The sequence below is a fragment of the Micrasema longulum genome, unplaced genomic scaffold (assembly GCF_059751315.1).
Source record: "Micrasema longulum isolate JH-2025_06_02 unplaced genomic scaffold, ASM5975131v1 h1tg002651l, whole genome shotgun sequence".
Taxonomy (NCBI): domain Eukaryota; kingdom Metazoa; phylum Arthropoda; class Insecta; order Trichoptera; family Brachycentridae; genus Micrasema; species Micrasema longulum.
This window is the reverse complement of record NW_028279786.1, coordinates 42,463-114,551: the sequence shown is the minus strand read 5'-3', so window position 1 is coordinate 114,551 and position 72,089 is coordinate 42,463. Positions and strand designations below refer to the sequence as shown.

The 72,089-nt window shown below is 32.4% G+C and overlaps 1 long non-coding RNA gene across 1 annotated transcript; it reads right to left on the bottom strand.

The window, feature by feature from the left end:
• Positions 1 to 39,496: 39,496 nt before the first annotated feature.
• On the bottom strand, positions 39,497 to 41,666 carry LOC148271784 (uncharacterized). Its single transcript, XR_015825017.1, has 3 exons — positions 41,387 to 41,666; positions 40,896 to 40,986; positions 39,497 to 40,066 (listed from the first exon to the last, which is right to left on the bottom strand). It is a non-coding gene; the product is annotated as an uncharacterized LOC148271784 (long non-coding RNA).
• Between the last annotated feature and the right edge of the window lie 30,423 nt (positions 41,667 to 72,089).

Genomic DNA, 72,089 nt, shown 5'->3' with positions numbered 1-72,089 from the left:
AAGTGAATGTCGATTCAATTGAAAATATTATATTTCTTGTATTTGTTAATATGAATCAATGTATGGAGTTAGAAAAACTATAGTAAAAAAAAAGGCTTAATACTGTGGAAATGCAATCTTTGGTGTGATGAAACTAGCTAGGATAGGTGTACATATATTGAGATCTGTGCACTTTGTAAGGCTGAGACAAGCAATATAGAAAAAATCGATAATGAAGTAAAGCGTAGGTTTGGACATGTAGAGCGAATGGATGTCGAGAAAAGGGCTAAACAAAATTACGATGCGAGTGGTATTGGATTCAGAAAACGAGAAAGACCGAGAAAGACATGGTATAATCGAATCCAACAAATACGGACATAGGAAGGTAGGTTTTTACGGTTACTGTTATAAATATTTTTCTTTTTTGGGTGATAACGTGTGTTCTGGATTTGTTCCGACGTTTCGGCTACTATTGCAGGAGCCATCTTCAGGGTAAACTGTTAACTGTAAACTGGTGTCCTATGTACACTTTATCACAGATAGAACAAACAAGGCGCACAGCAAAGAAAAGGATTGACGAACACAAAAGAGCGTGTATACTTGGGCACCCTGACAAATCCGCAATAGCGGAACACTTTATAGACACCGGCCATTTTTTCGCCTTTGAACCAAAATTTTTGCATAAACCCAGTAACTACAGTGCACGAATAATAGATGAGGCAATCGAAATACACAGACACCTGAATAACATAAACAAAGACTACGTTCTTAAATTAAACTCAATATGGTTCCCAGCACTCCATACTACAAAAATGAATAGAAATGTGCCTACTGCCGACTGCAATATGGTCCAAATTACTAGTACTTAAACACACGCTTTTTGTATAAAACACACAGTTTATCCTTCTGCAATGGTAGCCGAAACTTCGGAATAAATCCAACATACACGGTATCACCCAAAAAAGAAACTTGTTGGCTTATGGATATGTCAAAAGTCGAAATAATCGGCGTGCGTGCATAAAAAGATGTATGCATATTGAGGAAATGAAGTATGTATTCAAAATAGTGTTGAGAAACAGCGTGATAGTTTATTTGTTTAGTAGTTCATATTTTTGTCTTATTTTATTTTATAACTATCGCACTTCTGACACCATATTTGATTCATTAAATAAATATGATTATGAAAATAATAAACATTTTGCGGAGTGATTATGACATAGACTTTATTTCTCTGTTATCGTACAAGAAGTGAAATTTTATTTTTATTTTATTTTATTAACATAAACTTTATCTGCCTTTTATAAAAAAATATTGACTTTAATTTTTTTTTTTTTTTAATATAAATTTCCTTTTACCCAAGATATATATAAAAAAAAAAACTGAAAATTATACAACATATTCAGTAAAAAGTTTAAACAATTTGAGAATAAATGTAACAAACAAATAAATATGTATGTATAAATGTATAAAATGTGAGTTTATATAACCAAAGACAAAATATAAGGTTATAAGAAAAGCATGGATAATAAAATGATGATACCAAATTTTTAACAGTCTATCGAACAATTTATCCTTTGTCCCTTACGGTATTTGAAATTATTCCGTATCCTGGCGAATAAAAAAAATACAGCCAAAAGTGTACAAAATAACCAGTACCGAGCGTTTTCAACTCGATGGCCACTCCCAATCGAGTGCAGATAAATTATCCTCGTTGTGTAGTGGTTGGGGCGTTCACTTACCCGTTTGAAGATCCTGGGCTCGATTCCTGGCAGGGTGTGTGTAAAATGTTGGTTTCAAAGGCGGTTGTGATGATTATGTGTTTTGAATTATCGCCGAGAGTATTATTTATATATATATTTTTTAAATATTTATTCATATTTTTCGGTTACAAACTATAATTAATAATAAAAATAATGTGACCTCACTGGGGTTTCCCGTGCCGAGGACACTTATGCATTGTTAAAATATAAAAGCAGACATTCTAACAAATTAATCTGCTCACTAGTATTTACATAAACGAACAAATAAATTGGGGTTTACTTTCATTTTACAGAGAAATGCGTGAAAGATAGCAAATAGTTTTTTTATTTTTTTAACAAAGCATTGTATTTCGGGTCTCTTTGACTCCCCCTCCTCCCGATCGAGTAATCATTTCAGTCGACCCCAATAAAGTTACTAGACAAGGTATCTTCAGGGTCAAAACACTTTCAACGAGAGAAAATACGTGTCTTCTGTCAGAGGCCATTTATTTATAGGTATTACGAATTGTGCTACTAAAAATATTAGCGGTCAACAAAAGTTGTGTCCTTTTTTCCAAATTTAAAAATGAGCGCTAATACTTTAAAAAATCGTCATCACCACCATCATAATTACCTTTTCGCATCTAATGGTGCATAGGGCATTGCATTAGTACACCGATTGCAGCGTATCTTGATATTTTTTTTGTTACATGAAGGTAAGATGATCAGTCCTCAGGTCCTCAGATCAGTTATTCAGGTACTAATCCCCGAATCGAACCCGAGACCTCTAGCGTTGCGGGCAAACGCCCGGACTATTAACACCACGAGGCCAACAAAAAAATTGTAAAAGTCATTTATCATTAGAAAGATAATTTTCTGCTCAACGTAAATTTCTTTAAATCACGTCTAAAGAAACATTTGTTTTTCTTTCCTCAATATCTCCTTCTTTCCTCTATCCTCTTTATTCCGTTTTCCTATTGAGTAAGTATTGAGTTAAGTTAATCTATATACAAATAAAGTTATTTCTATTTTTGTATACCATTTAGCCTTTTTTTAATTTTTTAATTTTCTTTTGAATATGCTTTGTCACTTGAATCATATAAATGTTTTTTTTATTTTATTGGTTCGTTGGAAGAAGTTTCTATATGGCAATAATAAGCCTGCCAATATACAATTTACATTATGCACAAAAAGTTAAGTACTTGTATATATGAGCCCTGTAAATACCGAAGCCATACCACACAAAAACCTGTAAATACCTAGACTTCCATATTCCCTTCTCAAAAATGTTTTCCGTCTCTGTTGCAACAAATTTAGATCAAATAACTTAAAATCCAGAAATCCGACCGGTTGACAAACATTTGGACATAATCAAAACATTATTGATTGTGTTTGCTCTTACGTTATTCCTATTCTTATTCTTAGAGGTGGGGGTCAGTGCAATACAAGCTCCTGACGTCACTGCGACCTGTGAAGATCAATTGTGACGGATCCCCTTGAATTTCCTTCTGAGCCAAGGTCTATAAAGAGCCCGGCTACAGTGTGGAAGGTGAGAGTTTACATTTTGCTAAGTCTCAAATCAAGATTAAAGTTTATACACAGTAACAAACTAACGGTTTGGTTATTTAGTACACTTTTGATTTTAAGTTTATTTTGCTTTACATAGACGAAGAATTATCAATGTGTCGAAAGTGTTTTGATATTGTCAATATTTCTTTAAGCAGGTGTTCTTAGACTAACTTGATCAATCTACAGTTTTCAAGTTTGTAAAAAAAACGTTGAAATATAAGTGATCTTGTTCTTAATCTTATTCTTAGTGCTGAGGGTCAGTGCTATGCAAGCTCTTGACGTCACTGCGACCAGTGAAGATATTTCGTGACGGGTCCCCGTTAATATTTCTCGCCCTCCAAGCCCAGGTCTTTAAAGAGCCTGACTACTGTGTGGAAGGCGAGAGTTTACGTTTTGCTAAATATCCCCCTCCAAGCCCAGATCCGTAAAGTATCGGGCTGTTAGGCAGGGGTCGAGCTCTTTAACATTCTTAGGTTTAACCAATGGTCCTCCAAAGATGAGGCTCCTTTTATGATGTAAACCATCACATTCACATATATTATGTGTAGGCGTTTCCTCATCTGCACTGCAGAACCTACATCTAAAAGTTTCGGAAAGGTTCATTCTAGCAAGGTGTTTGTTCAATATGCAGTACCCTGGGCGGGCTCCAGTGAAAACCCTCACTTGATTTCGGCTGAGATTTATTAAGTCAAAAGCCAAACTTTGCGAGTACTCTTTCATCAGCTCTTTCTCATGGTGCTGACCAGGTACTTTTTGCCAGAGCATTATACTCTGCTTCCTGGCCCATGACCTAAGCTCGTTACGAGGAGCACATTTAGGCAACCCACAGTAGGGCTCGGGGCATCATCAGCGTATCACATTGTTACACTCACCGACACAATTGAGCGCCACTCGGCACTCCAAAATGAATTTAGAATTGATCGCGACAGAGATTAGTGCTTTTAGAGCAGCCTGACTGTCTGAGAGAATATAAATTGTTTTTTTTTGTATTGCATGTGCAAGTTTTCATATGCGCAGGCAAAGATAGCATGGAGTTTTGTTTGGAAGACAGTGGGAAAGAGCCCTAGGCTAGGGATTATTTATTTGTACACAATTTAAAACATTTCGTGTATTAACTATGCGTTAAAAAAAAATGTTTTTTTTATATTTGTAATAATATATGATTTTTCCCGTTTCAATTCTTTTTTGCATTCATTGTTTAAAAAAGTTAGACGTTTTCCTTCTCTCTGGTATTATACAATGAGTAAAAACCGTTTTTATGTCATTGACTTGACTAATTTTTAAATATTTTTTGGTTATGTCTTGTTGTTTTTTTTTCATTCATAAAAAACGGACACAACTTATGTTAACACTCAATACAATATTGAAGCTTTTACAAAATAAACAGACCAACTTAAATGATGAAAAACTTAGCTTTACACGTGATTTTTATCTCTTTCTTCTTTTTGTAGGACATTAAAAGTTCCAAAGGACAAGCAAGCCTTAAAATAATTTCCTTTGATACTTTTTATTGTCCTTGTTTTATAAACACATGTATATATAAGTTCCTGAAAGGTTAACATCTCAAACTAAAACCTTTAATGATTATAATACTATTAGTAGTTATGAAATTCATGCTATTTTGCTAAAAGGTATTTTTTTAAATTAGTGAAAAAAACAGCTAAAACAGTTTTATATTAAAATTGAACGCATTGGTGAATGTAAGACAGTATGTAAAGTGACCACTTAAACCAAAAGATGACAGGTCATAAGTTGTGTAAATGCCTAGACCTCTATATATTCACTTCTCAAAAAAGGTTCAGAATTGTCCACAAACATTTGAAAAGTGATTACTCAAAGCAGTCAATGATATATTATAATACCTGTAAATACATATATTTTCATATTCCCTTTACAAAAATAATATTCATCTCTGTTCAAATATACATCTTAAAAAACTCTCCAGATAATAAATTCCAGTTGTTTACAGATATTCCGATATACTTAAATTGTTGTTATTTAAAAAATATATTTTATTCTTTCTCAGAAAATAATGTAAAACTTGTTGGAACGGAAATATAATAATACACGTTATTTTCGTAAATACGCAAATAAAATAATAAGAATATTTAACAATATTTTGAGTTTGCCCAAATTTTCGTAAACAAAGACTGGATTTCACTCTCTAGGGAGATATAAAGATTGAAATGTATCGCAATAGAGAGGGAAAACGATTTAAGAAGGGAATATGGAAATATAGGCATTTAAAAGGTTTATGATCTGTTGTTGGTTGGATTTGACTTCTGCTAACTTAGAATCACTCGCGTTGATATTTATGTATTTTATTTTTGATATTTACTTTATTAAAATTTACGGCAAAATTAGCTTTTACAAAACTTATAAAATAAACATATTTTCTTTCATTATTTAAAAAAAAATTTAATTTATACTCAAGATTTAGAAATAAAAATTAAACCAAAAAACTGTATAACGCATTTGGTGGAAGCTTAAAACTATTAAAAATAAATGCAAAAATCAAATTAAATATTAAAATATTTTACAGGATTAATATAACATAAAAATTATTAAGTACTGTTCCATATAACAATTATACTGAAGGTTTAAGGTGGGAATAACTATTGCCGAGTTCATGGAGTTTACGGCAGCTATAAAACGGTGGTAACTGTCTAGTCATTCTTCCAGGCACCCTGAAGTTGATCAGAGATAATAATTCTGGGCAATCCCACATTGAACAAATTTAGTAAGTCTTTATTTTACATTGTCAAGTTTTAACAAATTTAATATTTTTTATAAGAAATCGCAACTTAAAATTTATATACTCTTATTTTAAGAATTTTTTTGGACTTTTTCCGGAGAATTTTGGTGATAATGTGGAAGAAATATTATTGAATATTGTATTATGAATCATAACGAGAATATTTTAAAAAGAGGATTCGACTTAATTTTAATTGATTTTTTACCAAGCTATGTTTTGGGTTTACTTATTCCTAATATTTCTAGATTGTCTAAACGTAGACCATTTTATTATTTGAAATAACATAAATGTTGTATTTGAAGTACTAATTTTGTGGTTGTTCATTATAATAAAATAAAACAACTTTGTTTTTAACCACATTTTTTTTTCTTTCCACTGACCGGTTTCAAAGCAAACGAGCTTCTTCGTCAAGGCTTACGTAACTAATAAATTATTTCATATTTTATTTTATCCATGTTTACTAAATACTACACGTGGAGCTAATAAATTAAGTTTTTCTTTTCCTAAAAGGTTGGTAATTTAAGATGCATAATTTTCTAACTAGACAGAAGTGGACTAAAAGAAATATTTTTTATTTGGTTATTTTTGTTTGCTTTGAAACCGGTCGGTGGAAAAAAATAGTGGTTAAAAATAAATATGTTTTATTCATTTTATCAAAATAACATAAATTTAGATTAAAATGATTCGTCTACATACAAGTATATTCGAATATTTAGTACGTAGACGAAGATACCAAAAAATGACAAATATTATTAATTCAATTTCGAGAATGTGTGAATCTATCTCCATTTTTCGTATTTTATTTTGCTCGTGGGAGCGATTAAAACAAATTTGAATAATAAATTAATCCAAATATCTGCCATAGCTTTTACTCGGGGCACTTGATGAATTTTGCACTCCGGCGAGTTCAGCAGGCATAATTAGATTTTTTTTGAAATTATTAAGTTCGGTAGGAATTTAAATTTTATATATCACAATATATCCTCCGGTTGTTTTCAATATTCCCAAACTGAAAATAAAAATGAATTAATGGATGTAATTTTCAGTAAATTATGTCTTTCAATGATAATGATTCCCTAATGTTTTACGGTTAACTCATATTTTATTGGCTATATCGTATGGTCGACACATTAACACTAATTTGAAATTTATATTGCCCATTACGATATCAAAAACTCTCCTTAGACCGGTCATTGCAAACATATATTATTGATATGTTTCATATGATATGATAATGTTTCAGCAAAGGTTAAAAAACTTGTATTTAAAAATACAGTTATAAACATTCTTGACAAAAATGCGTTAAATCAAGTGTCAAACCAATATAGATCATGGGGTGCAGCCAGCCAAAGTGCTATGTATACCTTGGAAATACCACAAAAGTATGTACGAGGGGTATCTATTAGAGCACGTTTGTACGTTTGTAGTGTGAGACGTTTAACCGCGATTAGAGGCACTGTATGGCAAACCCGAAATCGTAAAATTAATAAAAATAAGGAGAGCAGAATGAATGAAGGCAGACGCGGAGACAGACACAAATTAAGACGGCCATAACCATCGTATGAAAAGTGATGTGGAGATGAGCCGTAGGATACAGGGGGGAGTGGAGACAGATTCTTGGGTAGACCAGGGCCCACAACGGGCTATAGCGCCGCTAATAATGATGATTACAATATCAAGTATGAATGAAAATAAATTGTCTCTTGTTAAAGTCTCGTGATAAAAATAAAATCTTCATTTTAAAAAATGCAAGCTCGCTGGATTTTCTAGAGATTTGTAATAATTCACGAGTTGTTGGCAAACATTTCATTTTATAAAACGCTACAAAAAGATTTCTTTTGTCATTAAATCACAAGATCTTGTCGGTGAATTTATTGTCGGCGGTTCTAAAAGGAGCTTGCAAACAATCGGGACAAGAAATCAATAAAATTTATTGTTAGTCGCGAATGAAATTTTTCCATTTTCAATCAAATCAAATCCCAGTGTTGCAGATGCCGGAACGAAAATGAGTAAAATCATAATAATAATAATAATGTTTGTCTGATTTATACAGCGCGATTTTTGTGAAAAATCACCTCAAGGGCGCTGTACAATTGCATACTGAAACTTACATTTTTGCTAAGCTAAAATGACATACTATATATTCTGATTTAAAATTGAGGGTATGATAATGTAAGAAATAAGATTTTAGTTGGGATCTGAACTGACTGGGACTGTTGATGATTCGTAGGTTTGAAGGCAATTGGTTCCAGACAAAGGGGCCGGCAACGGCAAAAGCACGATCTCCGAATCTAGTATTTTGGGAGCGCCGGATTTCGAAAAGTTTTTCTCTGCCTGAATCGAATGCTGATCTAAAATAATATTTTCTTTGACATCTATTTTCCCTTATACAAAGGTTCGATAGGTATCTTGGAGCTAACGATGTTTGAGTATGTCCAAATGCTTGCAGACTGGCTGGATTTCCTCCCTAGGCAGTTGTTCATATTTAAATTTATTTCAACAGAGAGGGAAAACATTTTTGAGAAGGGAATATGGAAGTCTAGGTATAAAGGTGAATAAAGGTTTCAGCTCTTTTACTTCACAAAAGTCAACAGATGGAAGAGTTGAGGAAATGTGGAAGTTCAAACATGGGCAGAATAGTAAATGATACACAGTGTGTAAAGTTGCCACTCAAACCAGCCAATGACAGGTCATAAGCCCTGTAAATGCCTAGACTTCCATATTCCCTTCTCTAAAATGTTTTCCCTCTCTGTTAAAACAAATTGTAATCTTGAAGGGATTCGAATACTGTCCAGCAAAGCTTATATTTTATTTTCTCTGGACTTTTTAACCAGTGCAAATCTCGAAGATGTTGTGAGATGTGAGAATATTTTTTAGTCCCGTAATAAACCTTGCTGCTGCGTTGAAAACATTTTGATGTTTATCAGTTTGGTATTTTGGGAGATTTGCGTATATTCCATTACAGTAATCTGGACGCGAAACGACATAAGGATTCACAAGAGCTTTAGTTGCGTCTATGGGAATGTTTCTCTATACGGATTTAATTTGTCGGAGCTGGAAGAAACCAGCACTTATCATATTATGCACATACAATTAACTCGTTGAAAATGGACCTCAAAATTAAATATTTAGGTAAATCATAAGAACTCAAATATTTATTTTTTAAAGGGAAAAAAATTAAAGAATTGAAGGAATATAGATGTTCAAAAATGGGCAAAATGGTGAATGTTGCACAGTGTGTAAAGTGGCCACTTAAACCAGCCAATGACAGGTCATAAGTCCTGTAGATGCCTAGACTTCTATATAACGTATTCTAAAATGTTCTTCATCTTTGTTGTAATATGTCAATGTTAACAGCTCCCCGGGAAGTCTACAAAGATTTGGACAAACTCAAAATATTGTTGATAAATCCACCTGGTCCATGAAGATTTATAGAAATTGAAAAAATACGATTTTCAAGCGTTGCCTAGTATGCAGGTGAAATAAATCAATTAGATGAATCTCATCCGCATAAATAAAGGTTTCAGCTCGTTAACTTCACAAACATCAATAGTTAAATAAATTGAAGGAATATAGATGTTCAAATATGGGCAGAATGGTGAATGTTACACAGTGTGTAAAAGGGCCACTTAAACCAGCCAATACATATTTGTTTTAATGGGAGCTCATTATTGCTGATTGAGTTGGCTGGTGGTTGCATCTTGAGAGGGAGGCGTCAAAGACTTGACAAGTCAAAGAAGGTTTTTTAAATTTAACTCGAAGCGAAGCATTCATGAAAAGACTCATCGTGTATTATGACACTCCCAGTACAACGCATCACAGTGTGCATTTATTTATTTTTTAAACGCATTAAATCTACTCTTTTCTCATTAAAATATTTTTATAACTAAATTTTATAACTTAAGAAATACACTTTTTAAAACAGTTTAAAATAAAATATTTTTCAGTGTACAATTAATTTTTGTACTTTTTAAATAAGTTTATGTTGTTTATTTAAGTAAATTCAGTATCGGGTCAATTATATTGTAAAAACCGGTCTTCTTATCCTTCACTTTCTCATCCTTAATCTTCCTGTACTGTTCTTTTTTTTTTCTTGTAAAATATAAGGTATTATATTGTAATAATTAACAGTTTGCATGGTAGGTATATCTGAGCCGCGATCATAATCGGAAGTTAAAGACATTATACCTTCACCATGGCGGTATAGTTGAAGATAAATTCTCCCGAGCGATTACAAAAATACACAGAACGCCCGCGATGTTCGCGGTTATTTTCACAAAAATAGAGCTATAAAAATTATCTTAAATAAATTGTCAAAACTCTTGATTAAAAAATGTCCTATCATATTTGTATTCAATAGACATAGGCTATAAATTGGTATCTCTCGTACTGAATTTAGATAATAATATTGCGTTCATTGAACACAGACATCTTTTAGTTCTATTGTTTAACACCTATTGTCACGCAGGAGATAAAATCTCGGCTCATTGCTATTGTGCTAGACCACACAGGGATAATTTTCAGCCCGAAACGGAAACAAATATTTACCCGGCTTGGAGGAATTGATATTATTATGTTTATAAGTGAATATATGAGGTTTTATTGATTGAACGTATACGGTCCTAACGTTTCCGCAGAGTTATTTTGAGAAAATTATTTTATGTTTTTTTTTTTTTAAACAAGATGCATTTTGAAAGCCAAGAATTTTAAATGAGGACTTAAAAATTAAATTATTCCAAAAATACAAAATAATTGGTCATAAAAAATATTCAAAATTTAAAAATCTCTGAGTAATTTTAAGTTTTAAACATAAAATGTTTCATAACCAGCTGATTTTTTATAGACGTGTTTTGGATGTATTACTTAATCATTACTCAAAACCCCCCATCCGTCCCTTGCTTATGACTTGAGATATTTCATTATACGAGATGTACGGTGGTATACTTCATACTTAAAACCGTTATGACGTTTAAACGCAAGCAGCTAGAACAATTTGGAGTATGGCGTTTCAATTAAAAAATTACGGTTTTATCTGTTACGAAAAAACATTGGTGAAAGAGCGGCGTTGTTTCGCTATCGATGCATAATAAGTATTTGCTAAATAGTCGTCGCCAAACACATAATATGCACTTCATTGGATTGAGAAAAGGTGGAAGTGAATTCTTCACTGACTGCGATTTAATTGATTGGACATGATCAATTCGCCTAAATTATTACAAAACTTTTTAAAAGCCTTAAAATTATTTTTGGAAGCCACTAAATCTGTATCTCTAACAAGACCTATAACAGAGCCATGAATAGTAGTGAAAATATCCATTCGTTAATCATAGAGAGGGGGGAAAGGGCCAAAACCACAGAATGTGTTAAGACTGATTAGAATATCCGCAACAGCACGAAAGGCAATCAACAATATTAAAACCAATAATTTGTCATAAAATTTACCATTACCTGATAAAAAAAACTGCGTAGGCCAGTGATCAGGGATAACCCAAGAAGATTTAACGTGCTGATGGATTGAAGGAAAAATAAAGAAAAGTTACCCTTTCTGAAGGGGAAGATTTTCACCGTGATTGCCGAGCATCCAAAAGAGCATCGTGATATTTATTTGTAAATTATATTGTTTTTTGCTTAGTTAGGCCTACCTACCGTTATTTGCAGAAACATTTTTTAATTTTTATTCAACACTTTATGTACATTTAAAGGTGGGTTTATTGCCTTAAGGCAATTTCTTCCTACCTACCTAAACCGTTATGTTCAATATTTGTCTGCTTTACTTTTCGCAACTTAAATTTCCATTTATTTATTTTATTAGGGTTGTTAAAAATAAATATCTATTCAACTGCACAATAAATTTTTCTGGGTTATTATGCCGTGTGTCGTTCGTACTTTTTACCGACGTTTCGGATCGCGTTACAGCGTCCATCATCAGGGTTGATGTTATTTGGATATGAATATGTATTGCGTTATGTACTTAGAATTTGTACCGTGTCGTAGTCGTTTAGATTAATGTGTACCATTATGTACTTAGGATCTATACCGTATCACAAATCTGTGTTACATCGCAGTCTTTATGCGATTTCTTTATTACTGGGTACCAGGATGTGTTGTCGGTAAAAAGTACGAACGACACACGGCATAATAACCCAGAAAAACTTTTGGGCATCTTAACGGCCGTGAAAATCTAAGAAAATTAATCTATTCAACTCTTTTTACATTCATACCCCGACTTGCTAAAATTGAAGTCGGAACTTGGAGATAAAATAAGTTCACAGTAAAAAAATGTATCAATCTATATTACTATTATTCCATTAAACGCAAGCTCGGATGTTTAATTTTATATTTATTTTAACACGTTATTTACTTATACAGTTTACATACCTATAAGAGCGGGCATATTGCCCTAAGGCATTTTTTTTTCTACCTACCCAAACCGTTCAGTTTGAGAAAATTACAAGTATATGGACATATTGAGTCTTACAATTTTATACAAAATTAAAAACAAAGATAAACAAAATAAAAATATATGTACAAAAAATTAACACTATACTATGAAGAGAGGAGAGGGGATGGGAAGGAAAGAAGAAGGATAAAAGAACAACTTAAATATTTAGATAGTGACATTTCAATCTTGACTTAAATGTAAATAAAAGGGCGTCTCCAACATTAGTGGGTAGATTATTCCACTATCGAGCAGCTACTACTGTGAAAGAAAAGGCAAGAAAATTAGAGCCATGAAATAGTATTAAAAGGGTTCTCTCGTTACTAGAACGAAGAGATAGTCATTGCAGAAAGTCAAAATATTTTGCTTTCAATTATATATTTTTTCCAAATGATCGATTATCTGCACTAAATTTTGGCTTTAACACAACGTCAACAGCAGTACAATACTACGAAGGCAAACAAAATTTATTTAGTTGAGTTGAAACAAACCTCAGATTTTTTTTATTAAAGGCACAAGACCAGAATCTGGGAAAATGACAACAAAAATATTGAAAAAATAATAATAAGCTGTAAATAATTAATTATCTTGTAGCTTTTCCCGAAACATTTGTTTTGCAATATTTTTTATTACCATCTTAGTGTTTTGATGTATATATAACTGTACCTCTCATAATATATTTTATTGCAGGTAAAATATACTGAAATTAATTATACAGAATGTTGGACGAACAAACATACCTCAATGTGTGTTTTGACTTCATTTATTATTAACTTTTACTTTGGAACCCCAAAACAAACAAAAACCACACATTGAACTAACCCATATAAAGTATGTATTATGTGAGTATGAGGTTGGATATAAACCTTGCTTGACAATCGAATATAAAATATCGCGCAGCGTATTTTACAATTGCTACAGATTTATGAGCTATTCCAATACTTTTTGCGTTGGAAAAAGCTACAAAGCTCGGTTAAGCTTTAAAAATTCACTGATTTGCAGTAAAAATGTGTTTTGAAAAATTTGTTTGCCGGTATCTTAACTACCTTATAATTTAAATATTAAATCAAATTCTTACATTGTCTAAAATATGTATTTTTTTAATATTATTTATTCATTGCGACTGTATATACGAGTATATGTATATACCAATATTATATATGCGAAAGTGTGTTTTTTTGTTTGTGTGTCCTTCACGTCTCAACAGCTCGACAGATGGACTTGATTTTTTGCACAAGAATAGCAAAAGAGGTTGAAAGTAAAACAAGCTTCTTATTTTCATCCCGCAAATTAAAAAGAATACATTAAAAAAGAATGAAACAAAAATACTATTACAATTTTGTGTGTGTAAATAATTTTAGTTTCATTTATTACTTCTTATATCTTCTTATTTTCTCATTTCTTTTCTTAAAAAACAGTTAGTCTTACCTTTAACTCAATCTTTTTTATAACTCAAATTGATTTAATTAATCTACATTCTTATTTTATATCATTTATGAAAGATGGTGGAGTTCTATAATTGAAGAAATATATGAAGAATGATACTAATGCTAACTTATAAAATGAATGTATTTTATGTACCCTTGTTAAACTTCTAAATAAAAAATATAAAAAAATAAGAAACAATGAGCAACATTATTTGAAAGTGAGTGGCGATAAGTAGAGTTTGAAATTAATTATTTAAATTTTTTAAATTGACTTGCTTTGTCTATGCTTAGTTAGTTTTTTGTTTTAGTTTTGTAGTAGGATTTTCGATTAAAGAACATAATAATGATGCAACATCGCCATAGACTAATGAATAATCGTATTTCTTTCATAGCAATAGCAGGAAGACCAAACTACTTTCAATCCCGATAAAATATATCTTTGCACCGGAAAAATTCTTATTGATAAACGACACAACTAATTAGAATTAAAAAGCGAAGCCGCGGGTAAAAGCTAGTGGTAAATTAAATAGAAACGTATCCCAAACTAACTCCATAGAACCAAATTCCTGTATTCAGTTGAGATACAACCTAATGGAAAATGGAAACATGTACTCGTATGTTCAAAAATACATAAATTAAATTTCAATTTCATGTCACTATCTGAAACAACACGCAGCACTAAGTATTTTGTGCACCGTGTTATGATTAAAAATACACTAATTTATTCAACGTCTCATTTTTATTGTACACCGGGCGAGAGGAGTGTGCTTATTTATTTACTGATAGATGCATTGAGAAAATATGAAACTTTATGACTAAAAATAAACTAACATCAAACTCATCTAAAACGGAAAAACTATGGATGGCTTCAGCCAGACAGCTTGCCCACCACATACTGCACACCGCATCTGAGGGCATAAGTCTCATTGGCGGTGCCCACATACACGGAAAATTTGATCTTTGCCGAACGAGAACAGCTGTCCGGAGGAGCTCTCTGTATTTATTTAACTTTTTGCACATAATTTTTTTTATACATTGGCGGGCTTATTGCCAAATGGCAATTTCTTCCAACCAACCAATTAAATAAAAGTTTTATTTTTATAATTCAAGTTACAGAACATATTCAATAGAAAAAAAAAATAAAAAGCTAAAGATATATAAAAAAGAAACAAACGTATTTGTTTATAAATTACTTTAAATCAAAACTATGACTCAATAGGAAAAGGAAAAAAGAGGAAAAGGGAAAGGAGGAGAGATTATAAATAGAAAGGAGATGTTTCTTCAGACGTAATTTAAACAGAGATAATGTAGTAACATCTTTGATGGTGGATGTGAGATGATTCCACAGTCGAGCCGCATAGACACTATATGAGAAGAAAGAGGAATTGTGGATGGGTATTAAGAGAGTGACTTGAGAATTAGAACGAAGAGGTAAACCATGAACTGAAAAGCTTTGAAATTTTTTACGCAGGTATATAGGAGCGTTAGGACTATGAAGTACATTGAAGAGAAGTGAGATGGAGTGATAGTCTCTCCGTTGACTAATTTTGAGCCTACGATAATAAGAAATGTGGTCATATTTCCTAAGACCAAAAATGTACCTTATGCATGTATTCTGAAGTCGTTCAAGTTTATCGAGTTGCTTACAGCTTAAATCAGTCTTGGAAACATCAGCGTAATCTAGAATGGGTAGTAGTTATGCTTGTACAAGGGTGCATTTAGTATTAATGAGTAAGAATTTTTGCAACCTTCTAAGTGAGTGTAGACTGAAAAATATTTTGCTGCTTAATTCATTAGTATGAGCTCTGATAATCCGGTAGCAAGAAGGGAATCCAGAAGTACATAATATGCGCTTCGTTGGATAGAGAAAAGAGGGAACTGAATTCTTCACCAACTGGGATGAAATTGATTGGACATGATCAATTGTCTGAAATGATTACAAAACGTTTTGAAAGCTTTAAAATTATTTTTGCAAGCCACCAGATCTGTATATCAGCATCACTGGCTTCAGCCAGACAGCAGAATTTGAATCACCACCCGACATAAGGAGCACCGCTTTACCCACCGTTGAACTAAAGTGAGTCTTTCTTAATTCTTACCTCTCTCTTGACGCTCAAATTATTAGGAAGATAAGTTCATCGTGACAAGTTAAATGCGTACGCAAAATTTACCGGTTGGTGCTACCTGTCAATTAATAAATATGGGTCCTATGAAGGGTAATTGCAGGGCATCTATTTCAATATTACGAATATAACACGTAGAGAACATAGTCAGCCATAAAAATATGGAGCCAGGCATGACCATAAAATTAATATTGGACGCGATAATAACAAAAGTGCTTACCACTACACCATGAGACGGACTAATATCGTAATGTAAAATGCTGTTCACCGAATCGTTTTAGATCCAAAAAGTTCATTTATATTTTCGATATTAATGTATATGAGAACTTTAGGAGTCTAGACGTCTTAGAAATAAGTGGTCATATAGTTTAGATGACAGCTAATATCATGTCATTATATTAATTTTGCTTTGAAGTGTTGTCTTTGATAATTACTGGGTAGACTAGAAAATTACATATAGATCGTTGGTATTATTTAAAAAATATGAATGTCTGGGTTCTGATAAAACAAACAGGAAAAAAAATGTGTTTAATGTTGTATTTTTATGATATTTTTAATTATTTATTTAGGATACTTATTTACAAAAGTAATAATAAACGTAGTGTCCATGCTTTATATGTTAGTGCAAAGGAACAAATATAGTTATGTAGTAAATCACTCGAAAACAAAATACGTAACATTTAAAATTAATAATAAAACTATATGTAATCCAAATCTTTCCTTATCTATTCACAGATGTAATTATAATAACCAAATTCCGAATATTAAATGTTTTTGTAAATCGTTGGACAGAGTAGATTCAATTAAACATTTGGTAATTTATAAAGATGGGAATTTAAGATAGACTTATCAAATTAATCATATTAAAAGTAAATTGAAAAAGCAAATTTACTTTTTTAAAACTATAAGAAATATAATTTGCCTAAAAGAAATTGTAAAAATATATTACGCAACAACTCAACCGGTTCTGGAATATGGGATAATTGGATGGGGATATGCAAATGACACACTGATCAAGCAAACAATAATTGCACAAAAAGCTTTAATAAAAATTATCTTAAGAGTCCCAATCAGAACTAGCTCCCTCGGTATATTTGAAAATCTTAATGTCAAATCTATAAAACAACTTTAAGTAAAAACTTTGTTACTGTACGCACGTAAACATTATTCCTCTACCTTCCGTTGCAAATACAAGAGTTACTAGATACTCCACCCTGATGCTGCAAAAAAATAAAACAACAGAGACGAAGAACATTTAAGAAAAAGTAATATAGAAGTCTAGGCATCTACAGGGCTTATGACCTGTCAATGGCTGGTTTAAGTGGCAACTTTAAACACTGTGTAACATTCACCATTCTGCCTATATTTGAACATCTATATTCCTTCAATTCTTTCATCTTGAAGAAAGAATGATCTTGATGAAAGAATTGAAGGAATACAGATGTTCAAATATAGGCAGAATGGTGAATGTTACACAGTGTGTAAAGTTACCACTTAAACCAGCCATTGACAGGTCATAAGCCCTGTAGATGCCTAGACTTCTATATTACTTTTTCTTAAATGTTCTTCATCTCTGTTGTAATATGTTAATATAAACAGCTCCCCAGGGAGTTGAATCCAGTCCTTGTCTACAAAAATTTGGACAAACTCAAAATATTGTTAAAAAATAAAAAATAAATAAAACCTTCTGTCAAAGAGGATTGACCTACTACTCGGTTAAAGTGTACAATCTACTTCCATTATCCATAGGGACAATTAGTAAGTTCTCACAATATAAAATTGCTATTAAGAAATGGATAGTGGAGGTGGGTTGCGCACGGATCGATAAGTGAATCAAGCCAAATAGGTAAAATGTATGCATTGTTTATGAATTTTTTTTAATTGGTCTGTATAAATTGGTTATGTTAATTATAATTAGGTTAATTGGATTAATTACGTTTTTTTTATTGTTATTATTATGTTAACTTTGTTAAATAGCTAATCTTAGGCATGTTTCACATTTTGTAAAATGTTTCCCTCGGCACGGGACACAGTGAGGGAACATTATTCCGTATAAAAAAAAGATTACAAATAATGTAAAAGTATAAATAAATAAATGTGTAGGTATATTAGTGTAGGTGCCCTTGAGGTGATTTTCACAAAAATGGCGCATTATTATTATATAAGTTTAAGTTGCAAGCGGCGCGAGGCGGCCAGCTCTATTCATTCGGGTTTTGCCTTTCTGTCACTCACAGATCCTTGCCATTATAATTAAATTGAACTCTAATATAATTTTCATACGAAATATAAGAGTTTACATTATTAATTTAGGAAATATTTATTGAACGTATCAATGGTGACACTACGTTATTGCTTAACTTCAATTCAATTTCTTCATCGCAGAGCGAGCCATGGCATTTTGTCTCTCGATTAAACAACGCACCCACCCTTGTTTACTATCATTGTATCCCTACTATGTTGTCGACTCCATGGATTTTCTGGTGTAAAAACTATGAAAACATGGATACTGGCAATACTAAGCGCCAGACAATCCACAATAACTGACTCAACACGCCACCAGCCACCACAAAACGGAAACTTACGAAGTGAGACTTTCTCTGATCAGCGCTGGTAGTGGGTGTCTTGCACAATATCACAACCGACACCAAATAGTAAGATTCTCAAATTTGTGATTAATTTATATAAATATATAACAAAACTCCTGGTAACACTTATTTATTCTAATCACTCTTTACTTTATTAGTTATTACGCAAAGCGTATTTGCCTCAAAAAATAAAGAGCGGAAATCTTCGTTAATGTGGGTGAGATATAATAGAATAGTTTAAATTGAATTAAAATACTGAAAATTTTTTTATGTATCAAGATTCTCTTTTACTTCATACAAATAAACATATTGAAGACATGAAGAAATATGGATGTTCAAACAAATACAGAATTGTGAATACTACTTAGTGTGTAATGTGATCACTTGAACCAGTCAACGACAAGGCAGCCCTGTAAATTATAGACCATAAAATATATAACACCAACAAAATAATAGTTTCGAACACATATGTTGAACATTATACTAGGAATATATTGGGAGAGCCGATAAGTTTAGTGCCATAACCCAAAATATAACGTATCTTCCTTTTGGTAGTAAAATACCCAGTAAAAAAATATTATTTTTCTTTTAGGATTTTTTGTGAGAAGTTTAGGTAAGCCCGAGGGAAGTTGTAAGGAAATATCTTGGGGTGTTTTAAGGAGGCTTAAGGGTGTATCCGCCAACTCTTCCTTCCGGCACCCTAAAGATAAGTAGAATATTTTTTGCAATGGATTCTCTTTGTTTTAATGGATTGCAAAATATGATTCTGGGTGATAAACAAAATATAAATCTGAAGTTGAAATGTTGTAAGTTAAAATATTCGGAGTACGTGCATGAGAAAATGAATGGAGAAAGCAGTATGTCGTGCATATGTACATACATAAAAACATAGTTGTATACCATTTTAATACATTTTTTCGATAGTTCAATCACCATTATTGTTTGCATGATTTGACTAAGTACATACATTTCAAGGAACAAAGAATACAGTTCTGTATTTGAAACGCAACGAGAATCCTTAACAAGTGTTTTTAACTCGACAATTACTCTCAGTGTTATGAGAGTAAAAAAATAATATGTCTATTGGTATAAGTATTAAATTGTGTATTTTAGTTTGTGTGGATGGGTGAGATAAACGGATAAAGAAGGGAAAGTTTTGGGAAAGAGCTTAAAATTTTATCATCAATGATCAATATAAGGAGCACAGTCAGATTTGGAAGGAGAAGAAATTTCTGATTTTTGTTTTATTCTATTTATTTTTTTTTGTGTATTAATATACATTTTTAAACTTTTTACATTTCTTTTTTTTTACAAATAACTAAAATCCCACCAAGCCACTTTCTGTAGCTTGCTAGTGAAGATTAATAATAATAATACTAACTTATATAATATAACCTAAATTTATAAAAACAATGAATTTGCAGATATAAATCATAGCCAAAAAGTTCAGTCATAATAACAATCATGGTTTATTAACTGAAAATTTCAATTTTTTTTAATCTACTGCATACATACTTAGGTAATAGATTTCTTTGGAATATGTCTCATCTGCCTAACTGGGTATAACCTGTTTTAAGGCAGACATTTATTATTTCATTATGCAAAAACAAACAATAACATTACTACCTACTAGTTTATTTATTATGCAGTAATAAAATATTTGATAACACCATTTATTATTTAAGAATGCTTTTGAGTAAATTTTCCAATTTTTTACAAATTTATTTAATTGAATCCAGGTCATGGTTTTGTAATGTTTTGGTTACATATTGATTATTTTGGAGCCCAGAAACCTGACATTTCTTTGCCCAAATTCAGAGTTTGTGGTAGATCCCATGACCAATCCTCTAGTTTGACTTTTAGTAGTGTGGGAGTGTTCCTTTTGGGATTTGGTAGAATATTTTTTTTCAGAAACATTATTATTCTAGAGATATATAATTGCTTTATATAATGTCAAGAAATAATTCTTGACAGGCAATTCAAATAAAGCACATACAGCATGCTCCAGATATCACGTAATAAACAGGAACTTATCTAATTTTTTACGTGTAGTCTATGGAATGAACCATAGACACGATATCCAATGAATGACACAACTTGCAATGGGATTCACGCCTAAATCCTTTGTCTTGGAAGTAAACAAAAAAAGAAACAGATCACGCGACTTCCCGACTTAAAAAGTGGAAGGAGTAACAAAGAAACTCCTGAAGCTATAAATAGCCGGTTGCATACACCAAACGGGGACTTTCCAAACAAACTCCGGAACAAAACGCACACCGACTGTCATCTCAAAGTACACGCGTGTAAACCGCAACCTTAATTGTGTTTCACAAGAGCATGGTGCTAAGTCATTCCAGAAACAGGAAAAGCCGGCGCCAACAGTTACTGTCGACTCCCTTCATTTGAACTCAGGTGAGTAATTTCTGCATCAAGTTGAGAAACAACTTGCGTAACTAAATTCTAACCTTTAATACTCGATCTCAGGGTGACTCGATACAAGCCATCGCGGCTAACACGCCACGAGGCACGCCATCCCGCCGCAAGGCCACCGGCTCCGCTCACCGTACGCGATGCTGACCAACGCCGCTTAAAAAACACCCACTCTTGCTTCGCTCCGGGCGTGACTGTGTCTTCTTACCATCAAGCCGTGAGCCGGATCCTTCCTCGGCGGCTCGTCCTGCCATAGAAATCCACCTCGGCACCCCCGTACGCCAGGCACCTATCCAGCGCAGTTCTGTGTGGTCCTTTCTGTCCACAAAGCCACTTCACCCGGCCGAACACCTCTGCGCCCCCGTGCGCCAGGCGCCTACCATAGCCCCCGCCGACCCTTCACCACGCGCCCCACAGCCGACTCTGGACCTCGCCGTTTCGCCGGAGCCGTCTAGGCGTCCATCGTAACAGATAAGCAACACCATCCATTTCATATCGTAATCCGCTACGAGACATCGTACCCCCGGCGAGAATGGTCAGCCTAAATTAGGTTTTGTATTGAGTTATGTAGGCATCCGCCCATATTGTATGACACCGCGACAAGTTGTCATTGTAACCATTTAAATATTTGTACATGTCTCATCCTATGTGCTGATTGCTCCTATCGGAGCCCCTTTTTTCGATTACCTTACAATAATACAATACAAATTAACTGTTTATTTTTCAGCCAAGAAAATTTATTTAAAAAAAAAACATATTTACCCATAACCTAGTTTAATAACTATTCATATATAAACTTCTGATCCAGTAGCCACTTTATTATTTTGCTCTTGTTACATTGTGTGTTCAATGAAAAATTTAAATGTTAGGTACTAAATAATTAAAAGTTCATTTACCATACTTATTACACATTTTGATACTACTAAACCATCATTATTCGTGAAGCGTGTATTATGTTTATGTTAAAGAGGAATTTTGTTATTAATAATATTCAATTGTTCTGAAATGACGCAATGCCACAGTAATCCTCCAACTGCCAGAGTTTTAACTGTTTTGTACAGGAGAATTTTATTACTTCTTTGTCTGTAAATCTCTGCCGTTATAATTCTCTTAACTATAGAGTACTGTAGACCCTTATTGGCTGATTGTTATTTTATCAGTGAACTGCGGATGTTTTGTGTCCTGGTCCCGACCCTGATGTATGGGAGCGAAGTATGGACTTGGAAAAATTGGTATGAAAGTAGGCCGAATGCTGTCAAAACGCGATCTCTCAGGCGAATGTGTGGTAAAACTATGTACGATAAATGCACAAATGTTGAGATCCGTACGTTATATCAGGCTGAGACAAGAATTATCGACAAAATCAAGAACGGAGCTCTGCGCTGGTTCGGGCATCTAGAGCGAATGGACAGCGAAAGAACGGCTAAGAATATTCACGATGCGAATGTTGATGGATGCAGAAATAGAGGAAGACCGAGAAAGACATGGCATGACCAAATCCAACAAATACTTGAAGATGGACATGTCGAAAGTTGGAATAATCGGTGCGCGTGCATGAGAAGATGTATGAATGTAGAGGAAGCGAGATCTGTATGCAAAGATAAAGTGATGGGGCTTTCTATCCTCTCTACCTACCCTTACGGAGAAACGGCATGATGGTTTGTTGTTGTAGTTGTTGCAGATTTTTTTGTGATACGCATTTATTGATATAGTTATAATTATATTTTTTATGAATTAATTTGCAATTTTTAACGATTATTATAATTCCTAGCTAAAAATTGTGACCATACATTTTTGAATACGAATGTAATATTTAAGTCTACACTATGCTAGGGAAATATATGTACCTTGGTGTCTTCCTCAGATGCTTATTTTCTCCAAGCGTCAAACACCTCCAAAAAAATATGCTAAATGTTTTCTTTCAAATCTTTCCTTAAAATAAGACATTTTCTAAGAAAGCTTTTTTTTCTGTTATGTGGAAAGTTGTATTAAGCTACGAACCTACGTCAGATAGAACGAAACATACTTGATCGATGGAAAATAGTGGTGCCAAACATACGTAAAAAAACTACGGTTTTTTTTGTAATTCTAGAGTAGCTATATCATTATTAATAACCTGCTGTCAAAACATCCCTAATTTTATTATATAAATAAAAAAACTGTCAAATAAATAGGTATTGTCGTACTTGTATCTGTTAATATTTCATACTGAAATATTAACACTTTTCTGCTATTTTACCATATTAACAACAATATTTTAAGTATGTCCAAATGTTGACATGCTGGACTTCCATTGTTGATTAAAAATTGGAATTTTTTTTTAAGCATTGCCTAGTAGGTAAAATGGTTCAACCGGATGATTCTCACCCACACAATAAAGATTTCAGCTCTCTTCACAAAAGTCAACAGATCAAAGAGCTAGAGAAATTCAGATGTTAAAACACAAGCAGAATGGTGAATGTTACACAGTGTGGAAAGTGGTTATTTAAACCAGCCAATGACAAGTCATAAGCCTTATAAATGCCTAGACTTCTATATTAGCTTCTCAAAAATATTTTCTCTCTCAGTTGCAACAAATTTAAATTATATTAACATGAATGTTTCCCATGTTCTTTGTGAGATAGAAACGGGGACTGTAAAAAAAAAACAACGAGAATGTATTTAATACAGAATAATGCTGCGTCCGTTGGATGAAGAATACAAAGAACTATATTATTTATACCCCTGGATACATAAAATAATGAAAAGATTTTATACGTTCCCCATCATTCAAAGTTATAAATGCGAAAATGTGTAGGTCTTTTTGTGTCCTTCACGTCGCAACGGAGTAACCGATTGACTTTTACTTAGGAAAATTCGAAGAGCTGACAAGTGTCAGAAATGTCAGAAGCTACTTTTCATGCCGAGAAAAATATCACTCCGTCGGAATTTTTTTTAGTGGATAAATGAATAATATTGAAACAGAATAACGGTGCTCCGTCACCATAGACCAATGAGCTGTCATATTTTTTTCATAGCGATAGTTGGATGACTGACAATCGATACAGGCTACTTTTTATCCTAATAAATTCCATCATTCCATCGAGAAAATTCTTATTGTTAAAAAACAAAACTATTTTTTCCTTAAAATACCATGCAAGCGAGGCCGCGGGTAAAAAGTTACTATATGTATGTGTAAATAAAAAGCCACACATTTTTTTTATTGTTTGAAAGTATAATAATAAAAATATATGTTTATTATAAATATTTGGATATTTTAAAAAAGCGTTCAGACATTAAAAAAATAATTTATTTTTATCATATCGCGGAGGAGATGCGGCTGTCTGGGGCATATATTACTCATGCCTCCCCAAAGGGATCTCTCAGAAGAATGTGTGGGGAATTGACGTATGATAGGGTTATGAATGATGAAATCAGGTAAGAGTTTAAATCTGAGTCCGATATAATTGATAAGATTAAGAAAGGGGTCTCTGAGATGGTTTGATCATGTAGAAAGGACAAGAACAACCAAGGAAGACGTGGCATGATCAGATAAACCAAAATCTTAAGTCTGGTTATGTCAAAAGCAGGCAGAACCGAAGGGCATGTATGACAAGATGTACGAATATAGAAGAAGGTAGAAATGTATGCAAGTATAAACGTGTGTGGCGGTCTGCTCCCTTAGCCTACCCCTACGGAGAAATGGCGTGATGGTAGTTGTAGTAGCCTCCCAAGAGCCGTAACCACGTTTGTCTACCTTAAAAGCATCAGGGCCCCGATTACAATGGAAATTTATCATCAATGATCAATGATGGAAAGTTATCATCAATGATCAATGATAACTTTCCATTATGACCGGGGCCCAGGTTCCGCGATCTTGGACGTTCGCGTTCGAACTACGGGACGCGGACCTGCCTCGAAAATCCTGGAGAGATTTCGTGGATACCATATGCTCTACCAGGGAACGTACATGGATTAAATAATATTTTTTCCATTTTTAAAATAATAAAATTAAGTTCAGTTTTGTGTTGTTCCAATGTTTTAATGTCCTTTTAATATTCCGCAAAAGCACATTTGCAATCGTTATTCTAAGAGTAAATTTTATGATAAGTATGAACTGAAGATCAGCCAGTTTATGTTCCAGTTTTCCCACTTTCCCGTTTTAAGACGCACATCACATTTTAAGAAGTAAAACCATTTACATGTTTTTTAATGGGTAATGAAATAATAATCCAGTTTATTTCTTTTTTAAGTAAAAATATAAAGTAAAGTTAGCCTTCGGATAAAGCCGTATATAATTCGCACACATTTATAACGAAGGGATACGTCAAGTTTTCGTATTAAAATGTAAAAACATCCTTAATCTATAAATACCATGCAATCCTTAATTTATAAATACCTGAAAAAATAAATGCACTGACGGCATTATTGGAATTTGTTTCGGCTAAATATGATGATTTGTCTAAGTCAAGTAAATCATTGGAAGAAAAATTAGCCTTAGTTTCATCGGAAAATACAAATCTAGTTAGTAAAGTTAATATTTTAAATACAAAAAATAATCGCTGTGTACAACTTTCTAGAAACAACAATATTAAAATTCAAATGGTCCCAGAACGTAAAACAGAAAATATAAGCGAGATGTTTTCTACTCAGTGCAAAAAAAATCTGTCCCCCTTTTGAAGTTTCAAATACAAACATGCAGCAAAGTACCAAAACTAAACAAGAAATCTAATAGGCTTTGAAATATTATAATTTCACTTCCTTCACCGAGGGTCAGAGATACGGTGATGGTGGCGGTATAACAAAATCAACAGTGATAGCAAGCTGAATGCGTCCCACCTCGGCATATGTGGATCTACGTCCAGGAGCACCGCACTCAAGAGGATAAAGTCCTATTTGCTGCTGCTCGTGCTAAAGCCAAGGAGTCGAACTACAAGTTTGTATGATCTAGAAATGGAACTACTTATGTCAGAAAAAACGAAAATGATCACATCAAAACCATCCTAAATATAGATTTATTAAATCAAATAGCGTAATTATGTATAATTCCTTCGGGTTCAAATATTTTTGTCAGCACTCGTGTAAATGTGTAATTTAAAATAAATTTTAGGTTAATGCGCATTTTATATTTACCAAAAAAAATCTGTTTTTTTTTTTTTTAAAACCTTAATGGGGAACCCTATCAACCACCTTATCGATCAATGTAAAATGGTTGAGATTGTTAAGAACGCTTCGGCTTAAAATCCAAATTTAAAAATATGTATCAATTTTTTTTTTTAAATACCAGAGGAGGTTTTGGCGTTAATCGTGAGCTTAATGTCGACTTAAAAACAATACAAAGGTTTAAGAAAAGAAGCAAATGCCAGGTGCCTAAAAACGTTTTATCCGTCTTATGATTCCGTAAAAATAATAAAACAATAGTACTAAATGTTATTAAACCACTTTCCGACTTTTCTGTCTACCGGTTTCGAGACGTACCCGTCTCTTCGTCGGGACACCAATCAAACCAACATGCAAAACTCACTATACACAAATATTTAATAACATTTAGAAAAATGTTTGACCACAAAGTCAATGCTTTAAATATTAATAAAACAACAGTACTTCTCCAAAAAAGAAGCAATCGCAGTAACCAATCATTCGGTGAAAGTTAAACTCCAAGCACTTGTTGATCATACGGCCACTAGATTGTCAGAAGTTCAAAATGAGGTTATGGAATCAGTTCGATTAATAGAACATAATTTTTTGTGTCACCTTTGCAAATGATATATTTATCATTTTTTAAGGTTTTATTCATTTTAACAAACCAGTAACAAACTTAATTGTATTTTTGTTCCCGCAAAGCCGAAGTTTGTCTGTGGGTTAGATTACATTTTTTTTTAATTGTAAGAAAGTACATAGTTTAATAATAAATGAAGAATAAAATATATTTATATGCACACTTGAGTTTCACTTGCTGTTTTTAATAATTTTTTGACTATTTTTTTAATGAATTTAGGTATTTTTTTCGCGATTTTCAGCTGGTATTAAATTGTACAGTTTTGGTACTACACTCCCCATTTAAATGGGACTGTGATGGTGTGGTACTCACAGCCGCTATAAGCAAAAATATAGTGATGGAGATTATCTTGACGATCTCTGTATAAGAAAGTCCAAAAGTCAAAAAAGACCCAAAAAAATTCAATACTCAAAAAGACCCAAAGCATTTTTAGAGTGTTTTTTTCTTTATTTCGTCTACCGTGCGTCGGCGTCGTTAGAATTATTTTTCGCTACCTATTTAAATTTGGGTCCGTCAGCCGATGTAGTAAGCCACTCACTAATGGAGACCATTTGCCCTCCCGAAAAATCCGACAGGAAATGGCGGGATTTAAACGAAAAGGAGCCGAACTACCAAATAACCAGATTAGTAGATAAGTAAAGGTAGTTCACCTGCCTCTTCTAACTTGGCTTATGCGTGATACGTACGAGATTACATCCGTTTGAAAATTGGTTGTGCATACTGGAGTAGGTACCGACTTATATTATCACGGGTTTGTACAGTGCCGTTTTCGTAATATAATATCTCATGGCTCAAGAATGAGGCCTTACAAAGATTGCAAAATATTTTGCTGGCTAAATATAATATGACTTTAAAAGAGGTAAAATAAAAGGTACGAAACATCTTCAACCTGCTTGCATTTGTGAGGTCAACTGGCTTGTAAACGCGTAGAATTTCAAATTCCTTCCTCATAAATATTTTCCTCCGCTGTTGAAATGAATTTCAATCTATTTTATTTTATTTACTTCCATTATTTGACACTTAACATGCATGTCATAAATTTATGGTGTTTTAACTCGTCAAAGGCCATGCTAAAAAAATTATTTACAATCGGTGATGTAACATCGTTTTATCTCAAACAAAAGACAGAGACACATCTTCTTTCTGTGCCATATCAGGTCTCCCCGACGTTGGCGATCACTTTAGAGTAGGCATTCCGGTCCTGCACCAACTGGAACAGCGCCTCAACCCCACGCACTCCCGTCCAGTCGCGGATGTTTTTTAGCCAGGACATCTGTCGCCTTCCAACCCCACGCTTTCCCTCGATCTTTCCCATCATAATAAGCTGTAGAAGCGTATATTTGCTTCCGCGTATGATATGGCCCAGATATGCGAGTTTTCTCTGTTTTATTGAGGACAGTAGTTCTTTTTCGGCACTGGCTCGTCTCAACACCTCCACGTTGGTCACTAAATCTGTCCACGGGATTTTCAGCATTCTCCGGTGAAGCCACATTTCAAAAGCCTCTAATCGGTTCATGGAGTTCACCTTGAAAGTCCATGTTTCAACCCCGTAGAGCAGTACTGACCACACATAGCACTTGACCATCCTCTGTCTCAGTTTTAAATTAAGACTATCACTGCAAAATAATGATTTCATGCCATTGAATGCTGATCGTGCTATTTCTATTCTGCATCTAATTTCCTTATCCGGATCCAGATCAGAAGTGATTTGACTGCCGAGGTATTTGAAGTTAGTCACTCTCTCTATTGTTTGACCATTTATTCGCAATACAGCATTATTGTGAGGGTTTCGGCTAAACACTATCATCTTTATTTTGGCCACATTGATGTTCAAGCCCATTACTCTATATAGACACATCTAGAGACACATACTGTTGAATAAATCCTTTTCCATAGTTTATGAAATTGATAATTTAATTTAATTAATTCAAATTATAATTATTAAAAAACATAATGATGATGAATATTCTAAGAAAAATTACAATTCATCATGCGAGTACATTAACTTACTTTCAATATAGGGCAGACATTTTTTAACTCTTAAAAGGATGTGCTACAAAATTCAAACTTTGATGTGACATCGTGCTATCGCAAACAAAAGACAAGATATTCTGAAGTTCAGACATTTGAAATAATTTAAAAAAAACAAAAATTCCTTAATAACATTCCATTCCCATAATTCATACAAATTATGACATAATTTAGGCCTGTTATGGAAAAATAAATTTAAAATCATTAATAAGCTTGTCATTTAACTTGCGTGCACTCTTGCTCACTGTCAATAACCGACTGATTGAACGAATTCCTTCTTTTGTTTTGTCTCTTTCACACGAACGCTGGCCACAAAACAACGTCTCTGTCATTCTGTCTTCCTTGTTGTAAGTTTTCCTCTCGTGCTTTTTCTCATACAGTAAAACATTAATTGGGGTGTCAAAATCACCTTCATTGCATGGCAAAGAAAAATATTTTTATCCAGCATATTTATATCAATTTTACTTTCTAAGTCCCACGTGAAAATGTCGATTTGATAACAAACAGTACAACTTTATCATTCGAAAAAATATGAGAGGTATGTCGAGTATTGTATCCAATGTTGATTCGTGTGACAACACAGCCATACAAAAGTTAAAGAAATTTCCTAAAAAGTTCAAATAAATAAGTCAATAAAGTTTAATAAAACAAGTCATATTTGTGGACTTGGAAAAACAGGGATGAAAGTAGGCTAAATGCTGTCGAAATGCGATCTCTCAGGCGAATGTGTGGTGAAACTATGTACGATAGATGCACACTTGTTGAGATCCGTACATTATGTAAGGCTGAGACAAGCATTATCGACTAAATCAAAAACGGAGCTCTGGATCCGAATGGACAGCGAAAGAACGGCCAAGAATGTTTACAATGCGAATGTTAATGGATGGAGAAATAGCGGAAGACCGAAAAAGACATGGCATGACCAAATCCAACAAATACTTGAAGATGGACATGTCAAAAGTCGGAACAATCGGCGCACGTGCATGAGAAGATGTATGGATGTAGAGGAAGCGAGATCTGTATGCAAAGATAGAGTGTTATGGCGTTCTATCCTCTCTGCCAACCTTACGGTGAAACGGCATGATGGTTTGTTGTTGTTGTTGTATATTTGTAAACAAACGCAAAGTAATAATAATATTTCGTCAAAAAAATTGAACAAGATATTTTATAAAACTGTATAATTTTTTTTTGTAATTGTATTATTTTGATCCGGGTTGTGGTCCCGTGGTATTATTGTGGACTCACGGGTCAAAGTTTCGAGGCTCAAATCCCACTCTACCACAACTCGATTTAAATTTTTTCAGCACAAGTTATTTACGACTTTTACAAAATGGTCTGAAAATTTAAATATTTGAGTGAATAATAAAAACTCGAGTATTTTTCTTTTTTTTAAAATAAAATATATATCTGAATAAATTGAAAATATAAAAACTTTTTGTTTATATTCGTTATTTTTGTGAATGTATGTTTTTATGCCTCGCTAGAATAATCTTTCCATTACCATCCCCTTAGCAAATGTCATCCTGTAACCATTATTTATTCAAAAAATTGTACCTTTATAATATAATTGCGTCGGAGCTGAAAGAGCATGAAACATCAAAAAGAAATGACGTATGTTTATATTTTAAAGATTCGCCAATTTACGGAGAAGGAATCAAAGCACACATGAGAAAAATATACATTTTAATAATAATTTATTTTTAAAAAAAGTTGACGAACCGCTTTCGGCAAAGTGATTCTCTTAGTCTCGAATGAAATTAAGACGGTTTTTTATACCAATTAACAAATAAAAAGCATTGATTAATAAAGTGTGCGTTTTTTTTACTATTTTTCACCTTGACACAGAAAATCGAGAACATGGTGTATTTAAAGGAGAGATGATGAGGAATTTCAGCCCCACGGCCACGGGAAAATGTAAAAATTAAAGCATTAGAGGATACAGCTAAGTTTCTTGAAAATGTATGAAAAAAATAATGAAGTCAATTTTAATAAAAACGAATTAATTTGCATGACGTCACTAGTTCTTCCGAATCAACCAATTATAAGAGAGTTTTTCCACTGACATTTCTCGGTGGAACTGCATTTTAATTATAATAATAAAAATACTTTTATAGTTTTATTCCACTTTTATTTATAATTTTTTAGATTTTTTTTACCAGTGACTGGGTTTTGTCGTAACCGACCAGTCTGACGATGTCGGTCACGACGAAACCCGGTCACTGGTAAAAAAATTATAAAAATATACAAATTAAAGTGGAATAAAACTATAAAAGTATTTTTATTATTATAATTATAAGAAAGTTGTGACAGGTTTCCGGTTTACTGTAAGAAGGGAAAAAGAACTTGAAACGTCACACACAATGTAATTTTTAAAATGGAAAACTTTAAAAAATCATAGTTTTTATAATACGATACATGAAAATAAAAATAATATTTTTTTGGCTTAGTTTAATAGTCTATTTACATATAAAAAAAATTAGACCTCACAACTTCCTCATTGCAAATGTTAAGGGTCGATACATAAACTAGCCAGCAACTGACGCCAAGTATTTTATCTACTGTAATGGTCTTATACGAGTACCATATACTCGTATGTTTCACATCCCGTCATATATTTTTTCAAAAAAAAATACTATTCAAACCGACGCGACATGCTCTCAGCTCGACATTTGTCTCCGAACTGACTAATAAATTAATAAAATGGTTCTATTTATTTAGGGTACTGTGCGCAAATACTTTAATATATATTTTTATGGAAACAGACGGGTCAAACGATTACAAATATTTCCTAAGTTTTATTCCAATAAACAGAGAAAATTTAAATTATTTAAAGTGGTTTGAATGCATTAATAGTCTTTTTTAATTAATTTTTTATTGGGATTACGAAAGGATTTTCTAATTAAATATCCATAACGGTCTTACAGATTTACCTAAGTTCATGCATTTACTCTTCACAGGATTTAAAAAACTCAATTTGAGATTTCAATATTATACCTTAGATATTTTACGTAACTATCCGTATAGAATTAGCAGTTTAAACATCAGTCAAATTGCTTCTGTTGGAATGGTGAGAGATGATGTTTCTAATATCTTAAGCTTGGGTTTCCTAGGAAAACGGTGCCGATATCTTAACGGCCGTACGAACGGTGATGCGGTGAACGGCCGCCGAAACGGTGACTAGAGAGTGGTTTCCTAGGAAAACGTTGTCATATCTGGCGGCCACGGCAGCTTATCTGTCAAAAATATGCCCTAGAATGCGATCTGTCATATTTGTCGTTATTTATGAATAGTTTGTCACAGTTTTATTTGATTTTAAACATTTTCGAAGGCATGCGACCTTCTCGTGCACGAAAATTGTATTAAAAAAAGAGTCAACTCTTTTTAAGATTTTTAAGACAGTGAATTCAAGGAGAAATACTGTTTTTCGAAGGAAAATATGAGGCGCATAATTACTCTAGTAAAACTCGATTTGGAAGGACACAAACGAGATGAGAAAATACCAGTAGAACTCCAGGGCCTATTTGCTATTCGGTACTGGGGTAGTAATGAGGTATGTAATGAATAATAATTTTGGCAATATGTAAGTATCGTTTCTATCAATTCATTTGACAATTTAAATACGTAAATGTTTGATGCCTATAGATATTAACTTTTGATAAATCTTCCAGATTCAAGACGACTCTGCTGATATACACGAATTTAGTCACCAAACTATTTCAACATCAACATCAATTGGCATGAAAAACACCGGACTATATTATAATGAAGCCAGTGTCCAGAACAAATGTAGTTATATCCGGCTTATTTTGTATGAGAGGATTTCTTAAAGTTATAGGTGTAATAGATTTTTTTTTTTAAATTTATTAATAACAAATTTAAATACAATATTAAATACAATTTTTTACATTTTTCAATTACATATATTTACATTAACGTTTCCCATTACGTAAAAGAAATAAACAATTCATGTGTACATAATGGGGAGTGACGTCTTATAATAGATTATTTTATTTTAATCAATATTATTTTTAGAATAACATAAATAAATTACAAAAAAGATATTAACGATGTTTTCAATCAGTGTTACATAAAGAAGAATTATAGATGTAATTTTTTACTTCTTTCTTAAATATATTGTATTCCTGACTGTACTTTTTATTATCTTTGTTCATTTAATTAAAGAAAAATATTCCTCTGTAAGTATAATGATGTTGTGCAGTAGTTGTTTTTAATTAATTTAATCCATCACAATAGATCTTCACAGGTTGCAGTGACGTCAGGAGTTTGTATACAAGGCCTACTTCACAATATCTTTGATATCCGATAATAATGCTATCAACAAAAAAGGCATTTGAATTGTTTCAAACAGATAAAATATTACTCCCTAGTTTACCTCACCCTTTAGATAATAGTAGAACTTTATTTTTCAAATTTGATCCTGTACTTACATTTAATTAAGTGTGTTTGCAATAATTGGATCAATTCAAAATAATCCTCATTTAAATGATTTCAGTATAATATTAGATGCTCAATTTCAACATTCGAAATTCATTAATGATCTTGAAAAAAAAACCTTGATCAAATTTGGGCACATGATATCATACAAAGTCCTATATCCAAGCAACATTCTAAAACAAAATGTATCCCTAGAGTTAAAAGTTTTTAATGAGAAAACAATTGGTGGGTTTAAAGTGCGTAGCGCCTAAAAATCCAGAACTGTTTGTAGAACCCGAGAGTACTCTAGATTTTAAAAGTATATTTTGTAGATGGTGGAAGATTGTAAATGGGTAAAGTGTATTTGAATTTCAGAGATTCAACAATCTTCACAAGGAACCCATTAGAGAAGATAGTGTAGATCATAAAAATTTTCTAAGAAACATGTCCCTTTGGTTAAAAACTTGGAGACTCTCAATACCTGAGAGTTAGTCTCTAGGTGTACAAAAATTTAAATCCCCCATTACTACATTGGATGCGTTTTCAATGTTGATCCAATATATATTTTCCATGCATAAAGTAGAATATTTACTCTTGAGTAAATTTCAAAACGATAACTTAAAAGCGAGGTTCGGCTGTTATCGTCAAACGAGTGGAGCTTATTATTGTATTATTTATTTGCAAGTCTTAGAGAGTGAGAGAAAGCTTTGATTTAAATGTGCTGTAATATTGCTGGAGTGGAGTGAGGTTTTGGTAGGTATGTGAATATGAGAGTTAGTGTATATGAGTGTGAGGGTGGGTTTGTGGAAAGGGTGAGTGTGTGTTTGATACAAGTGGATAGAAACATCTTAAATTTATAATGTAAAAACAAATATATGATTTATAGTTTATATAATATATGTTTAGTCTCTCTGATTTGATGTTATATGTTAAACTTTTAAATAGTATTCCTTGAGTATGTTGGATTTATAAATAAATATTTGCAATTTGTAAAATATCATAATTACTTATAATCACATCTATATAATAACTAATTTTAGTTTATTTAATCCTGTAATTATTGTTATTAATATCATACTAAATGGGATATGATAAGGTTTGCTGACGATATTGCTATGGTTGCTGAAAGTGAAGAAGAACTGCAAGAGCCCTTACAACTATGGAAAGCATTCTTCAAAATAACTACAGTATGAAGATAAATAAAGACAAAACAAAGCTACTGACTGTAGGCCGAATGCAACACCAGATAAGAGTAGTGATGTCGGGAATACCACTAAAGAACACCAAGGAGTTTCTCTACCTCGGGAGCAAAATAACTTTGGGACGGTTGGTCTAAGAGCGAGGTCGACAGCCGTATACATCAAGCTAGACTTGCATTTAATAAAAGGTCCAAAATAAAAGAATAAAATAATATAGACCTAAAACTAAGAATACTCCTAATCAAGACCTATTTATGGAGTATCTTGATGTATGGCTGCGAGACATGGTGCCTATCCGAAAGAGATAAACGGAGACTAGAGGCTTTTGAGATGTGGTCCTATAGAAGACTACTAGGAATTTCCTGGAGAGACCACATTACAAATGAGGAGGTTCTCCAAAGAATCGAAGGTGGAAGGCACCTGCTCAGGACCTTGTCCGAAAGGCGAGCGAGATGGATCGGTCATGTAATACGTCAAGAAGGCCTGCATGTGCAATGGAGGGGATGACCGAGGAAACAAATTCTAGGGGATGCTCACGCCGAGAGTACCTGGAGGACCTATTAGAGGACGTGCGCTGCTCATCATATGTTGACTTTAAATGAGCCGCACAAGACAGGGAGGAATGGAGGAGAAGAATGAAAGGAATTGCTGCCAGCCAATCCCAGGATTGAGACCAGAGAAGAAGAAGATCATACTCAAATAATTTTAAAAAATACATTACATAATAATTTATAAAATAAAAGGTGTATGTTTTTGATTAAATAAAAATAATATATGCAATAACTACATTTTTATTTGTAACTGATCTTGGTGCGTTCTATTCCTTCACAGGGCCAATTTCTAGTGTTTTGGTGAACAAATCATGATATCATGTAAACAGAAATAAGAGAAAGAAATATTTTTTTCTTTTATTTAGGAAACATTAAGTACTATTACATAGTTTTATAGTATGCAAAATTTTATGTAAATTATGTTTTTAATACCTCTTATGAATATACACATTATTGTTATTCCATTTTGTATTATAATTTTATATCTATTCTTCTCCTTTTTGTAAATCATGAGAAATGGAGTTTATACTCGCATAATATATTCTCTATTGCATAATATTTATGTAAATTTAAGATCATAATGAAAAGTTCTCAAACGATAACGATACTAAAACGATTTCTTGTTTAGCATTAGGTCTTATACCCATATATATGTAACTCATATAATATTTGTACTTTTATACAAATATGAACCAAACTTTTCTTTTTTAAATATCTCTTTGTAAAACAAAAGAACTAGAATTCACTTTACTTTATGTTTTCTTTAATATTCATTTATGAACTTGTAAATATTATAGTAACAATTTATACTGGAACATCAGAACTTAATATTGCTTACTTTATATAAACTCTACAGATTTCTTCTGAAAAATTACAATCATTATACACTTACTTCTTACAGACACCATAATATATACTTATAACTTTCATATGTAATAATATACAAAACTAATTATTCTTTTCTCACTTAAAATTTTTATCTATTTTTTATTTTTTTGTCACATTTAATGTTTATATCTTTTTAATTTATGAAAACTTAATTGGTCTTTTTATGTTAAAAAATTGTTGTTTTTAATACTTATTTTTTATTTTTTTTAAAAAAGAAATATTTGCGTTCTTATGATTTACCCAAATATTTAATAAAATAAAATAAATAAATAAACTACAAACTGTAAGTTCGAAACCAAAATGTCTTCAGCGTTTAACTAATAATTTATGTACCTCACAACACAGTATTGTATAACTTTTAATTCTTTAGGAATATCATCTGCTCCATATCATACAAGTATATGTCCAACCTCTTTGAATCATAATTAAATTCATTTTATTAGTCTGTCAAAATATAATATAGTATTTTACATAGTAACAACAAATATAAAGAATACATTTGTCATTACAAAGCAGACATTGTTATCAATTCATTATTACTCTATTATAGCTATGTAAGTACTCACCTAGAATTTGCATCCATAATTTGGAATCCACAATACATTACTTATATTGACAGGCTGGAGAAAGTACAACATATTTTTTAAAACATTTGGATTTCTGATGCTTTCTTACATTTCGTGAGATTACTTAGCATTAGGTCTTATACGCATATATTATATGTAACTCATATAATATTTGTACTTTTATACAAATATGAACCAAACTTTTCTTCTTTAAATATCTCTTTGTAAAACAAAAGAACCAGAATTCACTTTACTTTACGTTTTCTTTAATATACATATATAAACTTGTAATAATTGTAGTAACAATTTATACTGGAACATCAGAACTTAATATTGCTTACTATATATAAACTGTACAGATTTCTTCTGAAAAATTACAATTATTATACACTTACTTCTTACAGACACCATAATATATACTTATAACTTTCATATGTAATAATATACATAACTACAAACTGTAAGTTCGAAACCAAAATGTCTTCAGCGTTTAACTAATAATTTATATACCCCACAACACAGTATTGTATAACTTTTAACTCTTTGGGAATATCATCTGCTCCCTATCATACAAGTATATGTCCAACCTCTTTGAATCATAATTAAATTCATTTTATTAGTCTGTCAAAATATAATATAGTATTTTACATAGTAACAACAAACATAAAGAATACATTTGTCATTACAAAGCAGACATTGTAGTCAATTCATTATTACTCTATTATAGCTATGTAAGTACTCACCTAGAATTTGCATCCATAATTTGGAATCCACAATACATTACTTATATTGACAGGCTGGAGAAAGTACAAAATATTTTTTTAATATATTTGAATTTCTGATGCTCTTTTACATTTCACTTGAAAGACTTTTATTCTTTCTTTTTCCACTGCTGGTTTTATATTTTTAAACTTATTTGAATTACTTTTAGAATAGCATTTAAAAATAATATATTGCTTTTTTTACCACAATATGTTATTATTTTTTTAAGATGGTTTTTTAAATTAACTTAAATTTATTGTCTTTTTTTCTTTAAATATCTCTTTTTACAAAGAGATATTTAAAGAAGAAAAGTTTGGTTCATATTTGTATAAAGAACTAATATTTTATGAGTTATATGTATATATATGAGTATAAGACCTAATGCTAAACACGAAATCATTTTAGTATAGCATACTTGAGGATTTTTCATTATAATCCTAAATTTACATAAATATTATGTAATAGAAAATATATTATGTGAGTATAAACTACATTTCTCATGATCTAAAACACGGAGAAGAATACATACACCGCAAGACAAATAAATTTACGAGTTCTCAAAAAAAACTAAAATTGACATATAATGAATTATTCTTGATATTTAATTAGTTTTTTTTATATTGTTTGACATATGTGATGACTACTCGTTATTTCAAGGTTAAAATAAAAAATCTTAATCATGAATTGTACTTAGAAATTGCCATTATATATCAGGTATCAGATTACCCGAACCTTAGAGACCCATAACGGTTCATTTATGGTCGAGTGTTTGTGATGGAATAATAAAAGACATGTTATTTTTTAATTCATATTTAAGAAGTAGGTTCTTATCGCTTTATTTTAAATTAAAGTATTTTACATTTAAACATATTTATAACATTTAAAAATATTTAGTACTTAGTGAATTCACCTTTATTTTTTATAACATGTAAAATTCTATTATTTAGAGAAGCGTAAAGCGAATCTAAAATTTCTGATGTTATTTCTTCTTCCTAAACTTGAATTAAGTTTTTTTTTAATTCCTCAATGTTTTTTGATTTTTTTTTCCCGACTTTTTTTTTCATAATCGCCCATAAATTTTCTATCGGGTTCAAATCAGGGCTATTCCCGGGCCACGTCAACGATTTCAAGCCAATTTTCTCCTTGAATTCATTGATCTATAAAAAAACAATAAATTATTTATCATGTGGTCACAAAATGCATTTAAAAATATATATATTTGTACTCACAGTGCGGGCTCTATGGCACGGCGCAGAATCGTCCTGAAAAATTGGGTCCGCGGTATACTGCGTAATGTCCTCGATTGTTGGAATAATATGTTTTTTTAACACTTTTTTGTACTGAATGGCATTCATCGTACCCTGTACAAAATTTAGAGGTCCTAAACCGTATGCTGTCATGCACCCCCAAATCATCACGTAGGGTTTAACGGTTCGAGTGACGCACGACGGATGATATCTTTCCCCACGTTTTCGTCGAACTATCTTTCTGCCGTCTGGACCAAAAAGGTTGAATTTTGATTCATCAGAGAAAACAACATTTTGCCAATCCTCCAAGGTCCAATTCTGGTGCTCTTTCGCCCAATCCAGTCTAGCCTTCTTCATTTTGTCCGTGAGTAATGGTTTCTTTGCGGGACTCCGTGCTTGGAAACCATGCTCCAACAGCCGCCTGGACACTGTTTTTACTGAAAATGTTGATGTGCTGGTAGACTGCACCTCTGCGTGTATTTCAGGTGCCGTTAAAAATCGATCGCGCATAACAATTTTTTTTATTAAGCGATCATCTCGGGCAGATGTCACGCGCCCCCGTCCGCTTCCTTTTTTCCGTTCTATGGATCCAGTTTCTTGGATTTTTTTTAATAAAAACCTCACTGCACCTTCTGAATACCCAACTCGACGAGATATTTCACAATTAGATATGTTTTCTTGCGACAATGTGATTATTTTGGATTTTATCGCAATCGACATTTGCTTTGCACTTTCCATGATTGTTGTGTTATGTTCACTCAAACGCGGGTAAAACAAGACTGTTGAGACATTTTAAAATGTAAATATTGTAGAAAGGTGACACATAGTGTTCTTAATTTATTAAACAAAAGAAAGAGGTATCGATAAAGGATTTCTTAGAAAAAGGGTTCAGTAAAGTCAAGGGGCGCGGTAGCAGGTAAACTCGTAATTTTTTTTGTCTTGCGGTGTATAAAATTATAATACAAAATGGAATTACAATAATGTGTACATTCATAAGAGGTATTTAAAACATAATTTGCATCCAGGTAAAAATAGTTTGCTCATATTTATTAGTACATTTTTGTTTTTATGATCAGTATTATTCTGGGAAGTGTTCATTTCAGGGGAGTGTCTGCCTTCCTGGAGGTGGATCTGGTGAGTCCGAAGTAAGTACTGCTGTGGGTATGGTGTCATTGGATTTTTCCATCACAATAGTGAAGGTAGATTTCAGAAAGTCTTGTCTCCCGTCTGTTCTACATTGTATGGCGTTCTGGAATGGTCTTCTGTGGCAGTCAGTAAATATAAATACGTGGCTCGTGTTGAGAAGTTCTTTGTGGATAAAGGTTTTCTTTGGACTGTGGTGGATGCCTGGTGTTTGTCTGATGTCTGCGAGTCTGAGTCGTAGGTCGTTGACGAATGTCCCCTTGTCCTTGCATGTTGAGGCAGTGAAGAAATCGCTCGGGAGCCTAGTAATTTCTGCTGGCAAACATTTGAGTTCGACTCGCACAGCAAATCTAGTAGTACTATCGGGAGAGTATCTACCCTCTCACTACTCGTATCTTGATCTGCACTTGGGTGAAAATAATTTTGTAGTATGTACTTATTCTGAAAATAAAATTCACAATGAATATACAGGAAAGTTATTGCAACCTACCTTATGTATCTAAATAAGAACTTATTACTGGTGTTTATGGAGTTGCTATAAAACTAGTTTGAACTTGTCTCAAATATAAATGGGAGCTCATTTACATACCATATTATTTAATTGAATTCGGTGATAAGAATCCTGGAACAAATGTATTAATAAGTCCCAAGTATGTCTACATTTAATCGTTTTTCTGTGCCATAAGTTTACTCATTAAAAACAATGTTTTGAGTATGTCCAAATGTTTGCAGACAGGCTGGATTTCCTCCCTAGGGAGTTATCTAGTTCTAAATTTGTTGCAACAGAGAGGGAAAACATTTTCGAGAAGGGAATATGGAAGTCTAAGCACTTACAGGGCTTATGCTCTGTCATAGGCTGGTTTAAGTAGGCATTTTACACATTGTAACATTCTCCATTCTGCCTATGTTTTAACATCACATTTCCTCAACTCTTCCATCTGTTTTCTTTTGTGAAGTAAAAGAGCTGAAACTTTTATCATTTGGGTGAGATTTATTCGCCTGAACCAATTCACCTACGACGCAAATTCAGTATTCCCTTCTCAAAAATGTTTTCCCTCTCAGTTGTAACAAAAACTGTTTATATTGGTGACTACTCTTTGGTGTTTGTAGCTTTCTAGAATAAATAAATGTAATAATTAATGCAGAAAAAATATTATAGTAATGTTTATACAAGAATTACATTGGTATACTTATTTGTATCCATCGACAAATTTGTTGTATTCATTTCATGTTCAAAGGGCATATTTTATTTAAAATTCATCAAACTTACTCTGTTAAGATTATGTTCCAGGCATTTTTCTTGGCTCTTTAATATTCATGGAGAACTCCTTATTTTAAATCCCACCCATGTGACTTTTAATCTGAAATGTTGTGTGTTATTTCATAAAATGTCAACTTCAAAATAGGTTAGGATTTGGTAAGGTAACCTAATAAAAAGTTTGATAATGTCCTTACAAGACAAAATGCGTCACATTTTACACCCTTGTAAATAAAAAAAATAAAAGGATAATTGAATCCAATAAAAGCATTTCACTTTGGATACCTTACGAAATTTTAATACAGAATTCAACCAATTATCTGCAGACACAATAAATAGGTTAGGATTCCTTGGAATCTATTACGTATAAACAATGTTATAATAAATGTTTTGAATTAGAAAAATAACATTATGATAGATGCTTAGCTTTTTTCTTGTAGCTTATAAACATTTGCTCTGTTATTTTTATATGATTCTATTGTTATTTACATTTTAGTACATACCTGATATTTCAAGCGTTGTCCCGATATTTCTTCACGAACTTTGTTTCAACTCGACTTTTTAATAGTCTTTGCCCTTCCATTACATAAATCGTCATGATTTTTACAAAATTAATCAATATTTCGTCATTTTCAACATTCCGCACCACGTTTGCACTCATTTTGACAGCTAAACGGTAACCGCTTCGCGACAAAAACCGTTCGAAAACAGTTCGCACCGCTGTGACGGCCGTCCTGCAAATGGCGGCACCGTTGCTTCGACGTTACGTTCACGGTCAACGCTCTCTAGGAAACCGGCGCCATTGATTTACATAGTCAACGTTTTAATGACGTCATCCGCCGTCCCGTGACGGCCGCTTTGTGACGGTACCGCTGTCTTAGAAAACCATAGCTTTACCCTTAAATAAATAAGTTTGCTAAAAGGGTGCAGCATTATGGTCGCGGTGGACTTTTCGGTATCAGGGCCTCGATTATGATGGGAAGATAAGGACGTCATACCTTCACCGTGACGGTATAGCTGAAGGCAAATTCTCTTGAGCGATTACGAAGATACACTGCCGACCCCCCCCCCCTCTTCAAATTTTGGGTAGGTACATCGATAAAAAACAATTGGAAGCGTACGTCACGGTACACATATATACGCTCTTAAATGACATAGTTACAGTATGAAGTCATAGTTGAAGATAAAATTCTCCAAACTGATTACGAAGATACACTACCGATCTCCCTCACCATCAAGTTTTGATGTAAGTAAACCGGTTTGTATCGACGGGTCTAGAACCTCTCGATCTATATCTAAAAAACTATATTTGACATTGGCCTTTTTAGATCCAAGCTACAGAACTTACAGCTTGTCAAATAGACGAATAAAATGTTCTTATTTCTTATAATACTGTTAGATATTTAGACAACATATTTTTTTACCTTTAATAAATGAATTCCTATAAAATATATGATGTAAACATAAATAATGTGGCGTGTAACATAAATAAAGTAATTATTTAAATTTTCCATCCCTTATATAATATTAATACTCATGTAAATTTATGAATTATTTATATTTCTTGCTTGGCTGTATTCCGTATAGCCGTAAAAGCCCATTTCATACAATACCAAAAATCCACACCGTACGATAAAATAACAAAGAGTGAATTTACCGTTACTGAATAATAATGACTATTTTTAATTTAGTTGATGGCAGGAAAAAGCACTAGCTAGTACACCATGAAGACGACTAATTTCTATTCCATATCCTTTTACGGAGTTAAGAAAATAATAAATATCAATAGCATTAATTTAAAAATACTTGGTACACTTCCACTTATTTGTTTGACCAATTAGCGTTTTTACCCTCTAATGGGCATTTTCAGACCAGTCTAAAATAGAAACATAAGTTATTACATCATATAAGTTATATATATTACATAACAACGCCCTATTAAATGTATGCCTTTTATTTCATTGCATATTTCATTTAACACTTATTTTAATGAATTCGTAAGGTTAAGCCTAACGCCTAATTTCGGGCTTTATGAGTTAACCTTATTTATTTATTTATTTTATTTGGGAAATCAGCAGTTCGACATACATATTTATAGTAAACAAACAGATATAGTGTTTAAACTCAGAACTAATAACAGATTTCCACATAGTATACAAACTTAGTAAAGAAAGAATATTACATATCAAATAAATACATATAATTTATACATATAAAAATGTTATTTTCATGTCCTCGTAAATATTATTTAATAATAAAATATTTTTTTTATATTTATTTTAAGAACATTAAGTCACTGTAAATTGAGCGGGATTAGGACAAGAATGCTCGAAGAGAGGAAAAGGAGGGGAAGGGAGATGTACATATTTATTATTATAATGTCTACTAAGTTACATAATGCATTTTTAGTGTAAATCTTAAATCTGACAGAGTGATGTTTGTGTAATCTATATTTTTAAATTTTGTATTGTGCACTGAAAAACTCCTACGAAAAAAAGCATTGTTAACATACGATGTTTTACTTATTGGTACATAACTTAATTAACTTATTTACCTTTTAACGAATTTACTTTTTAACTTATTTACTTTTTAACTTATTTAAATAAGTTTCGTTGTTGGTTTCTGCCGAAACTAGAACAAATCCAAAATTCAGTTTCTGTTTGGGCAAAAAATCTTCTTTTAGTCGGTCATCAAAACTTAGTAAGAAATCAGTTTAAATATTTAATAACAATCCACTTATATTTTAAAGTACAGGTAAACGTTGTTTTGCGCCGGTTCGATTTACGCCGATTCACTATTACGCCGGTTGGCGCTGGTGTAGGATTCCCCGCTTCGGCCGACACCAGACAACAGTAGGCGCTGCGATTCTAATAGCAGACACACTTTTACACGCTGTTTTATTCTATTGACGTGTACACAAGGAGCCTATTGTGAGTGTGAAATTGTTTCTGAGTTAGTTTTCGTTTTGTCTTTAAGAACAATAAAAAGGTATGATTATATTTTTTATTTTAGTATTATTAATATTAATAGAATATTTAAATATTTGGAGCTTATGCTATGATTCTGCAAGATAGGAAGCAATAATCAAAGCAAATGAAATTGGATGTTATTTTAAAGAAATGTGTAAGAATTTAATTTAACAATGACCCAGTGAGTTGGTATTTATTATAAAAAAAAAACATTTTTTATATCAAGAGATTATTATATATTTTGTAAAAGAATTTTAACGGTATTTATTAAATACATTTATAATTTTTTTTAAATATAGGATATGTATAAAATAAACATGTTAGATTGTTCTTAGAATTTCGACACGGAACCTTACCTTATATCTTTCATTATATTTGTGTTCATTTGACGCCGATTTTTTTACGCCGGTGTCCCTCGGAACGGAACCCCGGCGTAAAACGACGTTTACCTGTATTTCATTTATTTTATTCACTATGTATTTATGTAAGATTTATTGAAACACAAATCCCAATTTCATGGAGCAAAGTCCTGTGTCAAATTAGACCGTGTCGTGTGAGTGTAAACGATACGTGTGAATTGGTCAAAGGGTCATTCCGTCTGGTCAGTGGTCAATAGCCGGGTCACCTTCGTGGGAATAATAAATCTATGAATTTTTATCAAATCACAGGAAAAATAAATTGCGAGCAACTTAAAAGATAACGCAAATGTGTTTTTTCACTCACATTATTTACTTTTTACAATCGACTCTTTGTCACTCCGGAGAGCTTTTTGTGACACACAAAGCCTTTGTAATCACAAATATTACTTATTTATTGCTCTGTGACAGTGGTGATGGATTTTAGATCCATTTTCTTTTACAAGTTTGTAAATAAAAATACCAAAAATATTTGCAAGAAAAAAAGTTTTATCGGCTTCTTATTTCAACGAAAAAAAGATTGATCGTAAAATATTTTCACATTTTGATGTTCATTTCTTCATTCAAAAACAAAAACAAAAATCCATTATTTATGTATATTGACGGTAAAAAATAAAAAGTTTTAAAGCGACATGTAGCAACTTTAGAGAAGACCCAATTAAAGTTTTTTGTATTTTTTAAACTAATAAAAATAAATTTATACATACGTATTATTTTGGCATAATTCCTACATTCAAATAAAAATTTAAAATATGAGTTTTTTTATAAATAAAAAAAAACTTTAAGTTGCTCTTTTGTAAAGTTTCTACATGTCGCTAAGTAACCTTTTCCCTTCCATTGTCGATATGTATCTCAAAATATTTTCTGAGGGGTCTATAGTATGTATGTATACGTAAACTTCCCTGTCATACAATGGATGGTATTGTGCTAACCTTATCAAATGTTACTAGTTGTATTTTTCACTCTGTTGTTTCACTCTTCGTTTCACTCGTGTGCTTTTTCCTCAATAAATATTGCCTTATCCAAATTTCGGTTCAATAACTACATTTTCTAACATAAAAATGAACTGTTTACAGAAACAATTAGTCAATTTTAAGGAAAACACTAGGGTTAGATTTTTTTGTAGGCACACTTACCGGAACTTGCGCATAAAGGAAAAGATAGAACATTGAATTATTTGTATTCAAGTAACCTCTTCTTTGCTAAAATTTAAATAATAAACAGTAATATTTAATAACGTTTTTTCAAATATTCGCAAATGTTGGTAAAATAAGAATAAGAGTAAATAGATGTTTAAATATATATATTAAGAGTAGTTATACGACGAATAACAATGTTTCCTTTTATAAAAATTAATTAATAGACAAACATTGAAATGGTCATGTTGAACATTAATAAGCTAAGACAAAATCATTGACTTGTATGTACGTTAAATAAATTTCTCTTTGAAACACAGTACTAATTACAGCGTACATTATTCAGAAAAGGTCCCAAATGTAAACAATGAAGAAACTCAAGTTGATATAACTTTAGTTGGATATTCAAACAGTATTCTGGTATATAACATTATATTAAACCCTTGTATTATACTCAGAGTAGAGTTGAAACAGCTTGTTTCAGCTCTCCTCTTTTATTCATTTTATTTGTATAATGTTTTGTGGTGTGAATTTGGACACCGAATTGTAAACTGTTCTTGTTTCAAAATGGCCAATCAATATTTACGAAAGACTCTTTTGCTATAATTTATAATTACTGGACGATAAAGCTTAACCAATATATTTTTATTGATGAACATACAAACGGTTGATTATAGCAGTTAAATTTGTTTCGCGCGTATTTTTCCAAATAAACATTCTTAATTTTAAAAATAGTATTGTTCTTTTTTGTTTTGATTAATCATAATCCTCAAATACCACACTGCTACAACTTACCTTGACTTCTGTTTCAACTTATCTCGGTACTAGGAGAGTTGTAACGAAGGGAGTTTTTTCAGTTTTAACCGATTTTTATATTGACCCTGCTTATTTTTTCCTGTTATTTTATTTAGATTATTTAGTGTATAAAGTTGGCTACGTTAAAATGTAAAGTTCATTGAGGTATTATGTATCTTTTTTGGGTAATACCGTGTATGTTGGATTTGATCCGACGTTTCGGCTACCATTGCAGGAGCCATCTTCAGGGAAAACTGTGTGTTTTATAAAGAAATGTATGTGTTTATGTACTAGTAATTTGTACCGTGTCACAGTCAGCAGTAGGCACATTTCTAGTTTTGTGGGAAAGAATAATTATGTTTATGTACTAGTAATTTGTACTGTGTCGCAGCCGGCAGTAGGCACATATCTATTCGTTTTTGTCATATGTAGTGCTGGGAACCATGTTGAATTTAATTTAAGCCCGTCGTCATTGTTTATATTATCTGGATGTCTGTGTATTTCAATTGCCTCTTTTATTATTCGTGCACTATAATTACTAGGTTTATGTAGAATTTTTGGTTCAAAGGCGAAAAAATGTCCTGTGTCTATAAAGTGTTCCGCTATTGCGGATTTGTCTGGATGCCTAAGTTTACACGCTCTTTTGTGTTCGTCAATTCTCTTCTTTGCTGCGCGCCAAACTAGAAATGTGCCTACTGCTGACTGTGACACGGTACAAATTACTAGTACATAAACATGTGTTTACATTTCTTTATAAATCATACAGTTTTCCCTGAAGATGGCTCCTGCAATGGTAACCGAAACGTCGGATCAAATCCAACATACACGGTATTAAGCTAGGGTTTCCTAGGACAGCGGTGCCCGTATTTTAACGGCCGTAGTAAACGGTGATGCGGTAGACAGCAGTCGTAACGTCGACTAGAGAGTGGTTTCCTAGGGAAACGGTGTTAAATGGTGTTGATAACACCGTTTTCCTAGAAAACCACACTCTAGTCACCGTTACGACGGTTATCCACCGCATCACCGTTCACTACGGCCGTTAAAATACGGGCACCGCTGTCCTAGGAAACCCTAGCTTTACCCAAAAAAGATACATAATATTGATAACAGTGACCGTTAAAACCTTCGCACCTATTCATTGAGGTAGTTCTATATTAGGCTGAGATATACTAAGTAATGTAAAAACTGTTTCAACACTCCTCAGTCTCCCCCCTAGTTATTTTTTTTTCATACATATTAGAGAAACTTCGCCATACAATTAAATGCCCTCACTTTTACCGCGTGCAAGAAAACATTTTTGTATCCGATTTTCCGCATCACTAAACTTCCTCGTCACAAGAATGATGGGCGCCACGCTGAGACGCAGACGGCTAACTTTGAAACTAGCGTTGCAAGTTTGATTCCCGCCAGTTGCAAGTAAAAAATCCAATAAAGATTTTTTTCAATTGGTCTGGGTGTTGTGGTGTACTTTTCATTACCTCCTTCCATATCCCCTCTTTTCCCTTGCCAAAAAGCCTCTAAATAGAGGCTAAGCGGGTTATTTTCTTTATAAATAAAATTAAAATATAAAAAAAGTAATAATAATAATAATTACATATAATCTCATTTTAAAGCTCTATAAATATCAACAATATTTTAAGTTTGTCCAAATTTTTGTAGACAAGAACTGTATCAACTCCCTGGGGAGCTGTGAATATTAACGTATTACGACAGAGATAAATAACTTTTTTGATAAGGTGATATAGAAATCTAGGCATCTACAGGGTTTATGACCTGTTATTGGCAGGTTTAAGTGGCCATTTTACACACCGTGTAACATTCACGATTCTGCCCATATTTTAACATCTTTATTCCTTCAATTATTTTATCAGTTGATATTTGTGAAGTTAATGAGCCGAAAACTTTATTTATGCGGGTGAGATTCATCTCATTAAATTATTTCACTCACATACTAGGCAACGCCTGAAAATTCATTTTTTTCAATTTCGATACTTCTTTATGGACCAGGTGGATTAATCAACAATATTTTAAGTTTGCCCAAATTTTTGTAGACAATGACTGGACTCAACTCCCTGGGGAGCTGTCAATATTAACATATTACAACAAAGATGAAGAACATTTTAGAGAAGGTAATATACACGGTGTGTAAAGTTGCCACTTGAACCAATCAATGACAGGTCATACGCCCTGTTGATGCCTAGACTTGTATATTACCTTCTCTAAAATGTTCTTCATCTCTGTTGTAATGTCTCCATAAATATGTAAGATATTTAATGAATTATTATTTTCAAACGTGTTGTTATTTGCAAGGTGATTAGCGAATTCAGAAAAGTTATTATTACTCAAACACCTCATGTGAACAAGAGGACTTATTAGAACAAGAGAACATAAATTTATTTTAGTTATTTAACACAAACTAAATACATGGTTGTTAATATTTAACATGGAAAATCATAAAGTTAGAGCTTCAAATATTAATTATAATTGATAAATCTTATAAAACACCTTAATTGTGAATAATGGGAAAAGCGAATGAATAATGTTTAAAAAATACATCAAACTATGAAAATGTTAACAATATTTTGTACATAATGTTATTTGTACATTGGCGGGCTTATTGCCAAATGGCAATTTCTTCCAACCAACCAATAAAATAAAAGTTTTATTTTTATAATTCAAGTTACTGAACATATTCAATAGAAAAAAAAGATTAAAAAGCTAAAGATATATAAAAAAAGAAACAAACGTATTTGTTTATAAATTACCTTAAATCAAAACTATTACTCAATGAGAAAAAGGTAAAAATAGGAAAGAGGAATGAGGAAAAAGGAAAGGAGGAGAGATTAAGGAAGAGAAAGGAGATGTTTCTCCAGACGTGATTTTTATATATATATAGTTGGATAATTTATACAGCGCCATTTTTTTGAAAATCACCTCAAAACAGAGATAATGTAGTAACATCTTTGATGGTGGATGGGAGATGATTTCACAGTCGAGCCGCATGGACACAATATGAGTTAGAGAAGAAAGAGGAATTGTGGATGGGTATTAAGAGAGTGCCTTGAGAATTAGAACGAAGAGGTAAACCATGAACTGATAAGCGTTGAAATTGTTCACGCAGGTATATAGGAGCGTTAGGACTATGAAGTACATTAAACAGAAGTGAGAGGGAGTGATAGTCTCTCCGCTGTCTAATTTTGAGCCATTTCAGTTGCCTACGATAATCAGAAATGTGGTACGATACGTCTAATCAAAAACGATAATACCTACGATAATCAAAAACATCCTTATCGCATCAAAAGTAGGTCCATTCCTGTGCTCCTTTCCTTCATTAAAATATTCTAACTTTGAACAAACTTGAATGATATTCGTTTTTTCACTATACAGCCCGCTTTTTGCTAACATGCATCATTATATGCGAAAAAAAGAATGGGCTAACTATTACGTCATTAACGTATAATTTCACAATTATTGAGTTGATAAAAATATCAAACGCCAGTATGTCCACCCAATTTTTTTTTTTTGTTTTACAAAACACAAAGAAAAAAAAATTGTTGTTGTGATTGTGTTGTTGTTGTTGTTGTGAAAAAAGTGGATTGTTGTGGACATACCTGCGTTTGATATTTATCAACTCAATTGTACATTTCAAAATATATATCTTTCCAACTCTATGGGACTTGTTCCTGCTGCTGTTTTGAGTTAGGACATCACAATATACAAATCAAATGTGTTAATCAAAAAAAGAAAACACCTAATGAAAGATTCCGATTTGAAAAATTATTTCCTTTAGATATATTTAATTTTATTTTTCCGTTTAGTAAAAAAAACGCGGCATTCAATCGATATTGATAGAATCACCATTTAAGTGTTTAACTTTTATGTGTACTAGTTTTAAAAATATGATTACGATGTTTGTAACATTATTTATGGTTTAAGTAATTTACAATGTGTCACCTACAGCAATTTTAACATTTACCCATGATATGTGAAGAAATTCGCTAAACAAACTCACGGAAATATCACAAAGAAGGTGATAATACGCTTATTTAACGAAATGGAACTTTCTGAATGTATTCAAATTTGACTAAAATTGGGGCATTCATTTCCCTTCACATTTTTGGCTTGATAATTGTATTTGCGTAGAATAAAATGATATCCGCATTCGCAACTGGTACCCATGTTGTTTTTTTTTTCATTTCTTTGATGTGGAAGATGGAAAATTATACATTCAAAAACTTTTGAATCGCAAATTGCGTAGCCAAAAGCCTTTTGTAAAACGAAGGTCTACACATTAGAATATTTTATTTTACTTTGACACGAAAAATATAAATTTATATTAATATATTACATCAGAGACGAAGAATATTTTATGGTATGGATAGTAAAAGTCTAAGCATTTACAGGGCATATGACCTGTCATTGGCTGGTTCAAGTAGCCACTTTACACATTGTGTAACATCCATTATTCTGCCTATGTTTGAACATTCACATTTCTTCAACTCTTCCATCTGCTTACTTTAGTGAAGTAAAAGATTTGAAATCTTTATCATGCTGGTGAGATTCATTATTTTTTATCTAAATAACTCCCTAGGGAGGAAGTCCAGCCTATCTGCAAACATTTGTACATACTCAAAACATTTTTTACTTGCTGTGTAAAATTGTCTTTTATGTTTGATCAACTATATTTCTTCAATTTATAATATCAAACATATAAATAGTTTATCGGTCAGCATTTTTCTTCCCAATATTACCTTAAAATATTTTGCCAAAAACATTAACCATTTAAAGCCATTAATTTCAGGCTGATAACATTATTATCAATTTATTAAGCCTATTTTGAGCTATACTTAAATTTATTCAAGGTTTCAAATTGACAAGCCCCATGGCGCAGTTGGTTAGACGGCTAACTGTGAAACCGGCTTCGCGGGTTCGATGTCCGTCAGTTGCAAGAAAAAAATTCAAGAAATATATTTTTTTAAATTGGTCTGGGTGTTGTGAATTTTTCATAACCTCCTTCCATATCCCTTGAATTTCACATGCTGACGAGCCTCTTAATAGAGGCTTAGCGGGTTAATCCTTTTAAACCCAAAATATTTAGTTTAATTCATACTATCTTATTGAAATTCATTGAAAAAGCTTTACCCACCGGATAGTTATATTCTTTATTAGCTTAGATTTCTAAATTCCCTCTTATAAAATGTTCTTCGTCTCTGTTGTATTATATTTCTTTGATAACTCCGAAGGAAATTAAATCCATTTCTTGTCTACAAAAAAATAAACAAACTCAAAATATTGGAAATTAATTTGTTATTAAATTTCGTTGAAAAATTTTTAAAAACATTTTCGTTTGATATATATTACAACAATTCGGAAGATCATTTTCGAAAATAAATTATATGAAAGTATTGGCATTAACACGTCTTAACATGTGTCATTGGCTGGATTGTAAAATTGATTAATCTCCGCATATTGGTATATTCAAATATCCAGACTTGCTATTTTTTTCTCGCTTACGAATTAATGTTAAGTAAAAGAGCTTAAACCTGTATTAATGAGAGTGAAATTCTGCGGAATTCTGCGTAAGAATACCAGTTAGTTCAAACAATATGAAATATCTATTAAGGGATTTCACGGCATAGAGCCAGAAGTTTTTTATCATGTTGAACCCTGCCCATATAAGAAAATAATGAGCAGGTGCATAAAATTTAGACCTTATTGTGTCTTCGCCATAATATTTTGTCTGTTTCAATTACTATTACACCTTTATTTCGGGTGTTTGCCGGAATCGAAATATTGCATTTAAATAATAAAACTAATAAGCTAAAAAGTTTGGAATTTCTAGAAATGAAAAAAAACCGTCCGACAAAATTTAAATATAATTCATAAATTATGAAAATTCTGCCGATGTTTAAACATGCACATTTCCTTAACTCTTCCATCCTTTGACTTTTGTACAGTAAAATAGCTAAAATCTTTATCATGTGGGTTAGATTCAACCGGCTGAACCATTTCACCTACTAAGAATGGTGCATGTTACACAAAATGTAAAGTAGTCACAAAAAACAGCCAATGACAGGTCCTAAATACTGTAAATGCCTAGACTTCTATATTATATCTGTTGTAATAAATCAAGATCTAAATAACTCCCTAGGGAAGAAATCTAGCCTTTATTATTACTCGGACTTACTCGAAGCATTGTTAATAAATAATCAATTTAACTTAAGTCAAAGCCCTATTTGTAATATTTTTCCTATTCAATTTAATCCTAATGTAAACACGAATATAATGAATAAAAATTTAAAATCTGAATAGCACCTAAATCTGGCAATGAGCACGCCTATGTACATATGTGATAAATAAATATAGAAAGCGCTTTTGCGGTGATTTTCCACAAGAAAGGCGCAATATCAATTATCTGGAATAAATAAATAAAATAAATACATATAAAACTCCCTACACACACAAAGGGTAAATTTATAATGAACATCAATATCAACATTGTAGCGAACTTTTTAGATTAAAGTTGTTGAGTTCTTTAGAGTGTTAGCGGTTTACAAACAGTAATTAATCATAAAATATTCAATATAAACCGCTTTCCATCCGCGAAGTTCAAGTTCAAAGCTCCTTCAAAAGTGTTGCAAAAGCTTTAGTTTTTCATCTAGAAATTAATGATAAATTTTCAAACAATACAAAATACTAAAAAAATATCGAGTCTCGATATTTCAATAATCATTATCAATTCCCTACTCGCAACCAGTGGGGCATAGGGTGCTGTATTAGAATTAAAATTGCAGCGTTTATATATTATTTTTGTTACGTGAAAGATAAGGTGATCAATTTTACCCTTCACGTGCCAGTCGAGAATCGATAAAATATTGCAGTATAAATGCCCCCTTAAAACTAATATTTTATTCACACCTGGTCAGTAATCGAACACATGACCTCAAGTATGGTAAATAAGCGCGCCAATCACTTACCAGATATTTTTTTGAAAACCATTATTAAAAGCATAATTTAACATAGAATTTAAGAAAAATACCGCGAATTTTCTGGGATTTCAAATGCTTTTATTTCTTTTTGAAAACCGAAATTTAAGGTTTTTCTTTAATGACTAGTCTGGTCAATTCATTATCTCTAAATCATCAGAATGCATTTGTACTGATGTATATTAATAAGATTAAGAAGGGGTATCTGAGATGGTTTGGTCATGTAGAACGAATGAATGACGAATTAACGGTAAAACAGATACGTCCAAGAAGACGTGATGAACCAAAATCTTAAGTTTGCTCACGTCAAAAGCAGACAGGACTGAAGAGCATGTATGACAAGATGTATGAATGTGGGAGAAGCTAGGAATGCAGGCCACCATAGACGTGCGTGGCGCTTTTCCTCTCTGCCTACCCCTACGGGGATATGGCGAGATGGTAGCAGTACTAATGCACCAATGTTTTAGTCTAAATACCAAAGGTGCTATTCTGAATCTTCTCACGGGGTAGAGAAAAAATAAATTTGGAGATTTTTATTTTTTGCCACTTTGCGACCTTAAGCAATACCCAAAACAATAAATTAGGTTGAATTGACCAAACCGTGACAGCTTTTTTTCCGCTTTTTAAACAATTTTGTTATTTTTATATATTTATTTAAAAAAGATTCCACATAATAAACAATGAAAAATAATAATAAAAATAATGTGACCTCACTGGGTTACCCATGCCGAGGACACATAACAATATACTTTTAAAAAAATAATATTTTTACATGTGAGAATATACTCGTACAAGATAATTAACAAAATGTTCCTGTCGAACTATGAAATGCCAGTTAAAAAACAGTTTATTTTACCTCATTTGACGTTTAACCATCGGTGTGGCTATATGCGGAGCAAAACGTAGTCGCATGCAAAAAATGAAAAATCCACAAATGATCCACTCTTTACTCTGCTAGAAGATTTAGAATAGCACCCGGAGCCGCGATTACAAACGCTATCTCCATCGGAAATATCGAGATGGTATAAAGTAAAATAAATATTTACGCACGAGAATGTATGTATTTGTAAAAAAATATAAAGTATCTTCGTCGGCAACCTGTAATTACATATCCCTGCTTAAATTCAAAAGGGCCACAAATCGAAATTTGTCTTTTTTCAGTAGAGCCAATTTTAGTTTTTAACATGAGTTTTTGCTTTTTGTACGATTTCGCTTTTTATATTAATGTTTTTATATCATAAAATGCGTTTTTTAAAGGTGTATGTATCAAATTATGTGGTTTTGTGCTATCACCCAGAAAGCTTCTCGGTTAGCCACCAAAAGACAAAATGCCAAAAAGGCTGTTAGGCGATTAGGGTCATTAATAACGCAAAATCCATGGGAGTCTTTTTCTTAGGGGAAAATATGACTGGTTTGAATCTTGTTTTTGCAATAAAATGATATTTCTGGGTTTTCAATTTGTGTACCCTTTGAATTTAAGAAAAAGTATTTAGAAAAAAAATGTATACGTATTCAATTTCTCATACAGAAAACTTAATTTTACTTGTGGATAGTAGATAGTTGATAAAATTGTAATACGGGCTCCAGAGGCATAATCTGGCGGTCGAAAAGTAATTACTTATATTTTAGTTACTTAAAACTTTGAAGTACATTTTTTATTAGAAATACCTTTATTAGAAATAAAATGATGGTTTTTATATGATTTTTCTTTACTTAATTCTTTCAATTGCGTGATTTTGAACGAACTGCGTTTTAAATGACCAAATCGAATGATTTCCTTACTTTTTATACTACGTCTTTTAAAACAAAGCACGTGTTTTGTAAAGGGAGTCTATGCACGTATTTTCTGTTTAAATGTTATAAATCGAGTACTCATTCAAAATTTTATAAAACACACCACGTATCCGGCTTGTTTTCATTCTCTACCCGTAATTTTTAATAATTAATTCGGATTCCTAATGCAGGGGAGACTTATTCCAATTTTCTCTGGGGGATTGTATAGAATGTAATGTTATATTAATATACTGCCTTGTGGTTCGAGTTTGTGATACTCGGTACTCGGTTGGAAGGGAATTAGATGCTTTGGCTTGATTATTGCTAGTAAAATCGGCATCATACGAATAAAAGAACTAGACAAAAACATTCAGGGAGTATTCTTGATACTCCCATCGGATCTTTATTTCGTGAATGTGACATTACATTCATTATTCTTGTTATTGGAAGATCATTTTGCTTTGTTTATCAGAAAGAAAGTAATGCTACACATTTATTCATAGAAATCGTCAATACAAACGGCTAATATATGAAGAGTTGGTCGATGGTAACTAAAATATGAAACGTAGGGCATAATCGTCGGACTAAGTAGACGTACAATCGTCGATTGTGGTGTTTCCGAGTTTGGTCAGAAAGGTTTGTACAAGTTGTAGATCGTATATTCGATCACTAAAATTGACCAACTCGTTTCGGAGATACAACTGAACTGAGCGCGCGCCGTGCACACATTGCAATGGCGAAAATTAAACCCGCGACGCCAATTTCACAGATGACATTTAACATTGATAGGCCAACCGCAGCGCATCTTGATTATTTTATTTTATACATGAAGACACGATAATCAGTCTCACACTTCAGGTGCCAGTCCGGGCTATGAAATATTCCAGTGTAAAAAAAAAATGAAAAATAATATCTAACGGCTAACATGTCGAAAATCGAGCCCAAGATCTCTTGCGTGATTGAAAAAGTGCTGATCACTTGACCGCTAGGCGGACGAGCTAATCAATATAAAATGTGTTAAAATAACACTTTTTTTCTATAAGTTAAAACATTTTTTTTTATTTGTCAGCCTCGTGGTGTAGTGGTTAGCGCGTGTGCCTACAATGTTCTTACATCGAACCCGAGACCTCTTGGTCTCTGGGTTTGATTCCTTACATGGTTGACACGAAATATTTATTTAAAAATGTGTTTCGATTCTAAAATATTTCATAGTCCCAGTACTGGAAACTGAAGCCTAAGACCGATCATTTTACCTCATGTTACTAATACAAATCTAATGAAAATACATCAATTTTCCGAAGCAAGATTTTATTCCAAATCAGCGCGCGCGTCCGCTCGTGTTCTGCGCACAATGCATACTACTTATTACGCCAGCCCAGACAGGTTTTGAGTAAAAAAATTCAACAGTGTTTTAATCAAGTAAAAAAATTGCAAAATTAGCTGCAAGATTTGTTTTTCAGAACTCAGTTCAGATTTTTGACCAACTTCTAGTTCACTTTTCTGATCTGTGCAATACAGCATTTAGAATTTATGTTTCTGTACTGGATGATACAGATTATGTTACTTGTACATGTACATATAAATATTAATACAATCCTCGAAATATTATTTCTGGCAAAGAGATCGTAACGTACGACATTAATATAAGTTTAATTATGATCACTGTCTATTTATATTCATATCGTTAATTTATTATTACTACTACTACCATCACGCTATTTAAGACAGAAAAGATGGGCCGCCACACATGTCCTGACATACGTTCTAAATTTCTTGCACATTCATACATGCCCTTCGGTTCTGTCCGTTTTTGACACGACCAGACTTGAGATATTAGTTTATCTGATCATGCCACGTATTTATTGGTCGTCCACGTCCTAGTTTACTTGACCTTATTGTATATTTGACCCCACCTCGTAGTGTAGAGGTCTGTATGTAGAGGTTCTGGGTTCGATTCCTGCCAGGGTACACCCCAATATTCCAGGTATAAAAAATAAATGCATTCTGCAAATAAATCATGTTTTTGTAATATCAGCATATGTTAATTTAGTTTTTATTTTCTTTTTCTTTTCTTTTTTTTATGTTCATGTCATACCATATATATATGCTATTAACTTTTTTATTAATAAAAAAAGGAAAGGCCCACGCTCAGATGCTGAAGTCTTTGAGGGTATTTTTTCCAATTCATGTTATAGCTTAATTTAAGATGTATTTCTAAATGTATTTTTGTAATTATATCTCTTTGTAAATAATATGTATTTGGAAAATAAACAAATAAAAAAATAAAAAATATCACCTAAAGCGAAAAACTGACTACCTTACCTTGAATTTTTTAAAATCAAGATACGCTACAATAACGAGTCCTAGTCAGTGCCCAATGCACCACTAGATGCACGACGATGGGAGGTGGGTTTTACATGGCTATATTTCATAGTTATTGGACTGGCACCTTAAGAGTAAGAATGATCGTCGTATTTAAATTTATTTCAACAGAGAGGGAAAACATTTTTGAGATGGGAAAATAGAAGTCTAGGCATTTAACAGGGCTTATGACCTGCCATTGGCTGGTTTAAGTGTAACAAATGATCCCATATGGCGTTCTTATTTTTTTTAAAGAAATGATTGTGATTTATTTTTTACCGAAATATTTAAAATTTGGGGCCCTTTCACAAGTTGTAAATAACTCACTATTTTATTATTTTTTTCTTTTCTATTTATTTTTATTTAAGAAGGTAACATGAACAGAATAATATAAATGAAAAATAATAAAACCCACTAAACCGCGAAACCTGCTTGGCTTCTTATTTTTCCTTACAAAAAAAAAATATAAACATTATTAATAACTAAAAGCATACGTATTTCTACACATAGTTTATGTACAAAAAATAAAATAGGTGATTGTTACATAAAATAATAATCAATATAAAGCCTTGTTACATATGAGCCATTTCATTATTTTTTCCTTAAAAGTTTTATCAAAATTTTCTTTTAAGATCTGCTTAGAAAATAGAAATCAAGTTATTGTAAGCGCGGTTCGAATCACGGACTTGAGATCCGCGAGACTAGCCACGGTAACATTATGTAACGGTAGCAATCATATTATTCAATCGTATCACGTCGGATGTCGATATATTTCATGACAGTAGAATTCTTTTAGGAAGGCGATTCCCAAATTGTCATATTACATGTACGAGTATGTCCATTTCACATCACTTTGTTCTCTTTTCTATTTAATAAATCGGATGTGTATATTTGTAATGTGTTGAGAATAATTGGATACTCTGTATGTTCTCAATGTCTAAATCAACTGTATGTTCTAAAGAATAAATAAATAAACGACAGCAAACAAACAAACCATCGCGCCGTTCGATAGAACGCCATATCACTCTATCTTTGCATACAGACCTCGTTTCCTCTACATTCATACATCTCCTCATGCACGCACGCCGTTATTCCTACTCTTGACATATCCATCTTCAATTATTTTATGGACTTTTATAATACACTTTACGAAGTAATTGAAGACTTGGTTCCAAAAACAATAAGTAAAAACAAAAAGTACCCAACTTGGTACACCCCTTTTCTTATAAATACAATTAAGGAAAAGAGTAAGATGCACAACAAATGGAAACAAACAAACTGTATTATGGATTATCAAGAGTTTAAACTTCTTAGGTCTAGACAAAAGAGAATTCAAGGTATTTGCTATAGAAACTTTTTGTTAAAAACAGAGAATGACATAAATAGAGACAGTAAATGTTTTTGGGGATACATTAAAAATAAAAAAAAGATAAAACTATTCCAAAAGTAATGACTTATGCTGGTGAAACTATTGAAAATTGTTATGACGTATGTGAATCATTCTCTAAATACTTTAATTCTGTTTTTGATAGAGAAACAAGCGTACACAGTTCATTTAATCTAGATTATACTCAACGCAATGTAATTACCGATGATAATCTAAGTAGCATTTGCATTAACAAAGACATTGTTTTAAAATACATTCGAATGCTAGATGCAAACAAAGGCCCTGGTAGTGACCGGATACCTCCAGTATTCGTAATTAATTGCGCTCATGAATTGCCTCTTCCTCTTGCTCTTATTTTAAAAAAATCACTATCGGAAGGATTATTTCCTAGCAAATGGAAGGAAGCAAATATTGTACCGATTCATAAATGTGGGGATAAAAATTGCATTGAAAATTATCGCCCAATTTCCATACTTCCAGTATTTAGTAAAATGTTCGAATAAATTGTTTATGATCAGGTCTATACTCATTTGTCACGTAACTTTCCCGAACAGCAGCACGGGTTTCTTAGAAAACGATCAACAACAACTAATCTAGCAGTATTTACTCAATACATTTTCTCTCAATTTGAAAATAAAACTCAAGTAGATGCTATATACACTGACTATGCGAAAGCATTTGATAAAGTAAACCATCTAACCCTTCTATTAAAGATCGAACATCTGGGTATTCACGGAGATCTTTTGCGATGGTTTACTTCTTATTTGACAAATCGCTGTCAATCTGTTGTAATCGGTGGCTTCTGTTCAAACTTTTCTTCTATACCATCAGGAGTGCCCCAAGGTTCACACCTCGGGCCACTCCTTTTAAATGTCTATATTTATGATATCAGTCAATGTTTCAAATTCGCACAATTCAGTCTTTTTGCCGATGATATGAAATATACTTACCTATTAATAATGATCAAGACAGTATAAATCTTCAAGAAGACCTTAATAGATTAAAAAACAGATTGTCTATTAACATTAAAAAGTGTCAGCAAATTTCTTTTTACCGCATTTGTTCTAAAAAAATTAATTATTCGTATAAAATCAACGAGTTAACTATAAATTCTTCTACGGAAGTCCGTGACCTTGGTGTTGTACTTGATAGTAAACTTATATTTAACAAACATATAGAAAATACTGTAGAAAAAGCTTACAAAATGTTAGGGTTTGTCATACGATCAAACAAACCTTTCACAAGAACTGACGCATTAAGAAAACTTTTTTTTTTCATATGTACGTAGTGTCCGCGAGTTTATAGCGATTTGGAATCCCCAATATAATACGTACAAAAATCGTATTGAACATATTCAAAATTATTTTCTTAGACAATTGGATTTCAGAAATAATGTTTCATTCTCAAGTAGGACTGAGTCAGCTAATTTTCACAAGGTTCAAAATCTCGCAACTCCGCGTACCATGTTGGATATGAGCTTCTATACAAAATTGTTGATAACGTAATTGATAGCCCAGAAATTGTTAGAGGCATTTCATATCGAGTCACTGTCCGTAGAACTCGTCAATCTGTACTCTTCGACATTCCTAACTCAATGACTAATTATTTAAAAAATAGCACTCTACGAAGAATACAGATTACCTATAATGACAGTTTTAGTGACATCGACGTACTACATTGTAAATACCATATTTTTATCAGATCAGTTAAAGACATTTTAAATTTATCTCCTGCTTGACTTTTAACTTTTAATTTGATTCTTAATTTTGTCTTTCAATTTTAACTTTTTAATTTTAATTCTTAATTTTAACTTTTAATTTAAACTTTTCATTTTAATTTTAACTTTTACTTTTAATTTTAATCATTTGATTTCAACTCTTAATTTATACTTACCTACATCTACTACCTGCATCGAATAATTTATTGTTAGTTGTGATTTTTTTTTACAATTAAATTGAAATGTTCATGGAAGCAGAGAGAGAGGGAGGAAAGTAAAGTAGCTTTACAATGTCTTCTCCTTTTTATGAACTTTTTATGTAATATTTTTATTTTTACTTTTTTAGAATAAAATTATTTTTCCCCTCTCCTCCTGCATTCATTAGTGTGAAATCTGTAATTGGTCTTACTTTTTAAAATTTTTAATTTGTTTCTTGTTTTATATAAAGACTGTATGATTTCATTAATAAATAAATAAATAAATAATCGTGCCATGTCTTTCTCCGTCTTCCTCGTTTTCTGCATCCATCAACATTTGCATCGTAGATCCTTTTAGCCGTTTTTTCGCTGTCTATTCGCTCTACATGTCCAAAACCAGCGCAGCACCCCTTTCTTGATTCTGTCGAAAATGCATGCCTCAGCCTTACACAGTTCACGGATCTCGACATTTGTGCAACTATCATACATATTTTTAACACACATTTGCCTGAGGGGTCTCATTTTAACAGGATTTAACCTACTTTCATCATTATTGTTCCAATTCCACACTTCCCTCTCAGACATTAGAGTTGGCACTAGATCTCCATTGTGAACTGCTAGTTTTGCCTCCTGCGATAAACATTTGTTTGACAAAGTAGATTTCAGTGCACCGTTCACCCTGTTCCCGGCACACACCCCCCTTTCAATATCTTTCTCAGTCTTTCCATTTCTAGTAAACATACTTCCCAGGTACACAAATTCTTCGCTAATAAATAAAACATAACCCAGATAACGGAATGATGACGATTTAATGTGAGTTCTGCGGATTAATCCATTTAAGTGACATCAATATATACCACCCGACGTTGGCATTTAAAAGTTTATTCTAACTTCCGGACTTCCGTTCTTATTTACTGCCCTTGTTTCCGTACGAAGTACGGAAATATATGTAGAATATATTTATGCCCATAAAATACGGGGTTGGGAATTTACGCCGGGAATTTCCCCGCTGTATTTGAATACCCTTAGTGAGACACGTCACACGTGAGGGATGGGTACTGAAGGGGAAATGTTGAACTTGAGATATTTTATACAGAACATTGACGGAGCACTTTATAGCGAATATTTTCACAACACACGGGTTAACGAAAGGTATATTTCATCTATCTATCACACTATATTCATAGCAGAAATCTACGAATGCGGGCGCTCATTTATATCGATTACACGTGGACAACACAATAGATACGACCATATTGTATTGTTCCAGCTCCGTAAACAGCCTCGACAGCGCGGGGCGGAACCAGAATCACCATGTAAAGCGCCCTTGAGGTATTTTATTACGAAAATGGCGCTATATAAGTTATCCATAATTAATCAATTAACGCTGGGACAATACGAAAATTCGATCACAGTTTACACGTGAGCGTTGCGAAAATGAAGGCGTTTATCACGAACGAGTTCACAAAAAATATTATGTATTCAATACCAAGATGTATTGAAATTGTTAACTCTTCGTGGCTGCGATGTCACACTAGTCTACATACTTTTTTTATTTATTAATTTCTCACGTCCATAAGGCTTTTACATAAATACAAATTTTAAAAAATACATAAAAACACATGTTAATATGAAATGTTATTTAAAAGGGTGTCTAGAACATTTCATAGTCCCTGGACTTGTACCTGTAGCGTAAGACTGATCATTTTACTTACTGGATTAAAAACACTAACAACAACAACAACCACAACAAACCATCACACCGTTTCCCGTAGGGGTAGGCAGAGAGTATATTTTCATTTAATCAAATTAAGTATATAAATACTCGTATATATTATAAATACATATGTATTTCATGTAAGGAAAACTTACACAAAAACATTTTTTAATGTACAGGATCTGATATTCCATTAACTCTTTTTAAAATCACTTCTGGATTAGAGCGAAAAAATCAATTGCTTAGTAAAATGTCATAGGTATATTTATTTATTTTTAAACAAGCCTGTTTTTTATTTAATCTTTTGTGTTCATTATAATAATAATAAAAACAGAATTATTAAAATGCGCAATACAAATTATATTGGAGAAACTATGTATACCCACTTATTAATAACACATTTAGTTAAAATTTAATATAAACTTTTTTTTAAATCAACACCCTGTAGATTTTATATGCGTTTGTGTGAGTTTTGCGAACGCGCTAGCTTTAGTTAAACAACCAGTGATAATAAATGAGAACACTTAGAAGTTACATAAAATAAGGTACCAATGAGTTAATTTTTAAGATGCATTTCTTTTTATTTTTTAGTTACTCGTAGCATTTAATTTTATGGCTATGTTTCTTGAAAATGTCTAAAAAAAATTAACATACTTTAAAAAGAGATAGAATCCCCCTCACTCCACACTTTCCATCTTGACAAGTACAACATGACAAAAATACTTCTCTGATTAGCTCCATATATTTAAATTTAATATTTAGTAGACACTGTTTAAAAAAATAGGAAAAGAAATATTACAAAATTATACCTTGATAAAAAAAAAGCTTATGAAGCTTTGAAACCGCTAATAAAGATTTTAAAGGGCATTTTGAGGAAATATGTAAAAATTTAAAGCTTTGTAATATCATGAATAAGATAAATTTGAAAAAAAAAATTATCAATAAAATTATCAATAAAACTTCAAGAAGAACCAAGGTTAAGTTTCACTTTTATTTTATTTTTGACCAACGAGCGCGTTCGCCTAAGAACCTAAAAGTTTTACTAATATTTTTTTAAATAATTTTATCTTAATCAATAACTTTTGAGTTCTATCAAGAAATATCTACAAAAAACATCAACATATATTGTAATAACGGATTTAGCGATAGTTAGAGAAAAAATCACGTGCTAGCCATGGAACTTTTACTAAATTGCGATTACGATGGCACTCTTAAAATTCATAAATGTTGACTTAGGACTCTTTGGAAAATCTCTCTTCATTTGCAATTATTGTCATTTGAAGTACCGTTCAATTTATTTTCGATACATTGGTTTCAATTCCCAACATATTTAAACTGTTTCACGTAATTGGTTTTACATTTTTTTATTTTCCCAAACCAATCCCATTCTCTTTTCCCGATTCAATTTTCTAAATAAACGACAATCCGATAGTTGCGTCGCTATTTCCAGATAAAAATCTGTGACAGAGAGTTACGAAGTTTTAATAATGAATTTCCATCTGTCTTTATTGGCGTTTGAAGAAGAATTAGGAAGTTCAGAGATTTGAAAAATAAAATACAGCCAATTTTTTTTTTTATGTGTCGTACAATCATCGCCATGATTTTCTAATGTTTCGTTATTTGTAATTACTCCGCCCGGGACGTCACGTGTTGCCGTCGATGAGTTTCACTGCCATTCAAAAGTAGAACCCCGTAGCTGTGAAAATGAACTAAACGTTAAAAAAATGGCTACCTGAAAACCGGAAATCTATGATTACACATAACAACGCTATAATTAATTAGTTCTTATGGTTTGTTTATTGTCATATTTCGAAGTTGTTCGTTTTTAAGAAAACAGTTTTTATTACTTTTTTCTTGGATACTTCGACATACAATTAAATGCTCTAATTTTTACGGCATGCCAGAAAACATTTTTAAATCCAATTTCCCGTAGCATTGAACTTCCTCATTGATACTCTTCTAATAAAAACTCTTTATATTATCAACAATATTTCTATTTAATAGACTGGATTCAACCCCCTTGGGAGTTATTATCTATCCATGATAACACAGGACTTTTAGTCCCATGGAGTTGGGACTTGTGTCTTAAATAATGTGTAATAATCTGTCTTCAAGTAAATAAATAAATAAATACTAAATAAATTGATTACAACCGAGATGAAAAACATTTTAAATAACCTAATATGATATCTTGGCATTTACAAGGTTTATGAGCTGTCACAGGCAGATTTAAGTGTCAATATTTTCATGCGTTGCCAGTGTGCAAATGTAACAATTCAGTCGAATGAAACTCAATCATCAATTAAGGTTTCAGCTCTTTAACTTAACTAAATCAACAGACTGAAGAATTAAAGGAATATGAATGTTCAAACATAGGAAGAACGGTGAATATTACAGAATAAATAGCCATCTTAAACCAGCCAATGACAGGTCAGAAGCCATGTAAATGGCTAGACTTCCATATACCCTTTTCTAAAATCTTCTCCATCTCTGTTGTAATATATTTGACTTTATATTATACTTGTCCTCCTTGTGATCTTGTGGTCAGTACGTTTTCCTACCATACATTTATTTATCAAGTTCGCAGGCATGGGTCGATTCTGATTGTGTCACTATAAACTGTGTCTCTGTCCCCAATAAACGAATATACAAGGTAACTAAAAATAAATAAAATCAAATAAGTGATTAATCATTAGCAGCAAAATACCCGTATTTCAATAAATATTTTTAATTCTATTAAACGCAGACTTCCTACTTGAGAGACATCAAAAGAGTACAAAAATAGATTTATAACCCAATTATTTTTGTGTTACGGGGTGCCGCCCTTACTTTGTAAAACTTTTTTTTGCTAAATTATTCCGTTGCAAAGGGGTCTACAAAGTGTGAGTAAACAGTATACACATACAGCAAGTAAGGTACGCGGTGCTAAGAAAAGTTACTTCGAGAAACATTTACGATCAAATAAAAGGAAAATGTCAGTTTTACCCCCAGGAACTTAGAACTTTAGAAAGCTTTTCTTGGAGATAAGGTAATTCAACGTACACACATTGATGCATTTATTACTTAAAATGTTAAAAAAGCTCCGTTGAAAATTATATTCTAGAAGAAAAACACAGGGAAGATTTTCACACATACCATCATACCCACTGAATAGATAATACACGTAGAAAAATGATTTAAATTAATATGTCTAGGTGGATGAAGAATAATGTTCTTGGCATACCATATTTCATAAAATAGAACCAGTATTGTGGACGAGTGTTTTCGACTCGATGGCTACTCTCAGGCGAAAATCATGAAAAAGGAAATATAGATAAGCCCGCCTCGCAATGTAATGGGTGTTGAGTTTTCCTACCATGCTTGAGGTCTCGGGAAAAAACCCTGGCAAGGCGTAAAATACTGGTTTAAAGTGTAATTATGATCTACAAAATTTAACTGTCTCTGGACAAAAAAATGTACTTTATTTAATGATTTTTATTGAAAGGCGAACAAAAAATCATACTAAATAGGTAAAATAAAAAAATATTTAAATTTTATTAATGTGTTTTAACAACATATTGATCAAGGTTCAAAACTTTGTCAATATTAGGCAACAGTGGACATTGATTGCCGGGTGAGTCCCACACTTTTATTCTCTATAGTAAACCAACACGCATGTAAATGTTATATTCAAACCATAAAGAATCGACAAATGTCATACATGAATATAGAAGTCTACTACCTATGGGCAGAATGTTGAATGTGACACAGTGTGTAGAGTGATAACTTAACCCAGCTGATGGCAGATCGTTAGCTCTGAAAAAAATAAAAATAAAAAATAAAAATAAAAAATAAAAAATAACAAGACTTTTATATTTGTTTTGGATATATATAGAATTATTTATATAAAATGACAGACTTTAAAAATAAAAATACCATTAAAACTCTTTACTGCTCACTAGTTTGACCCCATTTAGAATATGCTTATCCAATTTGGTCTCATATTGACCAAATCGAGTCTGTTTAACACTGTTTATTAAGAAAAGTGGCATGGTTGTTTGGACTGCAAAGGAGTAATTATTCTTATTTCGAAAATATAGCAATCTCTAAATATGTCTTCATCGGAAAAACGTAAAACTGAGATGGACATTTTATGCATTTTCAAAATACCTAATGCCATAAGTGATGTTCTATCTATGTTAAAATATATTTCTTTTCATGTTCCCAACCGTGTCACCAGAAGTCAAAATATGATATTTATCAAATCTTCTAAGCAACTTTTGTTTTTATGCCCCAATGTCCAAAATTTATAAATTAATCAATTCGTCACACAACTTGAAATTCTTTGGGATAGATTTTCCTGCTTTCCGTTGATCTCTTCGCCACTAATACAGTACGAGATGAAGATGGATTGGCAAGGGTTAGCTCGAAGTCTTATTTGTTGATCGTGTCTTTAAACATATTTTATACCATTATTTTATTGCCATTGTTTGTTTTTGCTTCCTAATTTTATCAAAAATGTTTTGAGTATGTCCAATTTTTTGTAGACAAGGACTGGATTCAAACCCCGAAGGAGCTGTTAATATCAATATATTACAACAGAGATGAAGAACATTTTAGACAAAATAATTTAGAAGTATAGGCATTTACAGGGCTTATGACCTGTCATTGGCTGGTTTAAGTGGCCACTTTGCACACTGTGTAATATTCACCATTCTGCCTATGACCATTGCTTCGATTTTTCCATCAGCCAATAACAGCCCTGTGGCTGCCTAGACTTCTAAATTTTAATGACAGCTCCCTAGGTGGTTAAATCCAGTCCATGTCTGCAAAAATTTGAACAAACTCAGAACATTGTTATAAATCCACCTGGTCCAAGAGGAAGTTTACAAAAATTAAAATATTTTCAGACGTTGCCTAGTATGTGGATGAAATAATTCAATCATGTGAATCTCACCCGTAACAATAAAGGTTTCGGCTCTAACTTCACAAACGTCAACAGATGGGAGAATCGAAGGAATATAGATGTTCAAATGTAGGCAGAATAGTTAATGTTACACAGTGTGTAAAGTGGCCACTTAAACCAGCCAATGACGTGTCATAAGCCATGTGGATGCTTAGACTTCTACATTCCCTTCTCTAAATTGTTCTTCATCTCTGCTGTAATATGTTCATAATTTTATGTTCAATACGTTCGACTTTTTGTACATGTGTTTCTTCATACAATTGTTACAATTATATAATAAATAAATATTTTCAACAAAATGGCAGAATGGTGAATGTTACACAGTGTGTAAAGTGGCCACTTAAACCAGCCAATGACAGATCAGAAGCCCTGTAAATGCCTAGACTTCCATATTCCCTTCTCAAAAATTTTTCCCTCTCTGTTGAAATAAATTTAAATATGAACAACTCCCTAGGGAGGAAACCCAGCCAGTCTGCAAGCATTTGGACATAATCAAACATTGTTGAATTACTACCTGGTAAAAGAAGAAGTATAAAAATTGAAAAATCGTTTTCAGGCGTTGCCTAGTAGGTGATTTGGTTCAGCCGGATGAATCTCACCCACGTGATAAAGGTTTCAGCTCTTTTACTTCACAAAAGTCAACAGATGGAAGAGTTGAGGAAATGTGGATGTTCAAACTTGGGCAGAATGGTGAATGTTACACAGTGTGTAAAGTGGCCACTTAAACCAGCCAATGACAGGTCATAAGCCCTGTAAATGCCTAGACTTCCATATTCCCTTCTCAATTTTTTTTCCCTCTCTGTTGAAATAAATTTAAATATGAACAACTCCCTAGGGAGGAAATCTAGCCAGTCTGCAAGCATTTGGACATAATCAAACATTGTTAAATATTTTCAACAACTTCGTCTCTTTTGAAAAAATAACTGATATTCCTTATCTTATTTTAAATCAAATTTCAATGACGGTTTTGATGAAATGTCTACGTTCGGCCTTTATTATCATGAATCGGTACACAAGATCAAGTAAGTTTCGAACATTTTAATCCACAAACTTTGAACCCGATATCGTTATCTGGGTCACCTTATATTATTTCTTTATCGCGTACGCGCGGCGCACTGAATGGAATCGGACCCTCAAAGTTTGCAATAATTATTTAAATTGGCTTTGAATGATGATGAACATTTAAGAGAAGGTAATACAGAAGTCTAGGCATCTACAGGGCTTATGACCTGTCAATGGCTGGTTTAAGTGGCCACTTTACACACTGTGTAACATTTACCATTTTGCCTATGTTTGAACATGCATATTTCTTCAATTCTTCAATTTGTTGATTTTAGTGAAGTTAAAGAGCTGATACCTTTATTGTTGTGAGAAGATTCATCTGATTGCTTTCAGGCGTTGCCTAGTATGTGAAATAATTTAGTCATAGGAATAAAACTATAAACGTATTTTAATTATTATAATTTATCATTTTAGCCACAACAATATATCTAGTTCGTCTTAATAATCATCATAGATTTTGTGGTTGTCACTTAAATCGGACACAGACGCTTTAAGGGTAAACACCAAATCTTTCCTATTGTTTTTGAAAGACCAGCTATTTGTACATAAGTTAAACTAAACTTTTGCATTTCAAGCTAAGTATGGAAATGCTTGAAAGTATAACATAGAGACGATTAAAAATGAGATATTGAGATTGAAAAAAACATTTACTTATATATCAGCTAAAATAACTCTTCTTTTCAAATGTGAAATTTTATTTAACACATAAATACAACATACTTTTATTTAAGTTCCGTATTTTTTTCTAATGCTTTTAAAATAGATAATTTACAGAAAATAATTTTTATTAAAAATATGTTTCATTTAGCGGCTGAAGGATTTGACGACGATTGCCCAACTTGAAGTTGCCGAGAAACAAAATAATGTATTTAAAAAAACCAGGAGTGGGGGGTAATTAGCCATTACTGCTTTCTCACTTACATCTCAGAAATAAATCTCAATAAAAAGATTTTTTCATATTTTTTATTGCCAGCTTTAGAGATTCCGTACCGCTCTGTGCGCCGCCGCGCCTCGTGGCAAGAGTAAACTTTGGGAGTATCACACTTTATAGTCGATAGCGAGATAAATTTCCGTGTACTTTTTCCTTCCAATAAACCGATTTAAAACTTTTACTGTCACATTTTACGCCGGGGGTATTTGGGAACCAGGAAAAATTTTCCAACATATTTATATTTAATACTCAAATCCATGAACGTGAAGTTTAATAATTTTCTCGGTTTGCTGACAGGAATAGTATCACGTTTTGATTATCAGAAAATTAAATTAAATATTTGTGAGTATTTGTATATATCCTTTTACTGACTCTTCTTTGTCTACAGGTTTTTTCGTCAGGACCCTATTACACTAACTTGCAGACCGCACTTCACCATAGTAATTGCACAAAAATGTAAAACTAATACACTGATAGAATACATGCTATTAGAAGATAACTTTCAGCAACTGTCTATATCTATATGGCAACCGTCCGTCTCCGAAAGACGATGGTGATGTATACTTGAAGACTGGGGAAAACAGATTTTACGGTGACTGTATAGTCCTATACGGAACCAGCACAGTCGGCCGCATCTCTCACACTTCCAGGTTGTGGAAGGAGCTCCCGTAAGTAGCTGTCTTCCTCGCAGTCTTTTAAGCCTCAGACCATATAATTAAGAATAGTCCAGAAACCGCATACGCGCATAAAACAGAAGGCGACTAAACTACTCTTAACTGACCCATTAATTTATTTGTAGACGTCGCTTAGTACGCAACCGATTTGAATTCAACTATGCCGTGTTGTGTCGTTTTAGAGTGTAGAAATACTGCTGGGATCTTAACAAGGATAACACTTTTTTTACAAATATTGCAACATAAATTAAACTCAAATTTAGCGCTTACTTTTAACAGTGATGTACATAACCATCGCACACGATCTCATAACTGTCTATATTTATCCCCTGTACACTCCTCTAAATTCAGATTGAGGTCACTCCTCTACATTGCCTCTACTCAATATAACCTCCTGCCTATTCACCTTAAATCAATTTCTTACCAGTCTACGAGTGGAAATCAAAAAACATTAAAAAATCATTTCCTCAAATTATTTCTCGACAACCCTTGACCTATGTGATTTAATGTTAAATAATATATTATAATTTGTTTTTCAAAAGGTCTCCGAGATATGTCCATTTTTGTTTTAATTATGTTCAACTAAATGTATTTTTATTTTTATCTGATAATCTTTAACTGTATCAATCCCAGAATGAGTTTGCTAACTCATGGGAATACAGTTGTGCTTTTGTACATTTTTGTATTTTGAAATAAAAATAAAAAAATAAAAAAATCTTAAAAAAACAGGACGGGGCCACATTTCATGTGTAATTATCAAATGTATGTGTAAGTAGCAAATGCATTCCTTAAAAATTTAATTATTTTTCTATCTGTCAGATTGTCAAAGAAAATAAAATGGACATTTTGTTAGTGTTGCCAGGGTAGTATTTTTTTTACCCTACTTTGCTCATGTAATGTGAGAACAAATGAAGATTGGACCTCAGATTAAACAACGCCGTGGTGGAAATTTGACTGCCATTATCTTTAAAACATAAAAAATGATTTAATATGATATAAAAATATCCGCTTTATGTAAAATAAAATTTGTTTTATATTTTAAGTTCAAAGTTCATTAATTCAAGTATTCTTATTAAATGACCCTTTACTTATCTATTCTGTTGTGTTAATCAATGTTTCCGCGTGCAAAATAAAATTTTAAAGAAATTAACAGATTGCTTTTTTTTACCTTACATTTGTGGTATGATTATTTTTTTCCCATCGTGCTGTTGCACACACATTACGCGGCAACTTCACGAAACGGCAACAACGCGCGGTGAAAGTGGGGCATACTGGGGGAATTATTGGACATAGTCCGATGTATTCAAATATGATTCTACGCTCCTTCTGGACTATTCTTAATTATATGCCTCAGACTTTCCAGCCAGAGATCGTCGTGTGCCGCTTTTCTCTCCTTTACGGCTCCTCTTCACACATCTCTATCTCTGGCGAGATCTTCCCAATGATCAGCCACTGCATTGGTATACTAATCGCAGCGTGCCTTGTGTTGTTATATAAAGATAAGATGATCAGTCTTACGTTTCAGGTACCAATACAGGGGCTATGAAATATTCTGGTGTAAAAACACCCTTTTTGAATAAATTTTTCAAAACAACCATGTCGGAAATCGAACGAATGTTAGACAATTAAAATTTTTTTCAAGTTATTTAAATACAATAATTAAAAATTTTAATTTGTCCATGAGCATCTCACTTTATTTCAGTTTTTTAAAACTTTTGAACCTAATAATAGATCATTAACACAAACACCTTCCTTAAGATTAAAATTATTTGTTAGTAGTCCAAATGATTGCAGACAAAGTCTGGATTCCACATTTAAAGGTGGGAGTTATCAACACTGACAAACATTTCCACAGCCATGGAGAGAATTTTCGAGAAGAGGATATGAAATTTACGCGTATAAAAGGCTCATGACCTGCCATCGTCAGGATGATCACTTTACATGCTGTGTAAAATTCACAATATTGCCAATTTGAATATCCACATTACTTGACATAAACCTTCATCGCTTAAAAGCCAATAAGAGGTCATAAGTTTTGTTAATGCTTAACCTTCCATGTTCTATTTTTTTTTATTTCCACCTTTTTTGAAATACATCAAGCTTTCTTTTTGTTTAAAACTTTTACTGTTTAATTAATTCT